Source organism: Chanodichthys erythropterus, chromosome 3, assembly GCF_024489055.1.
Source record: "Chanodichthys erythropterus isolate Z2021 chromosome 3, ASM2448905v1, whole genome shotgun sequence".
Taxonomy (NCBI): Eukaryota; Metazoa; Chordata; class Actinopteri; order Cypriniformes; family Xenocyprididae; genus Chanodichthys; species Chanodichthys erythropterus.
The window spans coordinates 19,719,450-19,791,538 of NC_090223.1; the positions used below are offsets into that span (position 1 = coordinate 19,719,450).

Consider the following 72,089-nt stretch of genomic DNA (forward strand, 5'->3'; position numbering starts at 1 on the left):
AAGCGGCTTTACAGTTATAATATGAAAAGGACGCATTTAAACAATTGACCCTTTTTATATTTCTGAGTTGAAGTAAACTATAGCAGGGTAAATGTCTAGACATATGGGAGACCATACCAAATATCTACTTTTTTGCATTAATATTTGCTCTGACAGTGAAAGAAAAAAAAAAAAAGAAAACATTCCAAGAGAGGAAAAAGAGAGAGATGAATTTTGGGAGTCAGAAGAGAAAAAAGTTGTAAAATGTATCATTGCTGCCTCAACAGTATTTACTACATAATGATTTGAGTTTGGGGTTGGCTACAAATAGTAATATAACAATAGTAATTCATTTTTGACTTAATACATAGATTTTGGGGCATTATTTAAACATTATTTAAGACTTTTAAAGGATCCGCTTACACTCAATGTCTAAAGCTTTGTTAGGTTAATGTAGCACAACAGTTATTAAATATGAATGAAGAATAGACACCAACCTCCTTGTTCCTCGTGTTTTATTCTCCAGGGTTCTGGTTCACTCATGTCCTCCTCACTCTCCTCTTTAACAAACACCATCTTCACAGCAGCAGATCTCAGTTCAGTTGATACTCCTCCAGATATTCCTGCTTGTTTCAAACTTTACTCACGTCTATGAGGATGGGAATGTTTTTATTGACCTGACTGTATCTTTCTATATACTAAAAGTACATTATAACAGTTTGTTAACCACCACCACAACACAATAACAGAGATCATGCTAATCTTCTTCCTCTGAGGTTTAATGGTAGTTAACAAAAAAAAACGTATGTACCTTACCGCCACCCACTGGACTGGAGAGTGAAGTGTCGCATTTGCCTATGTTTAGATGAGCAGAAAATTAGTTCTACAACACAATTATTCGCTAAGTAACATAGGTTATTTGTCCAATTCAAAGCATATGTATGCATTACATTTATTGTTAATTAAACAAAATCACTGGTTAAAAAAAAAATAAAAAAATACACCTTAGTATCAATATTTTTATTTGAGTATCGATACTATCGATAATCAACGTCAGTATCGATATATCGATACTTCATATCGATATGCCCATCCCTAGTTGAGAGGAGGAAAAATAATTTTGAGGATATTATTTTATTTTTCCCCCAATTTTGGAAAATTCCCCCAAATTCAGGGACATATCTTATCATTTAACAACAACAACAGCAGCACTCAAAAACAGAAGGATTCAAGAGGTTACTCCAAATAAACTCCAAACTCAAAAGGGTAACATGAATAAGACAATTAGCAGACTAAACATGTGGATAATGAAAAGAGATTAATGCAACAGAACCAGAAAATAACCAAAACAAAGCATTTTTCACCATGCTGACACAAACCTGCTGGAAGTGGAACATAAAAAGAACCTAAGAAGAGCATATAAAACACTGCATTTAACTTCATATCTTCAGCCAGAAGACTGAAGTAGTATGCTAAAGGTATAGCACATAGTATGCTTGTTAAAGATTAGTCACATAATTACATAAAATACAAAATAATATTTAAAGTAAATCCTCTGTGTTTTTTGAACCACGTTTTTTGAACATGTGCCAGGTCAGACAGCAGAGCAGCTTTTGTGGGTAAAATATCAGTGAGAAAGAAAGACAAAATTATCAATGTGAAAAAATGTCAAGTCAACGTTTTCTTCTTAAGTGTCTTAAAATGGGTCAGACTTACCATCAACTTATTTGAACAGTTTCACCCCACAGAGAGCAGAGGTGATGGTGGTCTGTTAGTGTTTATGCATTGGGGCTCATAGCTAAGATAATGCCATGACTGTTAATATAGTTATAAGTTAATATATCTGCATTGTATATTATTGTTAGATGACAAAAAGATCAATACAATGAAACAATCTTCTAAATGAGCAGCAACCAGCAAAATAAAAGAAATAGTCCTAAACTGTCTCTTATGAAATTGACCAGAATATCTATGGAGAACTGAACACTTGTCAAGCAGAACGTATTTTTGTCACCCATAACTGATGATCTTGAAGACTTTAATAAAAATAATTCTCTCAACATTTATTTTTATTGGACTACACACAAATAAACTAGAAATTCAGACACTGCTGTTTTGTTTACATTAATATATTTGCATATGGAACTGTATGTGCAAATGTAGATTTGAAAACAGAATTAAATATTTAACATTGATGTATATACACAGTTCAATATACTGTACACACACACACACACACACACACACAAACGCATACGCCTTTAAACGCTTAAAAAAGACGACAATAGAGTAAGCAGAAAATAAGCAGAATCAGAATAAGAAACCGGTAAGAGTAGGTAAATGTTTGTTTGTTTTTTTTCTCTCATTTTACCAGCATCAAACCACCATTGTTTGCATCTGTTACAATTCAGCATTATATTGGAAAAATAACAAAAAAATCCAAACAATGTTTGGGTAGGTACGTGTCAAAGTAACACCCACATCATGGGCAGTATTAAGTTTTTTAACAACATTTCGAGCTACAGGTCATCTATGTGATCTGATCAGACAGGATCTTTCTCTCCTGATGTACAACAATGAACCTTGGGCTCATGACTGATGCCGGATCATCAGTTGTCCTTCCTTGCACCACTTTTGGTAGGCACTAACCGCTGCATAATGTAAACAACCCATAAGACTTTGAGTTTTGGAGATGCTCTGACCCAGTTGTCTAGCCATCACAATTGGGCCCTTGTCAAAGTCACTCAGATCTTTTCACTTGGTAATTTTTCCTGCTTCCAACACATGAAATTCAATAACTGACTGAAGAACTTCCTACATAATATATCCCACCTCTTGACATGTGCCATTTTAATGATATATCAAATGATACTCACTTCACCTGTCAATGGTTTAAATGTTGTGCCAGATCAGTGTAATATGATCAGCCTAAAGATGCTGCAGTAAAGAAATGTTGCAGAAATGACATTTTTGCTAATATTGATAACTAGCAGCTCTCAAGATCTGATACATTAGTTTGGCATTTAGGCCTGGTGTTTTCATGATCAGCTATCCGATCAGAGAATACGCATGAAGTGACCAAGCGTAAACAGGCCCAAAGACGCGGTTCTTTAGGAAGTTTTATTCCTCCACATTCATCACAACGTCCCATTCTTTTCTCCTATTCTTATTGCCAGTAAAGCAGTAAAGACTTACATCGTCTTTACCAAAAGCTGCACAATGAAATCTGCTACAACTCAGTTTAATGTTGAATGGATTCTTCTGATAACGTCTATTACATCAGTAACATTGGCAACAACGTGACATGGATGACATCACTTTATATCGCTCAATAAACTTAAAAATAATAATTTAAGTATAAGGGTTTACTCAAAAATGTTGAGCTACACAAAAATAAAACTAAACTCCTCGTTCAGAAAATGTAATTGTTTTAAGTTGCATTAATTACTTTAATTGCAGCGTACTCAATCTTTATAAGTTAGTAGTACTATCTGGGTTTACAGTGTAGAGAAAACCCCCTAAGACCGTCTTGGCAGAAAGGATCTGTACCTTAAAGGCAGGGGCGTTTAGGTTATAAAACCTGGCAAAGGTGGACGGCAAGGATCCACCAGCCGCCACCCAGATGTCAGTGACGGATATTCCACTAGACCACATTTGTAAGCTAGTGCTATCACATCCACTATCCAGTGGGGCAGTCTCTTCTTTGTGACTGGCAGCCATTTAGAGCGACCCCCAAAGCATACAAACAGCTGCTCCTTTTGCCTGAATTGGCTAGAGTGCTCAATGTACACCCTAAGGGCTCGAACTGGGCAAAGTGGCTGTAGCATCTTTTCACCATCAGTAGAGGGATTTAAGGACAACCTTGCTGTCATTGGGCCCAAAATTGAGGCAGGAAGCATCCACTGAAAGAGCCTGAAGGTCACCAATTCGCTTGACCAATGCCAGGGCCAGCAGGAGGGCGGTCTTTAGTGAGAGAGGCCAAAGATCTGCTGTCGAGAGTGGCTCAAACGGAGGACCCCAGAACTCCGAGGCAGATTTAGCCTCCTAAAAAAGACGGTATTTTGAAAGAGAATGACACCAAACCCTGTGCTTTACAAATGAGTTTTCAGTCTTTTATTTTCTTTACTCCAGAGGAACTGTGCAGACAGATTCCCCTTTTCGTGAATTTCTGGTGTGTTTGTGTACAAAACAAGACATTGTTATATGGTAACATTGTTATATAAACTCTATGTGAAGGTGTAGATCAGCTGACACATCTTATGTAAAACTTGCTTTGTGTGTAGATCTATAATTTAAAACAGAATTACAGATTTAACATTGATATATACACAGTTGAATGAAGTGAACTTTGAATTGGAACAGTACTTGGGCAGTGACTGATGACATTTCACAAGTCCACATGAATACAGACAAGAACTCATATTGAGAAAAGGCTCTGATCTGAGATCTGTGTTTGTATTTCTCTACCGGTGAATCTTGACATTTATGTTGCTCAAGCCGATATGAGACAAATTCATTTTTAAAGATGGCCGATGAGCTCAAGCCACACCATTAAATGTAAACTTTTATTTTATTTTATTTTATTTTATTATTTTTTATTATTAAGATGGCCGAAGCCAACAGGGCATATCACTACCGCTGGTGGTAGAGAGAGGGAGATCTGGATCACTCTATTTGTTTTGGATTGATGGCATCAGGAGTTTAGACATGGAGTGTCTGTTACCTTGACCAAGGAATACAGATTGTTTTGTATGAAAGTAAAGCAAGCTATAAAAGTCACAAGTTTCAACTCAAAATACCCCATAGATTTTTTTATTTTTAAATTTTTTAACTGCCTATTTTGTGGCATAATTAAAAATGTGCAGATTCAGCATGTCCCCTTTAAACGCTCACGCTCCCCGCCCCGCCCCCGAGCTTGCAACTCTATAATACATTGCATAAACAAAGTTCACACAGCTAATATAACCCTCAAAATGGATCTTTAGAAAGTGTTTGTCATGCAGCAAATTAGATCATGTAAGAACCAGAAACATGGCTCAGGAGAGAAATTAGTTCTCTGGGAACTATCATAGAGTTCTTAAAACTATTCTGTGCGAAAGCCCCTATGAAAACATGGAACAAAATCGATCAGCCCCGTGTGCAACCAACATGGGTGTGCTGGCTGGGAGATTTGAATGGTAGGTAAAAGTTCACAGGGAAAAGCCGATAGTACACAGTACACAGTGAAAGAATATGCACATTTGTATTTATTCAGTTTATTAATTTGTGTAGCAATGTGTTACATGCGAGCATAAAATTCACATTTGCTTGTAAATTTCTACACATTTCTTTCATGAAAGGTCACAGTAAACAGAAAATTGCTATTTGCAAATTTGCTTAAATTAATAATACAAATCAGGTGTGAATAAGAAACTAATTGTTCAGAAAGCAACTGAACAACTGAATATATTTTATAGTTTTGAGAGAAAGTTTGCATTTGAGACCTGAGCCAAAGGGACTGAGAAAAACTTAATTTCAAAATGTTAATTCTGCTCTTTTGTTATTTACAAAATAACTGTTCAGATTAAAAGGAAAGAGCAGTAATACCAGTAAAACCTTAATGATACCCATCCCCACATGGCACACATGAGTTTTTCACACTTTCGTGTATTATTTTCTGGTGCCTTTTTAAAGAGTCAACCTTTAGATTTCTCCTTCCACAAATAAGACAGGTGTATGGCTTTTCATTTGTATGAATTTTCTTGTGGTTTTTAAGTAATGATGGCAAAACAAATATTTTACTTCAAAGTATTTTACTGTGAAATAGCACTGTTACGTTTTGGTGCTGTAGAGAAGAGGCGTGCAGGGACTTCCACAATCAATGGGTATTTATTAACACAAAGGAGAAACACAACATCCAAAACACATAGGCTAACATTAAGAACAGACAAGGAGTGAAGGGAGTGAGTCCATATAAAAGGATGTGCTGATGATGAAGTCCAGGTGCAGGTGATGAGTGATGATGGGGAGATGACGAGGGATTTGAGTGCAGGTGTGAAAACAGGAGGATCATGGGAAATGGAGTTCGGGAGACACGGGATCTGTGACAAGCACATGTTTATTAAAATGTTTTCTCTGAGTAAGACTCCACACTGTGAGCAAATTAAATGCTTTATTCCAGCATGAATTAAAATGTGAACCTTAAAGTATCCTTTGGTGTGAAAAAGTTTCCACACTGAGAGCTGGTAAAAGACTTTTCTGAAGTATGAATTAACAAATGAGCCTTAACGTGTCCTTTCTCTGTAAAACTCTTTCCACACTGACAGCAGATGAAAGGCTTTGTTCCAGCACGAATCAACATGTTTCTTAAGGCTTTCTTTACATTTGAAACTCTTTTTACACATAGAGCATATGAAAAGCTTTTCTGAAGTGTGAATTAGCGCGTTCATTAAGTGGTCTTTTCTGTGTAAAACTCTTTCCAGAGTGAGGGCTGGTAAAATGCTTTATTCCAGCATGAGTTAATGTGTGATTCTTAAGGCTTCTTTTATGTTTGAAATTTTTTCCACACTGAGAGCAGCTGTAAGGCTTTTCTCCAGTGGTGACATCATTAAACCTGGAAGGAAGAAGATTAGTTTTCAGTTTCCACGGTAGTTTTTAACCACTGTGGTTGGCAAACAAATGTATGTGTCTTACCACCACCCACTGGACTGGAGTGTGAAGTGTTGAGAGGAGGGGAAATAATATAGAGGGGAAAATATGTGGGTGAGGAAGGTGGATGTACTGTCTTTAGGTAAAGTTACCAAAAACTTTTATTTGAACTAGTTTTTCCCATGGAGAGCAGGGGTGACAGAGACCCATCAAGAGTTTTTGCATTGGAGTTCATAATATGAATATGTTATATAACAGATCAATGTGATGAAACTAAAATACAATCTTCTAAATGAACAACAACCATCAAAATAACAGAAATAGTCTAGAAACTTGTGGTCTCTTATGAAATCAGACAGTAATATAGAGAACTGAACACTTATCAAGCAAAAATATGTTTTTCATCTGATGAGCTTGAAGACTTTTATAGAAAGCATTCTCACTACATTTATTATTACTGTAATGCAGTCATGAGCAAATCACAAACACATAAACTACCAATTCAGACACTTTACAAACTGGTTTGTTTTAAACATTACATAAATATATTTGCATAGATGTAAATTTGGCACAACCAATTCTGCAACTTCACCTCTAGCGAAAAACAGAAAATAATACTTTGACTTCATACCCTGAGACATTATCAAAAAAAGACAAACATAGATACATTTTTAGCTGGCAAAAAAGGACTCTCTGAGTCATCAAAAGTAAAAAGTAAAAAAAATGTTTTATGTTCATAAAACATGATGCCTGATCACTAATGCAATAACCATATGATGTGCAAAACATGTTCAACTCCTTCATATCTAACTAAAAATACTTAAAGATGAATATTCTCATTTTTTCTAATACATTACGTTTACATAGGAGCTGTAATTAAAGCTGTTTATGGGGGGGGGAGTCAGTCTCATTTTGTTGCTTTTTACTTCAGAAGAAATGTAGAAGAGTCTGTGGGCCTCATTTATAAAATGCATAGAAACGTTTGATCTAGAACATTTCTCAAATGCTCGTTAGTGCGATTCCGAAAAATTAACTCTTGCACATGTGAAATCTATAAATAAAAAATTTTAATTTTGAAATTGTGCGCAGATGAATGTTTTCAGACCTCCACCTAATAAATATCTTTAGCATATAAAAGAGCCCCATTCAATGTCCAAATTCTTTACAATGGTGAGCGGCTGTAAAAAGAATAGTGATGCTGAAATCAGGTTCCTGTTGGCGGAAGAGGTTTGTGTTACATGCTACATAACTTTAACACTGCAAAAAAAAAATGCTTTTCTTACTTAGATTTTTTGCAATGTTTCCAGTACAAATGTCTACAAATTCTCAAAATTAAGTGAGTTTTTCCTTAAAACAAGCAAATATATTGGGGTAAGCAATCTTGTTTGGCAGATTACTTTGGTTATGCGATGTTCTCCGTGAGCATCGGTCTAGTCTCAGGGTTGCAGAGAGGAAGTATATAGCGCAAATCTAAAGATCCTACTGATCTAAAGGCTGGTTCACACTGTGCGATTTTTAATAGTCCTTTACGATGGTTACTTGTCAGACTGTACGAACATGATCCTCATGTCACACTGTGGGATCTCAGCTGTCATTTATGTCAGACTGCACGACAGTCAAGACGCATTAAAAACGGATGCATGCATGAAAACTTGTCCGGAGTTTTACATCATCAAAACATACACATTCGATGACAGTGAGCTGCGTTACACACAGGACTGAAATGGTGGCTAACAACGACATCTCTATCATTAATTTTGATCACGGCTTGTCTTGAAAAATTTGACGTTCGTCGTAGGAGAAGTCACACTGGAGGATTGTGCGCCAAATCTTCTGACACTGTCAGAATTTCATTGGAGGTAAAATTTGTCGGTCATTAATCGGCTGTCTGTGAACATGTCAAACTAGCGATCAAAGACAACAGATTTTAGGCTAGGATTATAGAAATCTTTTAGGATTTGCAAAATTTGTCTCAGACGACCAAATCGTGGCCAAAATCGCACAGTGTGAACCAGCCTTAAGCTTCTTTCAGTAACTCCTTTCTTCTTTCTCTACAAATCTCCAATGCTAAAACCACATACTATTACAATAAAATTAATATTCTGACTTCTCTAAACCTCCTCTTCGCTTCATTGCCCTCCTCCACTCCCTCCCACATCAGCTCTTACAGCTGATGACTTTGCCACATTCTTCACACATAAAATAACAACCATCAGTGGCCAAATCTCCACACCACACACTGACAATAACATCTCAACAGAAAACACAAAAACTCTCCCCTCCTTGTCTATGCTCTCTGAGGCAGACATTTCATCCTTTCCAATCACCCTACTACCTGTCCACTTGACCCTATCCCCACTCATCTTTTTCAGGCCATCTCCTCCTCAGTTGTTCCTGCACTCACTTACATTATCAGTTCTTCTCTTCACACTGGCACACTGCAAGTAAACGGCACCTTGTGGTGTCATCCCAAGGGGCACAAAATCACTCTCATGGACCTTCTCCGGATCTGTTCCTGGTGGAATGACCGAGTTTTCAAAAAACCGCTAAAGAAATATCGAGACATATATATTTTTTGTCAACACTTGACCCAGTAATATTAGCACTTACATTTTTATTTATATTTTACTTTTCTTTTTTTGATTTCTATTCTCTTTCTCCATCTATTTGTATAAAATAAAAAAATTAAAAATAAAAACTTGCTACGAGCACTTCACTAAGGAAACTGTGACTTGACATGGCACTTACATACTGTTGTACTCATGTTGATTTGATTGCTTCTACTATTATCATTTGTAAGTCGCTTCAGAGAAAGCATCTGCTAAATGACTAAATGTAAATGTAAGATCAAATGTGCATATGCACGCTTTATAAATGAGGCCCATTGTCTCATTACTGTGTCTGTGAAACAGCAGATTCAGATCGATGCAGATAGATTCTTCTTTTTATAAATCTCTGATACTGTATTCTGTGAAACAGCAGATTCAGGTGCAGACCGATTCTTCTTTTTATAAATCTCTGATACCGTCTTCCGAGAAACAGCATAAAAGGGTGCAGACCGATTCTTCTTTTTATAAGTCTCTGATACTGTCTTCTGTGAAACAGCAGATTCAGGTGCAGACCGATTCTTCCTTTTATAAATCTCTGATACTATGTTCTGTGATTAAAAAAATACATTGTTATTTGGCAACTACACATTTGAACTCTATATGAAGATGTCAAAGCTTAGACTGCAGATGAGTTTATATCACACATAATTATTGTGTTACCATGAGTTGAGGGCTGTCTCCTTGATCTGAGTTCCTTTGATTGGTTGTAGATCTGTGTTAGAAACACAATTACAGTTTTAACATTGATATATACACAGTTGAATGTACTGTATATACATAAGAGCTGCACTGAAATCTGAACTTACTCAGTTGTAACAATCTTCCCTGTGTGACAGCAGACATTAGTGAGAGAAAGTTGTTTAAAATGTTAACAATTGATAAAAAACAGAATCACAGCAAGTAAATCACACTCTATAAGGAGTAAATGTTTGTCTCGTTTTACCAGCTGTTAACCCAGGTAAAACAAAGTACACTTCAATAATGAACATAAATGTGCTTTTAACAAATATTTTAATCTCTCTCCCGTCACTATCCTGTCACTTCTGTTCTTTACAATGTAATAAAGGAATAAATAAATAAATAAATAAATAAATAAATAAATAAATAAATGATACTTACAGACAGCATGCATTTGTAGACCTAGCCAATACAAGGCAAAAACACATTCGGAGGGGAAGACAATGACTCTCAAATCCTTCAAGAATCGCTCACCGTTTCCTAAGGATTAAAATGATAGAAGAATATTGAAGAGAAAGGAAGATGCATCAGACATTTGAAAGCAAAATGGCAAAGCAGTTTTTAGTAGTTGTATAATGTTCGGTTTATTTTTAGCATGCTATTTGTATAATTTGTTAAAAAAATCTCTATAATGTATAAGATAATCTTGTAGATATTTACTTACGTGCTTTCAGGATCAGTTCTGCTGTCAGTGTAACAGAGTTCAACAAAACAAGACCAACTGCTCCAAACATGTACATGATTTCATTACAGAGATACACTTTAACAAACACACAAAACAAACACAATTAAATAGTTGCATGACTTAAGGAGATCTCTTTTCTATGTGCAATTATATATATATATATATATATATATATATATATATATATATATATATATATATATATATATATACACACAATGTTGCCAAAAGTATTGGGACAATTGAATTCAGGTGTTTCAACATTGAATTCAGGTGTTTCAATTACAAACCCGATTCCAAAAAAGTTGGGACACTGTACAAATTGTGAATAAAAAAGGAATGCAATAATTTACAAATCTCATAAACTTATATTTTATTCACAATAGAATATAGATAACATATCAAATGTTGAAAGTGAGACATTTTGAAATGTCATGCCAAATAATGGCTCATTTCGGATTTCATGAGAGCTACACATTCCAAAAAAGTTGGGACAGGTAGCAATAAAAGGCCCGAAAAGTTAAATGTACATATAAGGAACAGCTGGAGGACCAATTTCAACTTATTAGGTCAATTGGCAACATAATTGGGTATAAGAAGAGCCTCTCAGAGTGGCAGTGTCTCTCAGAAGTCAAGATAGGCAGAGGATCACCAATTCCCCCAATGCTGCGGCGAAAAATAGTGGAGCAATATCAGAAAGGAGTTTCTCAGAGAAAAATTGCAAAGAGTTTGAAGTTATCATTATCTACAGTGCATAATACCATCCAAAGATTCAGAGAATCTGGAACAATCTCTGTGCGTAAGGGTCAAGTCCGGAAAACCATACTGGATGGCCATAATCTTCGGACCCTTAGACAGCACTGCATCACATACAGGAATGCTACTATAATGGAAATCACAACATGGGTTTCGGAATACTTCCAGAAAACATTGTCGGTGAACACAATCCACCGTGCCATTCACCGTTGCTGGCTAAAACTCTATAGGTCAAAAAAGAAGCCATATCTAAACATGATCCAGAAGCGCAGGCATTTTCTCTGGGCCAAGGCTCATTTAAAATGGACTGTGGCAAAGTGGAAAACTGTTCTGTGGTCAGACGAATCAAAATTTGAAGTTCTGGGACACCATGTCATCCGGACTAAAGAGGACAAGGACAACCCAAGTTGTTATCAGCGCTCAGTTCAGAAGCCTGCATCTCTGATGGTATGGGGTTGCATGAGTTCATGTGGCATGGGCAGCTTACACATCTGGAAAGGCACCATCAATGCTGAAAGGTATATCCAAGACCACATACTGCGTCAATTACAACATCATGGCTGTGTAGCAGAAGGATCCGGGTACTGAAATGGCCAGCCTGCAGTCCAGATTTTTCACCCATAGAAAACATTTGGCGCATCATAAAGAGGACCTCCATAAGGAGGTACTTCCATGGCCACCGGTGTATAAAATCAAGCACCGTGGCATGCAGACTGAAGTGAAGCGTGATTCGTCACTCCAGAGAATAGTCTCCACTGCTCTAGAGTCCAGTGGCGGCGTGCTTTACACCACTGAATCCGATGCTGGATGGATGACTCTGGGTTTGGCAGTTGCCCACCCCCCAGCGTGAGTTTTTTAAGGCGACCGTTATTTAGAACGTATCACTTTATGGTTTCCATGGTGATGCGTCATTGCTTGTTATGTGACACACCACAGCACTGTATGAATGATGATATGCTTTCATTTAATTTTTCCTTTTTTATTTAAAATATTCACAAATTTGTTAACCATAGCATGAAATATCTAATATTCCGATTGCCAAATATGTAAAAGTGCATGTGTTTTGCTGTTTAAACACCTTTATAATGATCATGTTAGATGAGCTATATGCTCGATGGGCACCGCCATGTTAGTTTGTGCCGCACAGAGAATCGGATCTGTTGGATTTACAACACGTTAATTTATCCACTTCTCCCGAAATACATGAAAGTAAGTGAGTCGGTGAACTGGGGAAGAATAGAGTAAGCTTTAAAGTTACTTTCACAATGTGTATCTGATATGAATAAAACGTGTCGTCTAATTATAATGGAAAGGGTTGTTATTTCCACTTCTATAGACATCACTGTGTATTTTTCAAACTCTAAATATATTGTTTTGTTAGTACTCATGTGTATTTAAATGTCTGAAACCTAAAATAAACATTATTTGGTTGAAAACACTGCATATATGTAATATATGAAAAGCGCTGCGCGCATTCCGTCTCTGGTTTAGCACCAGCCAAAACGCTGTTTTTGGCAGTTGATCACGTGATACACCTGAACGTTCTAATCACACCGGTGTGATCGTACGCTCCTGGGACCAGCCAAGACTGATCACACCGGTGTGATTGTACGCGTCAAAGGGTTAAAGTTCATGTGCATGTTCTCCAACCAATACGACCATATAGATTGTTGGTCACTTCCCCGAAATACGACCCAGAGGAGCGTTTACTAAAGTGGTGCCCCTATCGACAACAGGACACTTTCATTTTAATTCATGGGATATGACCCACAGGAACGTTTGCTAAAGTTGTGCCCCTATCGACAACAGGACACTTTCATTTTAATGCATTGTTCCCTTTTATCTGCATCATATTATGGATTTTGCGTAGCTCAATTGGCAGAGCATTGCAATAACAATATGCAATCATGTGATCGTGGGTTCAATCGGGGGAACGCATGTGCTCATAAAGTGTATATGCACTATAAATCACTAAGGTTAGGTTTAGGGATGGGGGGTGTAGTCGTTAATAAAAAAAAAAAAAAATGAGTATTGCTAAATGGAAATAAGAGAAATGGTGTAAAAAGTCCACACAGTGCATTTAAATGAACATGTATTTTGATTGGTAATGACAGTCATACGTCATTTCATGATGACAGATGTAACACGACACATTATTTTTATGCCAGTTAGAGGGCGCATGACTTTAAAACCTAAATATAGGTTGTAATAAGGTGCTTGAAAAACGAAGTCTAAAACGAAGTTTTTTGGAGGACAGTCTCGAAGGCAGGCATCCCAAAACTTTTGGCAATATAGTGTACAAACACACACACACACACACACACACATATATATATATATATATATACACACACTATAAAAATTATTCAGACATTTTTTATATATTTTTACTAGTGGGTGCAGGACACTATAGTTCATTTATGTAAGTGAGGATAGCAAAATAAAGTAAACTGTGTCATATTATACCCAAAAATTCTTCATACAGTGAACTACCACTAAAATTTATAAACCAAAAAATATTTAGACTTTTTTTTTTCTGACCAATTTTAACTCTGAGATCTTGTCATATTTTATTACCATTTTTAACTACAGTCAATAAGCTGCAATAATGAATGAAATGTTCAAGGTGTCTGAATAAATTTTGGTTTGACTGTATTGACTCATATTAGGATTAAGCGGTAAGTAATTACATGTGTTTGATGCTTTTTGACTCGTCTCATTCTGTTGTCGTCGTTTCTGGACTCTTAAACGTTCTGCCTCTGTTAAAACAAAACTGAAATCTGATTCAAAAGTCTAATGGTTGAGCATGTATGTTGTTGTGGGATCAGTGACAACAGCATATTTCTTTATTGACTAAATTACTGAATGACCTACAAAAAAAAAAAAAAAAAGAAACAACAACAAAATATACAAAGTTCTGGCATGAAACTCTAATGCGCAGGCTAATAGGTCCTTTAACTCAACCTGCTCGTAATCACATCATTATCTATAGGACACAGATGATTGGCTCCTGCTGTATTAATTGCCAGTGAGCTTTCGTGCTCAATCTTCAAATACATGAGTAGCATTTGCCTTAGCAGTGCAGCATGCTTCAGAAACCCTCCACCTGCCCCAGCTCCACCTGTATAGATCTGCAACTGGTAATTCATGTACGCTATATTATAGAGCAGCAGCATGTCATACTTGCTCACAGCAGTGTGTCGTGTATGTATTGGCAGTAGCAAATCCCGTACTTACTCTGCAGCAGCAATAATCAACAGCAGCAGCAATAAAAGCAGCAGCAGCGTAGCAGATCTGTTCCGCCAAGACCAAACATACCAACATTGTCATACCAATTACCATGTGATCCTGGAGGCCATCTATCAATCACGTTATCTAATGTGATATTAAAATGTCACTGGGATTTTCAAAAAGGCACATCCTCAGTGATGCTGTTAGTCTCTTGAAAAAAACAAAAATCTGTTTTATGTAGTATGACAAATAAAAAAATTGCTTTCCATTTTAGATTTTTCCTAAGTCCCCTGGTATTGAGAGAAATTAAAGACAAGGACATCAAAAAAACAATATTCGAATAAAACAACAAAAATAGAAGTCACTTGAACAAATTTCTCAAAACAGAATCTCAGAGCTAACTAAACGTGATGAGAACAGAAAGCGCCACATCAACTGTAGCTTCGTCAGTATAAACGGACGGACTAAGGACATTAGCTATCAAATGAAAATATGGTCACATGAAAATGGTCTTGAACAAAAAGGACAATGTGCACAAAAGCACCATTTTTAAATTGAATTTAACACAAAAAGTTGGCGAAGAACGTCTCGGTTACATAGGTAACCCTCGTTCCCTGAAGGAGGGAACGGAGACGTACGTCGGACAGACCGACGAATAGGAATCTCGCTAGAGAGGCCAATCTACTTCGAGTGTAACTAAACGAGCCAATGCACATTGGCATGCAATCATATGCATCAGCTGCTTGCCTCGCAGCGCGGGTATATAATGAGCAGCAGGTGCGTTGCATCTTCAGGTTTTCGCTGAGGAGCCGAACCGAGCAGGCGGCAGCATCAGCAGGACAACGCCTGTGGCGACGGGACGTACGTCTCCGTTCCCTCCTTCAGGGAACGAGGGTTACCTATGTAACCGAGACGTTCCCATTCAGTCGGTCACGTTCGACGTACGTCGGACAGACCGACGAATAGGAATCCCTACCAAAGCGCCACAGGAGCTGCCCTCTTCCAGCGCTCTGACGTGAGCCACCTGAACCCCCTTGCCTAAGGACGGTGGGACCAGGCTCACGCAGAGAGGGTCGATCACTGTTGTTCCCAAAACCCACTCAGTGCGACAATTGGATAACGCTGGGAAGCGTAGCCTTACATGCGATAAGGAACGCTGCGGAAGCCATATCCTTCCCCGAAGGAGTTATATGGATAAGTACATATGGACTAACCTTGTAGGTTGTACAACATATGGAAGAACTGGGGTGACTCCACTCGATGAGAGATGGGTTCTCCCAGAGGGAAAGACACGGGCTTCGTTTAGGAGCAGCCGTGGAAAAAGCCATATGGGATCCCCGTAGGGTCACACATATGTAACCCAGCCTAAATCCGGTTCTCAAGGATACAACGGAGTATAGGCCTGGCGCCAGACGCTCCGCCACGTCGGCTGCCGAAGGGTAACCGGAGGACTCAACAGGGTCTGCCCGTAGGGACTCTCTGGAGAATAGAATGCGCATGTAGCGCAGCAAGCCGACACTAAGCCGGGGCCTCTCCGTGCCTCTGACCTGAGGCGAGAACACGGGAGGAGACCGGCTCGACACGAAGGCTATAGTATCTAGCGAACGTGTTAGGTGTCGCCCAGCCCGCAGCTCTACAAATGTCTGTTAGCGAGGCGCCACGAGCCAGCGCCCAGGAGGATGCCACACCTCTCGTGGAGTGGGCATGCAACCTGAGCGGGCAGGGCACGCCCTGAGCTTGGTAAGCCAGGGCGATGGCATCCACTATCCAGTGGGCCATCCTCTGCTTGGAGACAGCCTTTCCCTTCTGCTGGCCTCCGTAACAGACAAAGAGCTGGTCTGAGGTCCTGAAGCTTCGAGTTCTGTCTAAGTACAGTCGCAAGGCGCGAACTGGACAGAGCAAAGCCAGGGCTGGGTCTGCCTCCTCCGAGGGCAGCGCTTGCAGGCTCACTACCTGGTCCCTGAAGGGAGTGGTAGGAACCTTGGGCACGTAGCCAGGCCGGGGTCTCAGTACAACGTGGCTGTCACCCGGCCCGAACTCTAGGCACGATTCGTCGACCGAAAATGACTGCAGGTCCCCTACCCTCTTGATGGAGGCCAATGCCACCAGCAGCAAAGTCTTCATAGAGAGAATCTTTAAGTCTGCTGACAGCAAAGGCTCAAAGGCAGCAATCTGGAGTGCTCTGAGCACCAGAGTAAGGTCCCAAGAGGGTATGGAGGGGGGACGAGGAGGATTTAACCGTCTCGCCCCCTAAGGAACCTGATGACCAGGTCGTGCTGACCAACAGATTTGCCATCTATGTGGTCGTGGTAAGCGGATATGGCAGCAGTATGGACTTTGAGGGTGGAGGGGGACAGCCTACGCTCCAACCCTTGCTGCAAGAAGGAAAGCACGACTCCGATCGAGCATCTTCGGGGGTCTTCTCGACGAGAAGAACACCACTCGACGAACAGGTTCCACTTCGAGGCGTAAGCACGTCTCGTAGACAGTGCACGTGCCGAAGTGATGGTGTTAAGTACCTCAGGGGGTAAGTCACCTAGAACCTCCGCGTCCCGTCCAGGGACCAGACATGGAGTTTCCAGAGGTCTGGACGCGGGTGCCAAAGAGTGCCCCGTCTCTGAGAGAGGAGGTCCTTCCTCAGAGGGATGGGCCAGGGAGGGGCTGTCGCGAGGAGTGAGAGTTCTGGGAACCAGGTCCGGTTGGGCCAGTAAGGCGCAACTAACAAGACCTGCTCCTCGTCCTCCCTGACTTTGCACAGGGTCTGTGCAAGTAGGCTCACTGGGGGAAACGCATATTTGCGCAGGCCCCGGGGCCAGCTGTGAGCCAGTGCATCTGTCCCGAGTGTTCCCTCGGTCAGAGAGTAAAACAACTGGCAGTGGGAGGTTTCTGGTGAGGCAAACAGGTCTACCTGAGCCTCTCCGAACTCTCTCCAGATCAGCTGAACCACCTGGGGGTGGAGTCGCCACTCTCCGGGCAGCGCAGCTCGTGATAGCTCGTCGGCCACACGGTTGAGCACACCGGGGACATGAATGGCGCGAAGCGACCTCAGATGCTTCCGACTCCACAGGAGGAGATGGCGGGCGAGTTGCGACATGCGACGGGAGCGTAGACCACCTTGACGGTTGATGTACGCAACGGTCGCAGTGTTGTCCGTACGGACCAGTACATGCTTGCCCTGAAGCAGGCCTTTGAGGCGGCTCAGGGCAAGGCGTACTGCCAGCAACTCGAGGCAATTGATGTGCCAATGCAGATGGGGTCCCGTCCAAACCCCTGAGACTGCATGCCCGTTGTACGTGGCACCCCAGCCGGTGGCAGAAGCATCTGTGAAAACCACAGCATGCCGGGACACTTGTTCTAGGGGCACTCCTGCCCGAAGAAACAAAGGGTCCGACCACGGACTGAAGGTTCGGCGGCACTCCTGAGTGATTGGCACCCGGAACGTGCCGCGTTGCCACGCCCATCTCGGGACTCGGCCGTGAAGCCAGTGCTGAAGCGGTCTCATATGAAGCAGACCGAGCGGTGTTACAGCCGCTGCAGCCGCCATATGCCCCAGGAGCCTCTGAAAGAACTTCAGTGGGACCGCTGTCCTGCCATTGAACGTATTCAGGCAGTTCAACACCGACCGAGCACGTTCCTCTGTGAGGCGTGCTATCTGTTCGACCGAATCCAACTCCATACCGAGAAAAGAGACCCTCTGCACTGGGGCGAGTTTGCTCTTTTCCCAGTTGACCCGAAGCCCCAACTGGCTGAGGTGACTGAGCACCAAATCCCTGTGTTCGCACAACTGATCCCGAGACTGTGCTAGGATAAGCCAGTCGTCTAGATAGTTGAGAATGCGAACACCCTGTTCTCTCATGGGAACAAGGGCTCCCTCCACGACTTTCGTGAAGACGCGGGGAGACAGGGCCAGCCCGAAGGGTAGGACTCTGTACTGATATGCTCGACCTTCGAACGCGAATCTCAGGAATGGCCTGTGTCGCGGAAGAATCGAAACATGGAAGTACGCGTCCTTCAGGTCGATCGCTGCAAACCAATCTCGGGGACGGATGCACTCGAAAATGCGTTTCTGCGTGAGCATTTTGAACGGTAGCTTGTGAAGGCTCCGATTCAAAACTCGCAGGTCCAAGATCGGTCGTAACCCGCCGCTTTTCTTGGGTACAATGAAGTAGGGGCTGTAGAACCCCGACCTCAAATCGGCTGGAGGGACCGGCTCTATCGCGTCCTTCGCCAGTAGGACTGCGATCTCCGCACGCAGAACAGGGGCATCGGCATCTTTCACTGTAGTGAAGAGGATGCCCTTGAACTTGGGGGGGCGCCGGGCGAACTGAATCGCATAGCCGAGCCTGATGGTCCGAAGGAGCCAGCGAGACGGACTGGGGAGCGCTAGCCAGGCTCTCAGAGACCGCGCAAGCGGCACCAAGGGGACCACCGGCGTACCCGCCGCGGGGCAGCGAGGTGGAACGCAGGGACGCGGCCCGGGAGGCTCTCTGTGTGAGGCGGCCCGAAGCGGGGTCACAGTGTGCTGTGCAACACTTACCTGCTTCCACGGGTGGACAGAGGGAGCAGTCGAGGTTTTGCCTACCTGCTGCTCGCTGCTGTCCGCTGGCGACAGAAGAGGTGGATGAGAGTGGTGAGGTTCTAGCCCTCCCACTGCTCTCCGAGCCCTCTTCGGACCCGGAGATAGAGGAAACTGCTCTTTTATTGAAAATTTGGGTACCGCTGGCCGTTGAGCCAGCGGCGGAACAAAAAGGGGAAACAAAAGATTCTCCACCCGGCCCTCCTCCGGGGGAAGGAGCGGTGCGGTCACCACCTCCTGAAGAGCAGTCCCGTCCATCTCCGGGTCGCCCGTCCTAGGGCCGCTTGGACTTGGCCTTGCCACCCTTCTTCTTAGGGGGTGGCTGGACGGGCTGGGCACCCCGCCCGCGACCGGCTCCACGACGCCGCTTGGATGGAGGCTGCTGCTGCTGGGGCGTCGGAGCGGGGGCGGCTGCAGGGGGGCGCCCTCGGCGACGGGCAGTCTGAGGTGCCGCCGGCGGTGGAGGTGCAGCAGCTGACCGCCTCGGCAGGATGTGACTGATCGCCTCTGACTGCTTTTGTACAGCCGAGAACTGTTGGGCAAAGTTCTCGACCGCGTCGCCGAAGAGGCCGGTCTGGGACACGGGGGAATTAAGAAACCTGACTTTGTCGGTATCCCTCATGTCCGCAAGACACAGCCAGAGATGGCATTCCTGGACCACCATGGTGGACATCGCTCGACCCACTGACCGCGGCGTAACCTTCGTCGCTCGGAGCGCGAGGTCCGTCGCGGCACGAAGTTCTTGTAGAACTTGCGGATCGTGACCACCCTCGTGCAGGTCCTTCAGTGCCTTGGCCTGATGGACCTGCAACAACGCCATAGCGTGTAAGGCGGAAGCGGCTTCCCCACAGGCCTGATAAGCCTTGCCGGTAAGATCCGACGAGTACTTACAGGCCCGGGAAGGGAGAGACGGCTCCCCCCGCCAGGTGGAGTTAGGGCACAGTTGCATAGCAACGGCCCGTTCCACAGGGGGTATGCGCATATAACCCTTAGCCGCTCCACCATCAAGGGTGGTGAGGGAGGAGGACCCACCGACACGGCTTCGGGCAGTAAAAGGTGCCGTCCACGTGCCAGTGAGCTCTTCATGCACCTCCGGGAAGAAAGGCACTGGGGTGGGGGGCTGAGAACCAGCCCTTGCCACCCCGAGATACCAATCATCCAACCTCGAGGGCTCGGGACACGGTGGAGGGTTCCACACGAGCCCGACCCTGTTGGCGGCCCGGGAAAGCATAGCCATCATTTCCGGGTCTGAATCGGGCACAGTCGTCACTCCCGAGGGAGGCAGCTGCGCCGAATCGTCATCCCCAGAAGCGTCAGGCTCACCCTCCGATGCAGCGATCGACATCCGGTCGTCTTGGGGAGCTCCGAAGGATACGGATGGTACACACCTCTGGGGTGGTCCACCGCGTTCCCCCGGCAGCTCTACTGGCTGCGGAGCACAAGAGGGGTGAGGGTTCCTAGGGGGTTGGTTCCCCGAAGGAAACGCGCTCACCGTGATCCTCAAGTCACCAGCCCCGCCGCCCGAAGCAACCCTCTGAGGAGGATTGGAACGAGGCGTCGGGACCGGGACTCCACCCCTTTGCAGAAAGTGGAGTCTCGACCGCAGCTCCGCGACGGTCATCTTCCCACAATGGGTACATGACTCGTCCACAAACGCCGCCTCAGCGTGCCTTAAGCCCAAGCACGCGATACAGCGCTGGTGACCATCCCGAGGCGCCAGGTAACGACCGCATCCAGAAACACACAAGCAGAACGACATCTTTAAAAAGACGCGAACTACTCGTGTAAGCTCTTTCAAGGACTGACTCTTTTAGGTGCTGAAGCACGCAGGGGAAAAGCCGCTGCAGCACAGACAGGGAATGTGCAGCCTGTCGTGTGCACTCTCCTTGAAGGCGCTCTCTTACCAGCTGTAATAACAGCTTTTTAGCGCTCTAGGCGCACCGTTTCACCAGCCGTGAGAACGGCCTTCACGCTGATTACAGCTTTTGCTCAAATAAAAAAGGCAAAGAAAAACAAAGGAGAAATCGGCCCCGCTGCTGCGCTGTCCGCCTGCACCGCAACCAAGAGACGTCTCGAAGAGCAGACTCGTTCACACTCGTGGTTTCAGTAGCTATCTTCTTCAGTGTTGAGAAGGTTTGGCTCCGAAGCGAAAAGCTGAAGATGCAACGCACCTGCTGCTCATTATATACCCGCGCTGCGAGGCAAGCAGCTGATGCATATGATTTCATGCCAATGTGCATTGGCTCGTTTAGTTACACTCGAAGTAGATTGGCCTCTCTAGCGAGATTCCTATTCGTCGGTCTGTCCGACGTACGTCGAACGTGACTGACTGAATGGGAACAGAAATGTTTGTTTTTATAAACAAGCATGCACCTTATCTCAAAGTTGAGATAATTCACCCTGATGGAAAAATTTCTTTTTTTTTTTTTTTTTTTTCTCCACAAAGGTACAACCAGCAACAAATTAAGCAATCTTTCCTGCTTTCTGTGCTTCATTTACTAATGGCCACTTTCTCTGTTGGCCTTGCAAAAATCCTCTCTGAAACGCAAGCCGTTTTCCCGTAGATAAGCAGAGTTTTTGGCCGCTGCCCACACTGCTGCCCTGTGTAGATGTGAAGAGAACTGGATGATTACACCCCGGGCAGAGTTCATTTTCTTCACACCAACACAATGCACAGTGTCAGTCACATCCAGGACACAATCAGTGTGTTCTGGCAGTAGTTTCCGACAAATGCAAACCACATCTTTTCTTACATTTTTCTCATCTACATTTTCTGGCACGCTGTGTAATTTCAGATTCCAGCATCTAGAGTACAGCTCCAATTCAGTGATGTGTGACTCCAATGCAGTGATTCGATTACTCTCTTTCAACAGTGATGACTCGACTTGGGAAACGTCTAAGTTACGTATGTTACCCTCGTTCCCTGAAGGAGGGAACGGAGATGTTACGTCAGAGACTGATGAAATGGGGTCTCGCCCGAGAGCCCAATCACCTTCGAGTGTAACAAAACCAGCCAATGAGACGAAGAGTATCTTGGTCTGCGGAATTTGCATGCACAAGTTCCGCCCCACACTGGCTGTATATAAGGAGCAGCGTGAGCAACTCGCATTCAAGTCTTCGCTGAGGAGCCGAGCCGCTCAGCAGAACAGTAATTGTGGCAAGGGGATGTAACGCCTCCGTTCCCTCCTTCAGGGAACGAGGGTTATTTAAATAACCTAGATGTTCCCTTTCAGTCGGACACTTTGACGTTACATCAGAGACTGACGAAATGGGGTCCCTACTAAAACGCCACAATAGCCGTCTTCCAGTGTGATAATAGTACCTTGCCATGGGAGCATGATAGGAGCATGATAGAAGGACCATACACACAGAGCACACTGGGTAGCATATCCGAGGAGTATGCTAACAGGCTGTCTACTCGTGGAGGTCTTACAGAAGTACCAGCATTGCGGTGATAACTGAGGTAACCAGCCCGCAGGGTGGAATTACACGTCAGAATAGCAAGTGGCTTGTTAGGGGAAGACACATGCTCCAAAGGAGACTCCAAAGGACCCAGAGGGGAACCACAACACATTGGGGCACCTAGTCTAATGCAGGGGCTGACCAGAGGGGCAAGCCCACAAGCTTAGACTTTGACAGTGCTTAGGAGGAACCCAGGGTTCAACAGGAACTCAACTGAGAATGGCGCACGTATCCAGTCTGAGAGTGGAATGGCGCAGCAAGCGAATGACACAGAGCAGATCCAGCTACTGGCCCGAAAGGGCGAGTATACAAGAGGATAACGGCTCTACACGGAGATTATAAAATCTCGCAAATGTGTTAGGTGTCACCCAGCCCGCAGCTCTACAAATATCTGTCACCAATGTCCAAGAGGAGGCTACACTCCTAGTTGAGTGAGCCCTCACTCTCAGGGGGCATGGCGGGTCCTGAGCCTGGTAGGCTACGACAATAGCATCCCCTAACCAGTGGGCTAGCCTCTGCTTGGAGACAGCCTTCCCCTTCTGCTGACCTCCATAACAGACAAAGAGCTGGTCTGAAGTCCTGAAGCACTGAGTTCTGTCTACGTAAGTCCGGAGTGCATGTACTGGACAGAGCAGTGCCAGAGCTGGGTCTGCCTCCCCCAGGGGCAGCGCTTGCAAGTTCACCACCTGATCCCTGAACGGGTTGGTGGGAACTTTGGGCACGTATCCGAGCCGGGGTCTCAGGATAACATGAGAGTCATCCGGCCCGAATTCTAGGCACGCTTCGTCAATAGAGAAAGCCTGCAGGTCCCCAACCCTCTTAATTGAAGCCAATGCTGTCATGAGTGCAGTCTTCAAAGATAGAAACTTTAGCTCAACCGAAAGCAAAGGTTCAAAGGGAGCTCTCTGAAGAGCAGATAAAACCAGAGAAAGGTCCCAAGAGGGAATTTGTGAGGGACGGGGAGAAAAAAAGCCTCCTTGCCCCCCTCAGGAACCTGACGACCAGGTCGTGCTTCCCCAAAGACCTACCTTCAACAAGGTCGTAGTGGGCAGCCATAGCAGTCACATAGACCCTAAGGGTGGAAGGAGACAGCCTTCGATCCAACCCTTCTTGAAGAAAGGAAAGCACGGACCCGACCGGACATGTCCAGGGGTTCTCATTCCTGGAAAAACACCAGGTGATGAAGAGGTTCCACTTCAGTGCATAAACCTGTCTAGTAGACGAGGCTCGTGCCGAAGTGATGGTAGCTACCACCTGAGGTGGTAAGGTACCTATCCCGACCGCGTCCCGTCCAGGGACCACACATGTAGTCTCCAAAGATCTTGACGCGGGTGCCAGAGAGTGCCCCGTCTCTGAGAAAGAAGGTCCTTCCTCAGAGGAATTGGCCAGGGAGAGACTGTCGCAAGGAGCATCAGTTCAGAGAACCAGGTCCGGCCTGGCCAATAAGGGGCGACCATTAGGACCTGCTCCTTGTCCTCCCTGATCTTGCACAGAGTTTATGCAAGGAGGCTCACTGGGGGAAACACATACTTGTGTAGACCCTGCGGCCAGCTGTGCGCCAGCGCATCTGACCTGAGAGTGCCCTTGGTCAGGGAATAAAACAACTGGCAATGGGCATTGTCTGGAGAGATCTAACTGAGCGTCTCCGAACCGTTCCCACATCAGCTGGACCGCTTGGGTATGGAGTCTCCATTCCCCAGGGCAGGACTGCTGTTGTGAAAGCTCGTCAGCTGCATGATTGAGTCGGCCCGGAATGTGAATGGCACGAAGCGACTTCAGATGCTTCTGACTCCATAAGAGGAGATGGCGAGCGAGTTGTGACATACGGCGAGAGCGTAGACCACCCTGACGGTTGATGTACGCTACGGTCGCCGTATTGTCCGTATGGACCAGCACATGCTTGTCTCTCAGCAGGGCCTTGAAGCGGTGCAGAGCAAGCCGTACTGCTAGCAACTCAAGGCAATTGACATGCCACTGAAGTTGGGGTCCTGTCCAGGAACCCGACGCAGCATGACTGTTGCACATGGCACCCCAACCTGTAGCAGAGGCATACAAAAACATGCCTGGACACTGGTTCCAGGGGAACTCCAGCCTGAAAAAACACCAAGTCCCGTCATGGGGAGAGAGTCAAATGGCAGGCTGTAGTGATGGTCACCCGAAGCGTGCCTTGTTGCCATGCCCATCTCGGGACTCAGCCGTGAAGCCAATGCTGAAGCGGTCTCATATGGAGCAACCCCAGCGGAATAACTGCCGCTGCGGAGGCCATATGCCCCAGGAGCCTCTGAAAAAGTTTCAGTGGGACCACTGTTTTGCCGTTGAACTGATTCAGGCAACTCAGCAGAGACTGCGCGCGCTCGCTCGTAAGCTGTGCGTACATGGTGACCGAGTCTATTACTGAGAAAAGAGATCTTCTGCATGGGGGAGAGTTTACTCTTTTCCCAGTTGACCCGAAGGCCCAGACGGGCGAGGTGTCTGAGCACTAGATCCCTGTGCTTGCACAACCGCTCTTGAGAGTGTGCTAGAATCAGCCAGTCGTTGAGGTAATTGGCCATAACCCACCTGTGTTCTTGTGTACTATGAAGTACGGGCTGTAAAACCCTGACTTCATCTCAGCTGGACGGACCGGCTCTATCGCACCCTTTGCCAAAAGAGTAGCAATCTCCGAACGCATGACAGGGGCATCCTTGCCCACCATCGTAGCCCGGACCCCACGGAATCTGGGGGGACGCCGAGCGAACTGAATCGCATAGCCGAGCCTGATCGTTCGAATGAGCCAGTGGGACAGGTTGGGTAGCTTTAACCAAGCACCCAGGAACCGTGCCAGCGGGGTCAGAGGAACCACAGGTGTACCCTCGGTGGGGCAGCGATACGGAACAGACGTCCCTGGTATGGGAGGCACATCGTCCCGTAATGAGGGTTGCGTCTGGAACCATGGAGTGACAGAGGGGGCTCCGTGAGAAGGCAAAGCGTTCTCGGGCCGGCTCTAAAGAGGAAAGGAGGGGAGAGGAAGAGAGTGTAGCGGAACAATAGAGCACACTGTCAACTGTGCCCTCTTGGGACCTGGAGGTAGAGGAAACAGCTCTTTCTGTGAAGATATGGAAGGGTTCTCCCCCGGCCCTCCTGCGGGGGAAGGAGCGTCCCTGCTACCGTCTCCTGAAGAGCTGTCATCTCTGACTCCGGGTCGCCTGTCTCAGGAACGCCGCTTCTTGGCCTGACGCTTGGCAGGTGGAGGGGCGGAAACGGGCTGTGCCGCCTTCCCGCGGCTATCTCCTCGCTTCGGCCAGGGTGGAGGCTGCTGCTGTGGCCGAGCGGGAGCGGAGGGGACCGTGGGAGGGTGGCCTCGGCGACGAGCAGCCTGAGGCACCTGAACCGGTGGAGGTGTAGGAGCAGCAGCTGGCCGCTGGGGCAGGATATGGCTGATTGCCTCAGACTGTCTCTGAGCGGCTGAGAATTGCTGGGCAACAACCTCGACCGCATCACCGAAAAGGCCAGCCTGAGAGACAGGGGAGTTTAGGAGCTGAGAACGGTCTGACTCCCTCACATCTGCCAGGTTCAGCCATAGGTGACACTCCTGGACCACCAAAGTGGACATCATCTGACCAATCGAGCACGCCGTGACCTTCATAGCCCGAAGGGCAAGGTCGGCGGCCGTGCGTGCCTCTTACAGGGCCGCTTGGTCAGCAGCCGCCTTGTGCAGGCCCTTGAGCACCTTAGCCTGGTAGACCTGCAAGGTGGCCATGGCGTGCAAGCCGGAAGCGGCCTGACCTGCAGCTCTGTAAGCCTTGGCCACAAGCGTGGACGAGAACTTACAGGCCTTGGACGGGAGCTTGGGATCACTGTGCCACGTAGAGGCGCTCGGAGGACACAACTGCATCGCAACCGAGCGATCCACAGTGGGTACCCCAGCATACCCTTTGGCCGCCCCGCCATCGAGTGAGGTGAAGGCGGAGGAAGCACCAGAACAGTTTCGGGCAGTTAAAGGTGCCCCCCATGAACTGGTAACCTCCTCATGCACTTCCGGGAAGAATGGAACCGGTGGGGGGCCCTGGCGTTCACCAGAGTGTGCAGCCCCCAGGAACCAATCATCCAGCCTTGAACGCTCAGCGTGGCCATCAGCTCGGGATCTGACTTGGATGACGCTGCTCGTCGGGGTGTTCCACACCATAACCCTCAGATCACCCTGGCCACCAACCGAGATAGCTGGAAGCCCAAGCACATGAGACAGCGATCATGGCCATCAAGAGGAGCCATATAACGACCGCACCCAGAAACACATGGGCGGTACAACATCTTAAAAAAGACGCAACCTCTAAACCCGTGAAGCTCTTTCAGAGAAACACTCTTTTAGTACTGAAGCGCTCAGGGGAAACAGACAAGGCAGGAACACTGGAATCCGCTGAAATGCGCCGTCACACCAGTACTGCAGACTGAAGGCAACGATGTGCTCGGCTCCGAAGCGAAAGCTTGAATGCGAGTTGCTCGTGCTGCTCCTTATATACCCACAGTGTGGGGCGGAGCTTGTGCATGCAAATTCTGCAGACCAAGATACTCTTCGTATCATTGGCTCGTTTTGTTACACTCGAAGGTGATTGGGCTCTCGGGCGAGACCCCATTTCGTCAGTCTCTGATGTAACGTCAAAGTGACAGACTGAAAGGGAACTTTGGTTTTCACCTCATTCACATCATTACACACGGAGTTCAGCTTTTCTCTCAATCCGGCAATGTGAGAAGTGTTGACAGCAACCATTGACTCCAGTTTATCAGACCTCAGGTTAATGACCTCACAGAGTTTCGAAATAATGTCGTCAGCAGACTCACCTCAGCCTTTCTTTGAAGGAGACTTCAAAGGAGTACAAGGGAGTGAGGGGAAAACTTCTACAGACATCACCAAAAATTCCACTTTCTCTTCAGGTCCATAGTAATCATGACAACTGTCGACAAGGACATTATGGGCAGTAGCAGAGCTGGCTGGCACCTCCATGTCAGCAGCCAATTCTTTCTTCTTCATCACAAAATTCTTTCTTAAACAACATTTTTTCTTAAACATGAGCAGACAACAGCAGACGATTATCACTTAACATCCAAATAGGGCGCAGACTGAAAGTGAAAAGTCAGCATTTTTAATGGGCCCTAGGTCTCAACACTTGTGCTCATGGTGACATCTTGCGCGCTCCTGTCGGTGGAGACCACATGTCCCAAGATTCTGCTCTGAATCTTGGCGTCATCAAGCTACGCCATTAATTTATATAGGCTTCTAGCGACCTCTAGTGCACCTTTAAATAATTAAAAAAGTCTAAAGGGTATATCGGCTTTATGTAACAAATTTTCCTTATAATAATATAAATAATATTTTATATGTTTTACATAAACAGCATTGTTTTAAAGCTTTAGTTAGTTAATTTGCATATATAAGACATCACACTGATCTAATTTCTTCTTCTCATCATCATATTTTTATGCTATTTTTTATTTACAGATTGAGATAGTAAAGGACACTATGAGCATTGTAAAATGTGATGGATAATACCTGGTACATGGCTGTCAAAGTACACTATCATCTTCAGAACTTCAATAAATACAATGACGCAGGTCCATCCCACACACTCTGTTGATTAAAACAAGCACTTTTGATCAGCACAAAACAATTTTAGTGTATTCTAAATGTAAACCTTAATATATATATATATATATATATATATATATATATATATATATATATATATATATATATATATATATATATATATATATTTGTCCTTGCATCAAAGCAAACAAATATGATTTCCCACATAAATCTAATTTAAAAAAAAAAAAAAAAAAAAAAAACTTTAAGAAAGTGTTTTGTTTGTTTGTTTGTTTTTTAGATGAAAAGGGGAAATTATTAAAAATTAAAAATAAAGGAAAGTAATATACCTTTCTCCATTTCCAGTATGGTTAGATTCATATAAATCACAAGGATGATATCCAGGAGTGTTATTGTTATTATCCACAATAATGTTATCCATCCTAGGCAGAGACCTGTGAATGAAAAGATTACCTTCTGAATTCATAAACTCTCACAGGTCACATACTAGAACTGATCTCAAATCTGATACAGATCAATGGAGTAGAGTCAACATGAAATCAAATTTTACACAATTGATGTACTTAAAGGGTTAATTCAACCAAAAATGAAAATTCTGTCATTTATTACTCACCCTCATGTTGTTCTAGACCCATAAGCCAACCATGGCTCAGTGAGGCCTCTATTGCCAGCAAGATAATTAACAGTTTCAGATGCCCAGAAAGCTACAAAAGACATATTTAAAACAGTTCATGTGACTTCTGTGGTTCAACCACAGTGGCAGTTTGATACATGCTCCGAACCACTGATTTGAAACAAAAGATTTGTTAAGCTTCAAAGCTCCTTGAAGCAGTTTGCTGAAATCGTCCATCAATAGATATTGTTGAATAGTCACAGAAAGTATTCTAATTGCTTAATAACATTAAGATAGAACCACTGTAGTCACATGAACTGTTTTAAATACGTCTTTTGTACCTCTCTGAGCTTTGAAAGTGTTAATTATCTTGCTGACAATGCAGACCTCACTGAGCCACCAGATTTTATGAAAAATATCTTAATTTATGTTCCAAAGAAGAACAAAGGTCTTACGGGTGTGGAATGACTATGTTCCTGTCAGTTCCCGGACTACATTACCCATAATCCTCTCTGCCAATCACCTGCACTCACTCCACCAATCACTATCACTAATCACCACACCCAGCTGCGACCCATTACCAGGACTATAAAGGACTTTCACACACACCACCTCACCGCGAAGTATTGCTAACTCCTGTTACAATTCCAAGCGTTTATATCTGGTCTGTTTATTGTTCCTGCCTGTTACCCGCTGTTGACCCATTGCTGCCTGTCCTGACCTGTGTTTTGTATACCGTCCTGTGAGTGATATCTGCCAGCCCTGATCATTGCCTGTTACTTTACCACGATTCTGCCTGTCCCTTGTTGTACCTGTTTGCTCCTGATTGACCCTGCCTGTACGACCACTCTCACTGTAAATAAAGACACTGCAAATGGATCCCTGCCTCAGTCCCGCTTCGTTACACATATTTATGAAATAGACATTCTCAACTATATTTCTTGAATGTAAAAGAAAACAAACAAACAAACAAACAGAGCACATATGTGTGCATCTCAATCAGCTCCCTAGTTCAGTAGTCAGGGCACTGATCAGGGATTTGGCCATGTTCATTTACACGGTATTCTGATACAAGAGCTAGGAAGCTAGGGAGCTGATTGAGACGCAGGGATAGTTTGGAGGGGTCTTCCTCATCTACTTATTTTCTCTTCGTCATCTTGGTATCAATGTGTGCTCGGCAAGACCGTTTTGTGCTTGAGTGCCACCAAGTCGTGTTTTACTGAAAGTTCAGCATCTTCAGGCATGTGAACAAAAGCTCCACTCTCATTGGTCTGGCAGTTTTTACCGAGGCGTTTTAAAAAAAATTACGCTTCGCGTTGGTGTGTGTAACGACCTCTGCTAGTGGTCTTGGGTATAGCTGCTCGGTACCCATTTCCACAAATTAGCAGTCTATTGGATACACCTGTCATCAGTGCTTCAGGCGCTCCTTTAAAAAGCAATCTCCAGTTGAGCCAGGAGGAACTTTGGGGGCTTTTGGAACTTTGGCTTTTTGGACTTCGTTTGGCTTTGGTCTTTGTTTGGTTTTGGACTTTGTTTTGTTTGATTTGTTTTTTTGCATTTATGCCTCAACATTACATTACACTTTCAACCATGCACTTTGCTTTACACACTGACGTTACTGATGGACACAGAAACATTGTGATTTCCTTTGATTGTTTTCATTCTGTTATTTAATGTTGCCTTAATTTAGTAGTAAATAAACATCTTCTTGAGCTTAATCTTTGGTTTGCGTGTGTCCCTTGTTTTTGTTGCTTCCCTTGAGCCAGGGGTCGTAACAGTGTGCACACTCACATTGTTTAGTCACAAGGCATTAAACATCAGTGATAATCAAGTGCGATATTCGTGTACAGGCCTTTACTCACAGACTTTGAACACAGACTGTAATGCAACTGGCTCTGACTGGACGCATTTGATCGCGATCAGTCATAAGTATCAATTTACATTCATAATCGGCCTTACAATCGTATAGTGTGTCCCTGGCTTTATGTATACAGTATCTCACAGAAGTGAGTACATCCCTAACATTTTTGTAATTTTTTTATTATATCTTTTCATGTGACAACACTGAAGAAATGACACTTTGCTACAATGTAAAGCAGTGAGTGTACAGCTTGTATAACAGTGTAAATTTGCTGTCCCCTCAAAATAACTCAACACACATCCATTAATGTCTAAACTGCTGGCCACAAAAGTGTGTACACCCCTAAATGAAAATGTCCAAATTGGGCCCAATTAGCCATTTTCTCTCCCTGGTGTCATGTGACTCCTTTGTGTTACAAGGTCTCAGGTGTGAATGGGGAGCAGGAAAACCTGTCTCAATTCATGTCACACTGCTTAATGTGTACGGACCTAATTTTGATGACCCTGCTTTTTTCCGCAGAGTCTTTAATCTTTTACCAAATACTCTGAACATGCACCTGATAATAGGCAGCGATTTTAACTTGGTGTTGGACCCTACTCTAGATAGATTCCCCTCTCGCTCTGGCATACCCTTGGCCAATTCTACCACTGTTCTTAATGATTTGATTACTTCTTTTGATCTAGTCGATATCTGGAGACTAAAATATCCAACAGACATGCAGTATACTTTTTTTTCACAAGTTCACAAATCATACTCCAGGATAGATTTCTTTTTAGTTGACTCTAAAATTATTCCCTGTGTAAAATCATTGAAGCATCACAATAAAATCATCTCTGATCATGCACCAGTGACAATATCTCTAGATCTCTTAGAAATTAAGCCCAGCTATAACTGGCGTTTTAATCCTACTTTGCTCTTAGATGTCAAATTTTGTGAACAATTAACAGAGTTACTTGCTGAGTTTCTTAAATTTAACGATACGGGCGAGGTTTCTGATTCTACATTATGGGAAAGCCTAAAGGCTGTCTTAAGAGGGCACATTATTTCATACGAGTCCAGGTTTAAAAAGCAAAGGGTAAAACGCCTTATGGAAATTGATAATTGTCTCACTCGACTGGAGGATGCTTATAGAGATTCTGCTGAATCGGATATGCTCAATGAAATTACAGCACTTAAATTGGAATACAACTTGATTCTCTCGAACCAAGTTAATAATATGTTGTTAAAAGTCAAGCAAAAGCAGTTTGAACTTGGGGATAAACCAGATAAATTGCTTTCTCGCCAGCTGAGGGGGCTACAAGCCTCAAGAGCAATTCACAAAATCAAGAACAAGAATGGTGTTGTTTTAACAAATCCCTGTGAAATCAATAATACATTTAAAGAATTTTATGAAAAACTATACAAATCAAAGGGTTGTTCGGACCCCTCAGCATTAGCTAATTTTCTCCATTTATTACATCTTCCAAAGTTGGGGTGCATAGAGCAGACAGCTCTGAATGCGGACATAAAGGTAGAGGAAATACTAGATGCTATTAAATCTTTCCCCAGCGGCAAGGCGCCTGGCCCAGATGGGTTTGGGATTGAATTCTATAAAAGATTTGCGCATGTGCTCTCTCCTTTGTTGTTGAGGATGTTTGATCATTCATTTGGCGAACACAAACTCCCCCAGTCCCTGTATGATGCAAATATTTCCCTAATTCTTAAAAAAGGTAAAGAAGAAACTGACCCTTCATCATATCGACCCATAGCTCTTTTGAACTCTGATCTTAAAATTTTTACTAAAATTTTGGCTAATAGATTAAATAACTGCATTGGGAAAATTATTCACCCTGACCAATCTGGTTTTATTCCTGGCCGCTTTTCTTTTTCAAATGTCAGGCGTTTAATGAATATTTTATATACCAGATTTGATTCTAAAGCTAGCGTTGCAATTCTTGCCCTAGACGCAGAAAAGGCGTTTGACCAAATTGAATGGGATTATATTTTAGCTGTGATCAGAGAATTTGATATGGGTGATACTGTCACGATCACGTCTGTTCCTGTCACATCCCGGACTACATTACCCATAATCCTCTCTGCCTATCACATGCACTCACTCCACCAATCACCTGTTGCCACATACAGCCATGCACACTCCACACTAATCACCACACCCAGCTGATACTCATTACCAGGACTATAAAAGACTCACACACACACCACCTCACCGCAAAGTCTTGATTACACAGTGTGTCATTTCTGAGCATTATTATTCCTGTCTGCCTGTTTGTTGCCGTTACTGCCTGTTTCCTGTTTATTGACTCGTTGCTGCCTGCCCTGATCTTTGCCTGTCCATTGACTACGACTCTGCCTGTTCCTTACTGTTCCTGTTTGTTCCTGTTTTGACCCTGCCTGTACGACCACTCTCACTTGTAAATAAATGCTGCACTTGGATCTCCTGCCTGAGCCTCCCATTCATGACAGAAGACTTCGCCAACTACGATCCAGCAGCTTCTACGAGTGTGTCCAGCCTCAGCATGGACCCAGCAATATGTCTGGTCAGCCTTCGTCAAGGTAACTGTACCCTGGAGGCACATATTCAGAAGTTTCTGGATATTGCCCACCTATCTGATCTACCTGACTGTGCCCTCATTTACTTTTTCACTTATGGATTAAACGAACCACTTAAGGACTATTTACTCACCAATGGTCCCAGAGGGTCGTTCGTGGAATTCCTGGACTTTGCCCTGCGCACAGTTGGCTCAACTTTTACTGTGGGGGTCGCGGAGGAACGCGACACCACGCTGAACCACATAATGGCGGCTGCTACAGACCGCGCAAACAAAATGGTGGATGCTACAACACCCCATCACGCCTTCGCTGATCGCCCAGAGCAACGTCACGCCTTCGCTGATCACCCAGAGCAACGTCATGCCTTCACTGATCGCCCAGAGCAACGCCACGTCGCCGCTGATCGCCCAGAGCATCGTTCTGTCTCCGCTAATCACCCAGAGTCACATCACGTCTCCGCTGATCGCCCAGAGCAACTTCACAACTCTGGATCAGTCAGAAAGCGGAGAGGATTACGTTCCAGTGTGGCTGATCCTCCGCTGACTTCAGCACGAGCGGCTGGCATTCCCAAGCCTCTGCCGACTGCTTTGCTCTCAAGCCAGCCGGCCGCTTCGCACTCAAGTCAGCCGGCCGCTTCACTCTCAAGCCCGGTGGCCACATCGCACTCAAGTCAGACGGCCGCTTCGCTCTCAAGCCCGGTGGCCGCTTCACTCTCAACTTCATCTGCTTCAACGCTCTCAACTTCATCTGCTTCAACGCTCTCAACTGAGTCCGCTTCAACGCTCTCAACTGAGTCCGCTTCAACGCTCTCAACTGAGTCCGCTTCAACGCTCTCAACTGAGTCCGCTTCAACGCTCTCAACTGAGTCCGCTTCAACGCTCTCAACTGAGTCCGCTTCAACGCTCTCAACTGAGTCCGCTTCAACGCCCTCAACTGAGTCCGCTTCAACGCCCTCAACTGAGTCCGCTTCAACGCCCTCAACTGAGTCCGCTTCAACGCCCTCAACTGAGTCCGCTTCAACGCCCTCAACTGAGTCCGCTTCAACGCCCTCAACTGAGTCCGCTTCAACGCCCTCAACTGAGTCCGTTTCAACGCCCTCAACTGAGTCCGTTTCAACGCCCTCAACTGAGTCCGTTTCAACGCCCTCAACTGAGTCCGTTTCAACGCCCTCAACTGAGTCCGTTTCAACGCCCTCAACTGAGTCCGTTTCAGCGCCCTCAACTGAGTCCGTTTCAACGCCCTCAACTGAGTCCGTTTCAACGCCCTCAACTGAGTCCGTTTCAACGCCCTCAACTGAGTCCGTTTCAACGCCCTCAACTGAGTCCGTTTCAACGCCCTCAACTGAGTCCGTTTCAACGCCCTCAACTGAGTCCGTTTCAACGCCCTCAACTGAGTCCGTTTCAACGCCCTCAACTGAGTCCGTTTCAACGCCCTCAACTGAGTCCGTTTCAACGCCCTCAACTGAGTCCGTTTCAACGCCCTCAACTGAGTCCGTTTCAACGCCCTCAACTGAGTCCGTTTCAACGCCCTCAACTGAGTCCGTTTCAACGCCCTCAACTGAGTCCGTTTCAACGCCCTCAACTGAGTCCGTTTCAACGCCCTCAACTGAGTCCGTTTCAACGCCCTCAACTGAGTCCGTTTCAACGCCCTCAACTGAGTCCGTTTCAACGCCCTCAACTGAGTCCGTTTCAACGCCCTCAACTGAGTCCGTTTCAACGCCCTCAACTGAGTCCGTTTCAACGCCCTCAACTGAGTCCGTTTCAACGCCCTCAAGTTCGCCGGTAGTCATGGACTCGAACGCTCTGGACGCGATGGACGAAATGGCTGCTTTGCCAGTGCCCACGGGCAAGATGGCCGCCCCTGCCGTGCGTAAGGATGCAGGGGGCGTTCCAGCCACTGAGTCCGCTCCAAAACCCACTCCAACCAGTGAACCATCGCCTCACCCTCAGAAGAGGAGGAGGAGGAGAAGGGCGTCCTCCTCTCCTCAAGATGCAGACGCCCTTCAGGAGGCCGCTGTGGGCCTGGGGATCATTCCAGAGGTCTCTCCAGCTCCGCCCAAGCGACATGCTCTACCAGCACCACCTGTGCTCCTCGCCCTGCCGGCGCTTCCTGTGCTCCTCGCTCTGCCAGCGCCGCCCAAGCTCCTCGCTCTGCCAGCGCCACTCAAGCGTCTTGCCCTGCCAGAGCCACCCGAACTCCTTGCCCATAAGCCCACAACATGCCCCGTTGAAATCCCCAAGAACTTTTTTTGGGGGGGGGGGGGGGGGGGGCAGTATACCTGAGGGTGGGGACCTTGCTTGGTCACTGCCGTCATCGGCCTTTGTACTGTTATGGCCACCCATGGACTGTAGCCCACTATGGCCATTAATGGATTCTGACCCACCGTGGTCATTCACGGACTCTGTTTCGCCGTGGCTGCCCAAGCCACCTGACCTGCCGCGGGTGCTCAAGCCGCCTAACCTGCCGTGGTTGCCTGAACCACCTGACCTGCTGTGGCTGCTCAAGCCACCTGATCCGCCGTGGCTTCCTGACACACCAAACCTGCCGTGGCCGCCCGAGCCACTTGACCTGCCGTGGCCGCCCGAGCCACCTGACCCGCTGCGGCCGCCCATGACTCCTGACCCGCCGTGGCCGCCCGTGGCACCTGACCCGCCATGGTTGCCCTGGAACTTGCATTGGAGACCCTATTCCCGTCTGAACTCCAATGCACCCACCCCCCCTCCCTATTCGTGCCATTTACGTCGCGAGGACGCGCCTTCTGGAAGGGGGGCATTATGTCAAGATCACGTCTGTTCCTGTCACATCCCGGACTACATTACCCATAATCCTCTCTGCCTATCACATGCACTCACTCCACCAATCACCTGTTGCCACATACAGCCATGCACACTCCACACTAATCACCACACCCAGCTGATACTCATTACCAGGACTATAAAAGACTCACACACACACCACCTCACCGCGAAGTCTTGATTACCCAGTGTGTCATTTCCGAGCATTATTATTCCTATCTGCCTGTTTGTTGCCGTTACTGCCTGTTTCCTGTTTATTGACCCGTTGCTGCCTGCCCTGATCTTTGCCTGTCCATTGACTACGACTCTGCCTGTTCCTCACTGTTCCTGTTTGTTCCTGTTTTGACCCTGCCTGTACGACCACTCTCACTTGTAAATAAATGCTGCACTTGGATCTCCTGCCTGAGCCTCCCATTCATGACAGATACCTTTGCCTCTTGGGTGAAGATGTTATACGCCTTTCCCACATCCTCAGTTCTTACTAATTTTAACAAGTCATCTCAATTCCAATTACACCGAGGCACCCGTCAGGGCTGTCCTCTCTCGCCCTTGCTTTTTGCTATCGCAATTGAACCTCTCGCCCTTGCAATTAAAAAGAGCCCTCTAATTTCACCTCTGAATTTAGGTAGAATTAATCACCAAATTTCCCTTTATGCAGATGATATTATTCTTTATCTCAGTAACCCAGAACAGTCTATTCCACCCTTACTAAATCTATTGGAAAACTTTCGGTAAACTCTCCGGTTACTCAGTAAATTGGCAAAAAAGTGAATTTTTGGCTGTGACAAACAATATTGATCCAAACTTTATGCGTACTCTACCTTTTAAAATCGCCATAAATAGTTTGAAATATCTTGGAGTTAATATTCCTAAAAACCCTAAGGATATATATAAGCTTAATTACTTAACAATGCTCGAAAACCTAAAGAACAATATAAAATGCTGGAGGACCCTACCTCTGTCAATGATGGGGTGTGTGAATGCTATTAAGATGGTGACATTACCTAGATTTTTGTATCTTTTCCAGAATCTACCAAACTATCTGCCCAAAAAGTTTTTCAAAACTTTAGATTCTATTGTGCTGCCATTTGTCTGGGGCTTCAAAGCACATAGAATATCTAAAATACACGTGTGCAAGCCTAGGTCGCTGGGGGGTTTGGGTTTGCCAAATTTTCAATATTACTATTGGGCTGCCAATTGTAGAGCCTTAACTTACTGGCAGGACACATGCACGGACAGTCCTTCAGCTGATATACCTTCATGGCTAATGATTGAGCGGGGCGCTTCAAATTGGTCTCTCTCCTCTTTGCTTTTTGCTGCCCCAGAGACATTCAAAGCTTCAGCAGGATCCCAATTTATGATCAACAACTCTCTTAGGATATGGCTTCAAATTAATAAGACATATAATTTGCCAAATACCTCCTTTCTTGCTCCTGTTTGCCGTAACCATGCCTTTAAACCTTCACTATTAGATCCAGTGTTCACAGGTTGGGCTAGAAAAGGAATCATTACCTTGAGAGATTTATATATTGACAATACTTTTGCCTCATTTACTCAACTTACAGAGAAATTTGACCTTCCTGCATCACACTTTTTCAGATACTTACAAATTAGAAATTATGTTCGTTCCACTGTGCCAAATTTCGAAATATTGTCAGCCGATAATGAATTACATAACCTGCTTACTTGCACTCCCAACACCCCAAAGTTAATTACAAAATTTGTTAACTTTTTCACGAGCCAGCTAGATATTTCCACTACCCATCTGAAAAACAATTGGGAAGAGGAACTAAATATTCAAATCTCTGAGGAGGACTGGGGAAAATGTCTTAAAAATATATACACCTGTTCCATTAATACTAGGCACCAGCTTATTCAGTATAAGGTGTTGCACAGATTGCATTACTCTAGGGTTAAACTCAACACTTTCTATCCTACTATCTCTCCTCTCTGCAATAAATGTGAATCTGCAGAGGGCTCTCTTGGTCATCTTTTCTGGGCATGCCCAAAACTTGGTGAATTCTGGTCAGAAGTTTTTCAATTTCTTTCGGATGCTTATATATGTGAGCTCCCAGTAGACCCAGCGACTTGGCTGGTCAGCTTCCCTGCAGCGCCTTAATTATGCTACCCGTTTGCCTATACAGTATGGCATGATGATCGCCAAAAAACTATACTCTGTGTGTGGAAGAAAAATTCGAAGCCACTATTCAAGATCTGGTTATCAGAACTTTCCTCCACTATGCATGTGGAAAGACTCAGATATAGTATCTCTGGTAATATAGATAAATTTTCAATCACCTGTTAAAAACCAATGATGAAACAACTTAATATTTCATTTTTTTTATTGTAATTTTATTGTAATTTTTGTTAACCTCTGTCTTTAATTTGACCTCTATCCATTCCATGCTGGGCAAAAATCTGTTTTGATTTCCTGTGCCTGTTTGGCGTTGTCGTCAACTGCAAACATGTTTCTAACTGAAGGAGTTTTTTTGTTGTTGTTGTTGTTTTGTGTTTATTTATTTATTTATTATTTTTTGTGTAGTTGTGTTTGTTTCTGTTATGTAATTGTACTGTCCACCTGTCTGTAAATCTGAAAATACTACAATAAATATAATATAAAAAAAAAAAAAAAAAAAAAAAAAGATTCTTTAGCTGCGTTGCTAAAGAAGCTGAGGGTAAAGGTGATGGACTGGCCAAGCATGTCTCCAGACCTAAACCCTACTGAGCATCTGTGGGGCATCCTCAAACAGAAGGTGGAGGAGCGAAAGGTCTCTAACATCCACCAGCTCCATAATGTCATCATGGAGGAGTGGAACGGTGGCCACACAAAATATTGACACTATGGGCCCAATTTGGACATTTTCACTTAGGGGTGTACACACTTTTGTGGCCAGCGGTTTAGACATTAATGGCTGCGTGTTGAGTTATTTTGAGGGGACAGCAAATTTACACTGTTATACAAGCTGTACACTCACTACTTTACATTGTAGCAAAGTGTCATTTCTTCAGTGTTGTCACATGAATATATATATATATATATATATATATATATCTATCTATATATATATATATATATATATATATATATTTACCTTGGAATCGTAATGAAAAATGTCATAACTTTGTCAGGCCATGCTACAGTTAAGCCAGTCACAATCAGATATGCCTCCATTCAGTTACACACCACTCGTTTTTCACAATGTAACCAACAACCACTGGATAAAATCAAGTCCCTGAATTTATGTATTTTTTTATATAGCCATGTCACCCCCCCAAAAAATGTCAAAATACAGCAGTGTCAACAGGAACTCCTGTTCATGATGACTTTAAATCATGGTTTAGCAAATACAATGAATTAAACATATATTTTTATATAAGCATTGTATTTCTATTCATACAGTATTCAAAATCACAAATTCACACATGCAGGGGTATTATTATGGGTTTTACTCTTCCCAAATACACAAATACAATAATGATAAGATAATGTATTTCAGCATGTACTTACATTTGAATTTTGATTGAAGAAGAGGTACAACTTGTAAACCGATCACTAGTAGTGCTTGAACAAATGGCATGAATACAATTGCTAAAATTAATGCTGCACGCAGCGATGAAAGGGCCCTCGCACCCGCCACCCATTGGCCTTAGAAAAAAAGTGAACAGTGGGAAACATGCATGTAAGTGAGTAAATATAGGAGAATTATGGCAAAGACATTTCAATGTGCAACACTTCCTGCTGCCAACAGTTGGCGCTTTGACCATAATTAAATATTGCCATATAGATGTCATCAGGCCAGGACTATCATCAAACATGTGAAGTTTGGAGCAAATCGGAAATTGTATGCCTGAGTTACAACAACTTCCTGTTTCATGCCGAAACATCAAACTTTGTCAGGCCGCCACGGACACGCCCTTCAGCAAAAAGTCAAGATCTTTGCAATGTAAAGTCGCAAAGGCTTTTAGATTAGACTGACCAAATATGACGTTGATCTGATTAAAGCTCTAGGAGGAGTTCGTTAAAGTACAAAGTCTGGAAATGGCAAAAACTTCAAAAATTTTGCAGAGAAAACTCTAAATATCTCACTTCCTGTTGGGTTTACAGATTTTGCACCCAGGGGCTTGTTTGTAGGTATTGGGTTGTTACATCTGTCTACCGAATTTCATACCTGTATGTAAAACATAGCGCAAAGGGCGCTTAATTGAAATTTAGTAGGTGGTGCTATCGAGACATTTTGCCACACCTAATTCAAGGTATAATATAACATGTAAATTCTGAGTTTTCGAACACATCTAGAAAAATGTGATTCAATTCGGAGAAGAACAAGAATTGGCCAAGCAATTACAATAGGGTCCTCACACCATCGGTGCTCGGGCCCTAATAATATGTCAGTAAAATTCATATGATTGCTCAGAAAATCTTGAACATGAATATTAAAATAATTGAAATGAGACTGTGGAAGTGGTTTTCCTGTGGAGCTCTTAATGACTTAACTCAGTTTTCACATTCATGTCAACATGTCATTCTGCAAGCAGATATTCAAGCTAAAATTTATAGTTATAGTCAACTGGATTTTTACACAGAAAAACAGAGTAAGCAGGTGGAATTTAAAACTACTTGTTGCATATCAGAGTAATTAATTAAGGGATCATTATTCAGGTCTTACCTAGAGAGAGAAGTCCAAATGAGAAGATCAACTGGAACAATTGATTCCAAGACAAGATAAAAATCCCGATGAAAAAAACTAAAAAAAAAAAAAAAAAAAGAGAAAAGTAAACATGAACTGAAGAATGAATTACAGGATTCCTACACTGACAACATGAACCTGCTCTCTCTCTCTCTCTCTCCTTGAAAAATTTTGTTCATTTTGAAAAATTTAAGCACTATTTTTTGTGAAAGCTCTCCCATCCACTGAGTGATGGAGAGTGAGGGAATTCTGAAGTCTGCTGATTGGTCAAGCTAAATATCTGTAAGGCAAAATGTTTGGCTTATTCACATGATGTCAAATACTTTTTCTATTGTCATGACACCTGAAAGTCTTATCACAGTAGACATGACACACATCCAGTCAAGGCTGAAGTTCATCTGTCTCGTCTTAATTTAACTACAGCAGCTTTGAATGTTTACTCACACACAGACCATAAAACTGACAGAAAAATTCCAGTGGAAGACAGACTGGATCAAAAAACATCATATGTGCCATTGGGAGGATGGATTGATGGCTAGTCCATCAAAGAACTAACACACACACACACACACACACACACACACACACACACAAATCACCTATGTCACCTATGTCTTTCTATGTCTTTGGATAGTTGGTGAAACTGAAGGACGCAGTGGAAATCCACACCAACATGTGGAAAATAGGCAAACTCAACACAGAAAGGCATCTTGGCTTTTAATGCAGTATACTGCTCAAACACCTTTCTGATTAAAACAATGTGGAGATAAATGAGATATTGATTTAATGTTACACCGTTAAATGTTACTGCTTGGAAATGATCACAATAGTAATGCTTGCCCACATTTATGTTAATCATTTGTTACTGTGCTCATTTATGTTGTTGGTTTAAGTAGTAGAGGGAATCATGAAGCATACCAATTTTAAATTCTGGATTCATCTTTTCTTCTGGTCCATTTTCATTCTTTATCAACACTCAGTAACACAGTCTATATTAAACAATATTTGTGACTATGTAAAATGCTGTATTGAGAGTGCATGATCACAGTTTATTCACCATTAGTTTTGAACCATGAGAAAGCCCGTCGTATCCATGTTTTGCAGAATGAGAAACAAGCCCCTCTTATCCACTTTATGCAGCATGAGAAAGCCCCTCTAATCCACTCTAGACAGGGTAGCTTAAATTCAACTATAAATCAAACACAGTTAGGAATAAAAAGGAAACTTGGCCTAAATCATGGTTTAGCAAATACTATGAATTAAGCATATATTTTTTATATAAGCATTGTATTTCTATTCATACAGTATTCAAAATAACAAATTTATACATACATGGGTATTATTATGAGTTTTACTCTTTTCACAAATACAATAATGATAAGAATGTATTTCAGCATGTACTTACATTTGAATTTTGATAGCAGACAAAATAGCCGTAGAAGAATAATGATCACTTTGAAAAATGCTAAAATTAGAGATTGTGTATTATTATTATTTTTTAAATAAAAAAACATTAGTCAACAATATGTCACTAAAATATAAATGATTGCTCATAAGATCTTAATCAAGAATGTAAAAATCACTGAAATGAGTTTGTTCACCTGGAGACATGGATGCGTAGACTAAAAACCAGCTTATCCACTTTATGAAGTCAACTAAAAATTAAACATTAACACTCAGTTAGGCCTTAAATGAAATATTGGCTGTTATGTAATAAATAAAAAAATAAAAAATAAAAAATAAATGTAAGTGAACAAAAACAAAACTTAACCAAATACATCTATGCTTATACACTCAGCTTTAACAATGTAAGGACTCAAATCACACAGAAACTCTTACCTAAACTGAGGGTGAGACACGACAGCACAACATTTACAAAGGACAGTCCAAAAATCATCCGGTACAGCACAACAAAGGACAGTTGAAAAACAGGATCGATGTTTGTATAATGTGCAATCTTTCTCCAGCCATATGCAAAAAGAACTGAAGAAAAAGATAAAAAAATAAATGTCACACAAGATAAATGATGTCCTGAGTGAAAACAGAACATATCTAAAGATGTGATGAACTGCAGAGTGTTTGTCAAACAGTTTCCTGAAATAAATAAGGCCAAACTAACTTAATCTGTACCAAGAAAAGTGAAGGTCACCTCATATACATCATATTTTAAAAAAAGTTAAGGCAACAGTAAATGTAATAAAGTATAAACTAAAAAAATATTATTATTTTATAATTTAGATTATCTCAAACATTTCATATTTAAAATTATGACACCCATAGTTCAGCAGGAAGCAGAAAATGTTTCTACTACCTGACAGATATATCATTGAAAAGTTGTTCAGGGAAATCACAATTGTTGTTGTAAATGAAAAAAAAAAGAAAAGAAAAGAAAAGAAAAAAGTAATCCTGGGATACTAGACAGTTGTGAGACTTTGAAGTGCTGCTTGTCTTTTAATCATTTTGAGTATTCAGGTTCGGACAAAGGGACTTTAGTGTGAGGTTGGTGTAAGATTTAACATCTGAACTCTACTATGTCTATTGAAGTTGGCAAAACAGGTAATATTTCATGAAACACTTTTAATGTCAGAATAATGACCTCTGATGTGTAACATTAGGATTTACCCACCTGAATAAACAATGATTGTTAAAACAACAAATTCACTTGTTATTCTGATAAACATGATCCATTTTTTAAAGTTGTCTGTAGACAGAAAGAGTTGAAAAAAATAAAATTAAGTCATTATATAATAGTATTATTACATATCCGTTCCATACATTACTTGTACTCTTAAGCAGTGGTAGGTAATAGGACCAAGTGTAACACTACAAATTTCTTGACACATTTAATACATGCCAAGAATATATTTAGAAAATAAAACAAAAAAATTAGGCAGTTTGGGGTTTTAAATATTTTCATGCTTCAGTATTTGACAATGTAATATATTTAACTGCAATAGAATTTATCAGTAACAATATTGCAATATCATGCTAAATCTTAATATGTTGCCATCAATCTGCATTTACTGATTTCCTTAATAATAATAATGATAATAATAATAAAAAAGTTCTCAAAAAAATCCTAACATACCTTGAAGATACTTTAAATAAGCCAAAGCCCAAATCAACATAACAGGCCTCAGAATATACAGAGCACAGCAAGAGATGGTCTCATGCAGAAATCCTGGAACAGAATATTTATTGATGGGTATTAAATGATTTTGATTTAAAAAAAAAAAGAAAAAAGAAAAAGTCCCATCATAAGAGAATAAACACAACAACATAGTTATGAGTCTGAGACAAGACAGTTCCGTACAACATTACTACAAGACTAATAAAATATATATATATATATATATATATATATATATATATATATATATATATATATATATATATATATATATAAATACAGTAGTTAACATTTTAAGTGATAAAAAAAAAGTTCATCAAAATTTCTTAAAGGTGCCCTAGAACCCTTTTTCACAAGATGTAATATAAGTCTAAGGTGTCCCCTGAATGTGTCTGTGAAGTTTCAGCTCAAAATACCCCATAGTTTTTTTTATTATTCAATGTTCTGCCTATTTTGGGGCATCATTAGAAAGGCGCCGATTCAGCGCGCGTCCCCTTTAAATGCTCATGCTCCCCGCCCCCAAGCTCTCAACTCTATAATACATTGCACTAGGGATGGGCGATACCACATTTTTTTCATGCGATACGATACCGATACTTTTTGTTACAATTTTAACGATACCGATACCGATACTGCTTATAATTTTAATTGTGTATGTGTTGTTTCAAAATAATGTTAATTTTAAGGCATTCATTTTAATTTTAATTTAAAGGCTAATTTAAAGGCAAATTACATACACATTCTGGCCATTAATAACTCATTTATTAGAAAAGCAAATTTAATAACAAATAAATAAAAACAGCCTTCTTATAAAAATAATGATTAAATAACATAAATCTTAATAAAACAAAAATACCAACAACATAAATTGCATATTTTTACTTATTTCTTATTTTTAAACTGGCAGGTTTTTTTTTTCTTATTCTTCAAAATTCTATTGTACTATCTCCATATTTTACAAAAAAATACTGATTAAATAACATAACAAATAAACTGTGCATACTTTTACTTCTTTCTTAATTTTAAACAGATGTTTTCTTCATCTTTAACTTTCTACATTTTTGTAGCCGATGTATATATATTTGCTTTTTGTTTTTCATTTAACTGCTAGCAGTTTATTTTTTTTAATATATATAAAATTTAATATATATAAAATACACACACACACACACACACACACACACACACACACACACACACACACACACACACAGTATATGTATAAACACATACTGCAGTATTCCTACCATTAAGGGAACATTCCATACATGTAATGATTTTTTATACTGTACAAACATATTCCTCTAAACCTACGTCACTGAAAACACTGTAACATTTTCAAAAAACATATTATTGTTTATGATTGTGGTAACGTTTTGTCCCCCATAAGGTAAGGTGACCAGATTTCTGAAATGGAAACCGGGGACATTTCCTATGTGAGTGGTCAAAATACCACCAAAATCTCATTTGTTATTATCTATTAATTAAAAAACGGGGACAGTACATTTTTTTATTTTTTTATTGTTGTGGGTTTCACATTTTACATTAATACTTATTATTATTTAATTTTATTAATAGGATTTTGGTCTGGTTTTCATACATTTCACCAAAATAACTAGCCAGTAGGCCTAACTACAAAAAAACTTTTAAACTATTACACTATTTTGAAAAATCACATTACAAAATATGAGATAAACAACAAATAATAATTGCAACATTTATTATTGAATTGAATATTTTTCACCAAGCTGTTTATACTGTACGAAATTACAACTTTTGTCCAATGACATTTTCATTTTTTGTTAACAGCTTTACTGATACGAAAGGAGCTCTGATGTAGTATTGTTGAATAAAGTTGACAAAATGTAGGCTAAAATGGCTACATTATTATTTCCCACTGGAATTTGTAAAATGTTCTGTATACCTCCTCTAGGGGGGTCCGGGGGCATGCCCCCCCCCCGGAAGAAAATTTTGTACATTTTAAGGTTAAATGCATCAATCTGGTGCACTTTGGAAGCTCAAAATTAAGAGTTTCAACCCATGTACAGTATGCACATTGAACAAAGAAACAGCATTAACTTGTAACTGGACATTAAAGAGGGTTTTTAGTTCTTCTTTTTAGTTGTGATATAAAGTCTATATCGTTTTAGGTGTTGTAGGATGCCAAACAATTATTACAACAAAATAATAATATAATAATGTTTTAGGCTTAGCTATATAATTATTCATGAGGCTATATATATATATATATATATATATATTTTATTTTTTATTTTTTTTGGTTAGGCTACATTACACAACCTATAAATTAAAATAGTTTGTAGCCGATTTCTAAGATAAATTCTTGAGCTTTAATTTTGATCACCAAATCGCCAGCTGATCGCGTGAGCAAAGTGCACACTTCTCTTTAATACACGCAACACAGACTGTATATATATACTTAATCACTGTATGTTGCTGTTTTATAAAGGCACAAAGTTCGTTGGAAAAATACAACGTAGAGACGATTTATGTTTTAAATTTTCGGTTCATTATGAAACGGTGGCAGCGCACAGGATCATTAATGGGAAACACTGAATGAATGTATAGCTGATAAATGTGCTAAAGTTGTCATATCAGGTGTTATATCATAACAAAAACCCTTGAACCGGACCGAACGAGAGTCTCAAGGCCTGCCGCTGCTCTGAGTGAGTGACAGGAGGCGTGTCTGTGTTCAGCTGCGGTGTGCGCGAACGCGCTGCCGGTGTATATGGATACTGTAGAAAAGCCATGAGAAAAGCGGGATTGAACTGTTTAACATATTTTAATAGAGAGAGATATGTTTAGAAAAAAATATATATATTAACAACACTATTAAGAAACCTCTATGCTGTATGCTGGCCAGACTTTTTTGCAATGTATTCGCGGATTATTTTGAACGAGATATAAAACGGGGACATTTCCGGGGACAGCTCCAGTCGGGGACGGAGCACCAAAAACCGGGACTGTCCCCGTAAAACGGGGACGTCTGGTCACCCTACCATAAGGAATACCAGGACACCCCACACAAATAGCCTGCGCACTTTATATTTGTTCTTCTTATTCGTCTAATGGTTACGACAGACAGTGAGTTATAATGAGTTAACTAATGACTGTGCTCTTTGTACCTGGATATGGTTTGCCTCCCTGAAAACTCTCCTGTAACGTCTTTTGTCGGACAGAGGGAGGCTGGGCAGAGGAAGACTGGGCAGCTGAAAACTGTTTCAGGATGTGGTGTTTGCAAATGTTTAAAAAGGTTGCTTGTATTGTTGCAGTGTGTGACTCTCTTATCACAAATATTGCATCGGGAAATACTTTTTTCGGCTGTTGAGAAGTAGCACCACACCACGCTACGTTTTCTGCTCTCTGCCATCATGCCATTTTTCGTGAGACCGTGCGTGCCGTGTTGTGATTGTGGCACACTGCACTGTGCGCAGCTGCAGACCGATCGGTGTGTAACGTCATACCACCGCGTCCGCGAGAGCTTTTCTTTTTATATATATATCAGTGGCGTGCAGTGGTGTTCTGAAATGAGGAGGCACATTTTTTTTTTTTTTTTTTTATGAATCATTGTAAATTCATGTGCATTACTCTTAAAGTTGACACATCTTCCTTGTTAAATGAACATTACTTTACAGTAACGTTACATCAAAAAAGAAAAAAAGAAACCAAAGACAATTCTATTTTGTAATTTTACATTAACAATGTAATGTTCTATTTATCAAAACCAAGTCAATCTCATCAAGCATCAAGTGTTTTAAGCATTTCTACATTCATTCCAAAATAATAACTAAATGCAATAATAATTTAAACAATATATTTTATTTGTTTATTGCGGTTTTTCTTTTTAATTGTCAACCTAGGATATTTTGGATCATCAGTCATGCTCCATTAACACCGTCTGTCACAGACACGAATTGCATTTTTAATTTCACCAAGCTGATTGCACTAAAAAACCCCGCAGTCATCATGCTTTCAGTCCATTTCAAGTTTGATTTTGACGTGACATAAAGCGGTGACATCTAACTGGGTGATCTGTTTACTTACTTTTCGATTAGTCTTCCGATTGACGCCATTATTTGATCAGTCAAACCTACGCGCGCGGAAAGCGCACGTCAACGAGAGGCGGAATTTATCGCACAAACCAATCATATCCAATTAACCAATTACATCCAATCATAGCGCGATGGAGACATTGCCTCCTCTCACGTGACTTTCCCCCATTCATTCTCAATTACCCCCCACAAAACCCACCGCACGCCGGGGTTCTGATGATTTTCTATGGATTCCTATGAGAGGAAAGGTAGGCATGACTCCTCTGTGTAACTTTACCTACGGGTGTCGCTGTTGGGCAGTGTTCCTTAAGAAATACGCGTGACTTGCGCTCTTTTTAATGTCATAATTTGTAATATTTGTGTTGTTTTATATGTAATATGGATTATTTTCTCATCCTATTTTTTTTTGAGGAGGCACTGCCTCCCTTGCCTACTCGGAGGAAACGCCCCTGATATATATATATATATATATATATATATATATATATATATATATATATCAATCATACACACACCGTCGCGATCGACTCACACACGGCTAAAACAGTTATGCAGAAATTATTATTATAATTAAGTATCGATACTTTGCAGAAAATATCGATACCAAAATAGTAGGTTCTGAGTATCGATATATCGATACTGCAGCATCGATGTGCACATCCCTACATTGCACAAAGTTCGCACAGCTAATATAACCCTCAAAATGGATCTTTACAAAGTGTTCGTCATGCAGCATGTCTAATCACTTAATGCATCAGATCATGTAGTATTTATTTGGATGTTTACATTTGATTCTGAATGAGTTTGATGGTGCTCCGTGGCTAAAGCTAACATTACACACTGTTGGAGAGATTTATAAAGAATGAAGTTGTGTTTATGCATTATACAGACTGCAAGTGTTTAATAATGAAAATAACAACATGACTCTGATCTCTGTGAATACAGTAAGAAACGATGGTAACTTTAACCACATTTAACAGTACATTAGCAACATGCTAACGAAACATTTAGAAAGGCAGTGTTATGTTGAGATTGGCGTGTTCTTCAGAGGTCTTTTGCACAAATCAAATTTACATAAGAAAGAAGGAAGCAATGGTGTTTGAGACTCACTGTATGTCATTTCCATGTACAGAACTCTGATTATTTAACTATGCCAAGGTAAATTCAATTTTCAATTATAGGGCACCTTTAAGAACTAAGTTCTAAGAAGAAGGTTTTAGGACAACTTTGATAAAAGGTTTTGATCCACTTCAAATGTTGACTACTGTACTAAACTCACCTTCAGTGAGACCCCAGAAGATGAAGGCGATGGACATACAGATGTTTGGGAAAAAGACCAGAGAAAGCTGAAGATTCCAGATTGTGCTTCTGGAGACTGAAGAGAAGATGCAGAATAATCACAGTAAAATCAGCAAAAACACTTACAGCAACACATACAGAGTTAATCACAAGAAATAAAATCTTTCAAACACACCTGTGTTTTTTGATCTGCAGTAGATCAGACAGCAGAGAAGTACAGCTCCAGATCCAGAAATAAAACAGAAAACCAACACAGTTATGTGCAAAAGAGAGAAACCTGTGAAACACAAACATCAATTATAACATTTACAACTGCAATTATTCAATTATTTGCACTGAATCTATATATTATGTCAGGATTTACTACTTATGCAGCAAAAGATTAAGAGGCATGCCACCTTTTTTTTTTTTTAACAATCTACAATTGTGCATTTTAAGATGATTGAAGACTGATTGATTGATTTATTTATTCCAGGCATTCCTTAAATATCTTGTTTTTGATTTTCACAAATCATTATGTTTATTTTTTTTTCTTTCTTACTTTATAAACAAACACGGTTTTTGTATTTCTACATCAATTTTTCACACACAAGTCAAAAATGACCCATATAGAAACCTTTGCATACGTTTGCATGTAGGAACATATTTACTGCAAAAACTATTAATCCGCCACACATTTCACATCTCAACATGGCTGCTTTTGTATATTTGATGGATGAAAGTCATATAATATATTTTTTTTTTTTTTTGCCACAAACCAATGCATTTGGTCACCCTTTACATCTATCAGTGTTCCTGAAAAGTATCAGTTTTGAAAAAGGTTTCTGTCCAGCAGTGAAAATATATAATAAGTGTATCGATCAATGAATTCAGTCTCCCCACTCCCCAGAAGTATCCTGAGGAGCTGCCCAGGACCTTCACCTGGTTCAACAGCTATTTCAATGAAAGATGCCTGGGATATGTTGCGCATAAAGTCAAGGCAAGGCAAGGCAAGTCAAGTCACCTTTATTTATATAGCACTTTTTACAATGCAGATTGTGTCAAAGCAGCTTTACAGTGATAACTGGTATATAACTTTGGCTGCACAGCAGCTCTTAAAGAAAATGGTGTCATTGTCCAGCTTAAGTAAATTCAGTATTGATTCATTTTGTAAAATCAATAATTAGTTAATTTATCTATATATCAGCACTGGATAAAACAGTGATGTCATAGTCTAGCTCAGTTCTGTTCGCACACAATGGTGTAAATGCAGGCAGATCAAAGAGACACTAATGTATGAAAGTATACTTTACGCACAGTCAAACACAATTTAAATGCGTATGGTCAACCGGCACATACAAAGCAACAGAAATCAGGTGGAAATTATAAAAAGTTATAAAAAATCTGTATGTTGACCCTCACGTATGTGTAAAAAGTGAAGTATACTTTGGCCTTTAGAAAGGCAATGACACAAAAAAAAAAAATCAAAAAGAAAGGAAGAATTTAAATAAGGATTTGGGTTACACGTTATTTTAAGGTGTCTTTGTTACACTGTAATTATACATTTAAGTACTGAGTAATATTAAGTAACTACATGTACTTACTGTAGGGTTAGGATTAGTGTTTGGTTTGGTTTAGGGTTAGTTGCATGTAATTATGCATAATTTATAGTTATTACTATAGTAACTACATGTAACATATGTAGCAATGACACTGTAAAATAAAGTGTTACCAAGATTTGTTTATTGAGGAATACCTGGAATAATGAATTGTAATGATTGAGACAAATCAGACACGATTATTTGCTAGTTAACCAATGGTTTTAACCTCATTCTGGGGCCTGGCTTCCATCCCCCGAGAAGTTCTGTTACAAACTTTATTGCACCAATAAATGCCACATGGAGAGCAGAAAAGAGACACACAAAACTCTGCACTTTCCCTGCATGTTCCACACAGAACACAGATGTTACTGCACTAACTTATAGACAGACTGTTCTATAAAAGAAATGGTAATCTCAGGAAATGGTATCCATTATTACTGTTGTTGTATTGTACTCATTGTATTTACATGTTTTATGATTTTTAAGTAGTATGACATGCAAGGTAACTTCAATCATGCCATGTTTAGTGTCTACGGGTTCCCAGCGGGAAGATTTGAATGTTTGTGTATGCGGTATGTCCATACCTGCGCAACACATAAGTATTACAAGGATCTTTTAATAGTCCTTCTTCAAATCTCAGCCAGTTTAATCTTAATCGGTCATAAAAGCCCCAACAAGGGGAGGTGTATGTCACCCGGAAATACAACATCATCATTGGCCCCCATCATTCCTAAGAGGTTGGCTTTGACCAGAGGTTAAAAGTCAGTGGATAGTGCCACTCACTCTCTTTCTCCTTGCTCCTGAACGACCGAACGGACTGTCCTTGCGGCCGGCCTAGGCGAGGCCTGCAAGGCCTGTAGGCCTCGGCCTACAAACGGCCGATGCTCCTCAGCCTAAGAGCACCTTGCAAGTATCGTACATTTTAACACTAAATAGCAATTTAGTATTAATTTGTAAGATGTACCGTTGCTATTGCTGAAGAAACTGATGATTCCTTTCCAGATTGTCTTTGACATTTCATGTAGCTCTAGTAACAGCATATCTTCCGGTTCAACACTATCATTACTCATTCTGACTTGCGTGTGTGTGTGTGTGTGTGTGTGTGACCCTTTATGTATGTTATGTTATGTGTTTGTTAGTTTAGTTATGTGTTTGTGAGTTAGTTAATAAAGATTGTGCACAATACACGTTTGGTTCTGACTCCGTCTGCTAATGAATTGCCTCTTAAGTGATAGATCCGGACTACATGCTCTGAGTAGTACAGTACAATAAGAAATATTATTTTTCCATAACTTGGAAATTGACATTTTTTAGAATTAATAAACAATCAACACTGAGCATTCACTGGATGAACAGGTTAACTGATTGTAATGTTAATTTTAATGTAGCTACGTCCAGTTAATCTGATTAACGGATTTGCATATTCATAATTAATCATAATTAATAATCATAATGAGTTATGAATAATTATTAATATTTCCCCTTTGAGTTAATTTTCGCTACAGAATGATGAAATTAATTTCTTGTAATGTATGCGATATTCAGGTCACTCTAGACCCATGTTGTATATGTCCAAAACTGTTACTTTTCAGGAACACTGACAGACGTAAAGGGTGACCAATAGCATTGATTTATGACAAAAAATAAAAAAATATGAAATATAATATAGCCTAATATATGAAATATAATAAGACTTACATCTATCAAATGAAGATTTCAGATGCAAAAGCAGTCTGAAATTTTTAAACATTTTTATCAAGCTCGTATGTTTAGGTTCAGTAATTTCACTTTAATGTCAATTAATAGGTCATTTTCATTGTCATTAAAGTGAATTAACTGAACATAAACATACGAGCTTGATAAAAATGCTCATTTTAGAAGAAAATTTCAGACAGCACTTAGAGGCTTTTGCATCTGAACTCTTCAAATATACAAAAGCAGCGTTGTTGAGATGCGAAATGTGTGGCGGATGAACAGTTGTCTGCAGTAAATATGTTCCTACTTGCAAAAATTTGCAGATATTAAAGATTTCTATATGGGTATTCTATATGTTTGACCCATGTGTGTAAAATTGATGTAGAAATACAAAAAATGTGTAAAAATAAACATAATGAAATACAAAAAAATGTGTAAAAATAAACATAATGATTTGTAGAAAATCAAAATCAAGATATTTAATAAAAACCTGAAATAAATAAGTGATAAAATACATTTCTTTCAAATATTCAGCAAGAAATCACTCAGCCCTGACTGAAATAACATAGGAAATGAATACAGGTCTTTTTTTTTTCTTTTTTTTTTGTGCATTAGAAGGGTAGTGATACAAAAATGATTTTTATTCAAAAAGTAAGAAAGAAAAAAATAAAATGAGGATTTGTGATGATCAAAAACAAGTTTATTGAAGAATACCTGGAATACTGAATGATGAAATTAATTTCAAATAAATAAATTTTGACCCATGTTGTACATCAAAGGGTTATAACCATGTCAGTGAGCCTCAGCATAAATTATTTGTCATGTACATTCTTAAACATGCCATGAGAATCAGGTTAAATGTTGCAATGAATGATCCAAACTACAAACTGGGAATACAGAAGAAGCTAGTTTATGTTTACTGTTATTATGTTATAATGAGATATGATATGAAATATCCATTCGCTTGCTCAAGATTGATGTATCAGGGGCCTAAATGCTGCGTATGCCGTTTTCCACATGTATATCGGGATTTAAAAAATAAACTTGCCATGTGGAGTGAGAGAAGTTATGAAATGTTCTGTTTATGAGGCAATGATGTCAGGTAACTGTTTTACACTGCAAAAACAGTTCCCCCCCCCCATAATAAAAATAATTATTAAATTTCTATTCATATTTATTTAGCTATTTTTGTCGACTCACCCAGTTGCTCCAGTACCACCGTTGCATTGGCTGAAAATCCTCCAGCAAACACTTGACACATGTAAACTCCTTTATCCTCAGTTCTGACACTCTTCAGTCTGAGAGAGAAGTTTCCTTTGGGGATTTCATCAGTAAAGAACTCAACTCTGTCTCTGTATCGCTCATCTGATGAATCTGGAAAAGCCTCATTGTTTTGGTAGAGCAGAACCGGAATATATTCATCTGTTCTTATCCATTTAACCTCGTCAAAGTGTTCAGGTTTGATGTGAGAGTCGACAGAGCAGCTCAGAATGACGTCTTCGCCATCATATGCAGATACGGAACGATTCGATCCTGATACTAGCAAACGCTCTGAAAGAATGGTTTAAAAATAAGTTTAAAATACATAAAATGTAATTTTATTGAAAATTTCACTAGAACTCAAGTGTCTCTCACTCACCAACATCTTTTATTTGAACCACAGTCTCTCCAGATTCCTCCAGACTGTAAACTTTACATGTGTATTTTCCCTCATCTTCAGCTCTCAGATTGTCCAGACGGAGGGAGAAGTTTCCATGTTGAATCTGATCAGTAAAGAAATGAGCTCTATCATGATACTCCTGCTGCTGGGCCTCTGGTCGACTCTCTCCATCTTGATACAGATGAACCAGAGTCTCTGAGTCTGTTCTTCTCCATTCCACCTCCAGATCCTCTGTTAGTAAAGGTTCATCAACATAACAGGGCAAAACCACTGACGATCCCAGAGGAACAACCAGAGGACCAGAGGGACTGCGCACATTGAAGCCTGTAAAGAAATAGAGAAACTGATTATGTAAAAAATGAAAAAGAAAAACTTGAAGGTTATTTTCAAGTATCAACGTAAAGTGATAGTACATACCATCAGCGTTCATCAGAAGTATTGATAAAACAATAAACTTAATGTCCATACTTTATACAAAGAAAGAGCTATAATAAAATAATAACTTTATCATAAAAATTAGAGGTTCTGTCTTTCATACGAGGCCACGTGTTAATAAAACACTTTTACTTTCGCTTTCTTAAATTATAACTGTGAAGGACAAGTGCAGAGAATACCGTTGAAATATCACTTTCTGTTGGATATTTAGCGGTTTCTGTTAACACATACTTGAACAACAACAACTTGCCTTCTAGGCTACATTACACAAAAAGGAAGAAACGTGTTACGTCCTGATGGTAACTGTGCGCCTCTGTGTTTCTCTCTCTCTTTCTCTTTCCCTCCTTTAGTCAATTTATGAGGCACACCTACACGGAGTGGCTATAGGTTCAGGACGTTGTCTGTCTTTATTAACTTGAGTGACATCATGGATTCCGCTGACAATCCTGTGTGGTGGCAGTGTTTAAAAGAGTGACGAACTCGAAGACACAGCTTTGCTTTCCTGTTCCTTTGTGATTGTGTTTAATCTTCTTATTTGTCATGCTTAGACATTCTTACTTTGTACAGTTTTGAGTTGCAATCTTTTTTTTCTTTATTTTTTTTTTGCCATTTGATTAGACAACTCTTTTCTTTGCTACAGATGTGGGGGGTGGTGCATTTTTACGTACGAACGCCAGCTCAGTATTGGCCGAAGCTGTTCACATGAGCAGCACGACGCATGTGATGCTGCCACAGGAACTGACCAATAATGACCCAGCATTCTGATCTGATTATGACTGTATTATCAGACTGGATGTCTTATACAGTCATAAACTTGCATATGGTTGAAGGCACTATTCACATGGAGGCATAAACTGCCATCAAGATTACATCTTTCCTAGGAAGCAAGACAATTACAGAACTCATTCAGGTTTCTAGACACTCTACACCTAGTGGATGTGCTTGACTGCCTGCCTGAGGTCCAGATCTGTCTCTTATTGAAAATGTAAGGTCCATCATGAAAAGGAGTATCAGACAATTGTGACCACAGACTGTTGAGCAGCTGACTTGTATCAGGTAAGATAGATAGATAGATAGATAGATAGATAGATAGATAGATAGATAGATAGATAGATAGATAGATAGATAGATAGATAGATAGATAGATAGATAATAAAATATACAATAACAAAAATGTGTGTATTGCTAAAGCCATTGATGCAAACAGGAAATGCATTGACACAAGTAAAAAAAGGTGATAGACGCAAGTAACAGCAATTGATGCATGCAGGTGGGCCTTTATAGCTCTCTGTGTAGTTGTGTGGTTTTGCTGAAGAAAGAAAGCATACAAGCAGCAAGCGGAAGCCAGTGCCAGACCACAACCCTCAGAAGATCAAAGAAAACACTTGATTTCCTTAGAGAAGTGTTACTGAGTTGAAAACAGGCTAAACTTTAAAAGATTACACTTTATTTTAAGGTGCCTTTGTTACATTGTAGTTATACATTTAAGAACTGAGTAATATTAAGTAACTACATGTACTTACTGTAGGGTTAGGATTAGGGTTTGGTTTGGTTTTGAGTTAGTTGCATGTAATTATGCATAATTTATAGTTGTTACTATAGTAACTGCATGTAACATATGTAACAATGACACTGTAAAATAAAGTGTTACCCTTTAAAATGTATGTATCTGGCCCATGGAGCTTTCAGCTCAGCTGGCATAGAGTGGTGTATTTAGCTTTTGCTTTTGCAAGAAATAATAAAATGATAGTGTTGTCTCAGTCTGTTTATTGTTGTAGAGTGAGAATCCATTTGGGGTATCAGAAGTTGTTTGTCTAAAAAGATAGATTTTTATAAATATACCCCGATGGACTTTACAAGGGCGAAGAGCCAGCTGTGGTGCACTGAACAGAAGGCTAACCCACCCCACCCTTTTGATACATTCACTCATACTGCGTATGGGGAAGAGCTAATTTTTCCTGCTCACTGAAGCCTTTTTCAATAGCGCAGTGTAACTGCATGTCTATTGGTTCAAAGAAAGAAACTTTTTGAACCAATGACGGCGTGGCGTAGTCGTGCGAGCCTATGGCAAAACAGCACACCAACAAGCCCACCAAACAGGCATGGCTTATAGCTATATAAGCAGACGTTTCAAGCAAACTCTGGAGGAAACCCCTCTCTGTCCTTAACAGTGGACAAAAGTTTGCTACATTTTGATTGGATCTTGGTGGACTGACACAAACAAACTGTCCAACGCCATCAGATAAAGATGTAAGGACAACATCCAGACCTCTCTTAGAGGGCAAGAAGAAGACCTCTTGTACCAAGCCTGAGAAGGACAGGACTTCTCATTGGTCCACATGGAGTTTCTACCTTTCACCCATCTAGAGACTACTTTTCTAAGGTTGGCCAGAGACTGCCATAAAAATTCCTCGGGACCTTAGCAGCAATGGGTGAAACAAAGAGAGATCACAAAGATCCATCCAAATCCATTCAAAACTATGTTTGAAAACCTTAGAACTGATGCAAACTACACATCCATTTCATACTTATTCACAGAAATAAGTATTCTCAGTGACAGCTATTTGTAGTGCAACATCTGAAAAAAATTCAGCTGTTAATGTACAATTGAATGACAGTTCAATCTTTTTCCATCATGTTTAGTCTCTATTTGTTTAGAATATTGACAAAGGTATTCTGGTGGTGGTTTGGAAAGTGAGAAATGCATTGACTCAACCAAGTTGAACGTAAATATCACTTAACCAAACCTCTTTCCAGAGACCTTGGCATTGTTGTATTTTATCAGTATATAATTTCCTAATTCCCATTAGATGTAATATAGCTGATGTTAGTTAATAACAAATAATCTTTCGTTTATTTGTTTGTTGCATAATAAGGTTCTCCACCTTATTATTTTCAGAGAAACAGTTTATCTTTCCATGAGATAACGTAAGTCTTCCATAGCCACACTCAACTTAATCACTTGTATTCTATGTATCTTATGCACTTTATTCCTTTATCATTCATGGTATTCATTTAGTAGTTGTGTTAGTTATTCTTGTTTATCTTTTTGTTAATACATTTTATTTTATTACACTTGTGTCTTCCTTGTGCTGATAATACAGAAGAGGTGTGTGTGTGTGTGTGTGTGTGTGTGTGGGGGGGGGGGGGTCATCTGATGTACTCATAACCACACCTTAAGAGACGTGTGATCCAAAAATCACAATGTCAGCGGTGACGTGAGTACCAATCCCTATTTTACTTCATGTCACGGATGGACAAAGTAAAAATCACTACACGTGTATTCTCCATATCTCTGTGCGCGTCCCTTGCTGGTCCCTCTCCCACAAGCTGCGTTCATTCAGAAATATGACATGACTTTCTTCCCTGACTCAGGTGAGAAACATGTTACTCAAGAAACATGTTATATGCTTAATAATGCATATTTCTGCTGTGTTGCTGAGTTTCTCAACGTGTTGCCTGCTGGTTCCACCCCGCAAGCTGCGTTCATCGAGAAAATATAACATGCTGTTCTCCCTCCTCTCGAGTGAGACATGTTATATATATAATCAGCTGATATAGCAGATTGCTGCCAAAGTTTGTTTTTGTTTGTTGCTTGCCGGTTCGCCCCGTATGCCGCTGGAGAATATCCATTGGAGAATATGACATGATATTCTTCCCCGACTTGGGCAAGAAACATGTTATATGCTTAATGGTGCATATTTCTGCTGTGTTGCTGAGTTTCTCTATGCGTTGCCTGCTGTTCTCCTTCCTCTCGAGTGAGACATGTTTTATATATATATATATATATATATATATATCTATATATATATATATATCTTTATATATATATATATATATATATACATACATACAGTTGAGGCCAAAATTATTAGCCCCCCTTATGAAATTAGACAAAACTCTTGATTTCTCCATGGAAATGATCATTAACCCTCTGGAGTCTGAGGCTGATTTGGGGCCTGGAGAAGTTTTGACATGCCCTGACATTTGTGCTTTTTTCAGTTGTTCATAAACATATTAATGGAAAAAGTGTCATTACATTGTATTCAGCACAAACTAGGCTACCATAATATGTGAGAAACATGTATGTACATATTTGTATTTTTGAAGGAATAATGTTTATGCGTGGTTATTGAAAAAACAAAAAACTTAAGTCACTGAAATAAAGCCAAAAAAATAATATTATATATGTGTTCACAAGACTTCTGGGTATTGGAGATTGTAGACTAGAGTTTTTGCTTCAAAATTATGTAAAAATTATCCTTCCTACTCCTTCATATAAAACAACAGAGAGATTTAAATTTTCTAAAACATCTTTGGTCAAGAAACACAGTATGCGTGGAGGCGTGAATCATCATGAATAATGGGTCATTTACATCCGAGAAGACAAAAGAATCGCATAAAGAGCTCTAATGACCTGCATAAATAATGAGCTCTTTCAGCCAGGTAGGCTGTGAAAAAACCCTCTGTTGATCATGTCTCAAAGCTCATCATGGTGTAAATCAAACACAGAAAAAACAGCAATACTGTGAAATATTACAATTTAAAATAATGGTATTATATTATATACTTTAAAATATAATGTATTTCTGTGATGCAAAGTGTCTGAACAATTATGCTACATCTATGGCATTTCATATAGCCTTTCAGCTTAAAAGCATGCACATTTGGAGAAATATTGATGGATTCTCATATGTTTATGTCAATTTTCTATACAGAGGAGTAATATTTATTCAGGATTTATTGTCATTACTATGAGCGCTGGATACTGTGTTTTCAATTCATACTTGCAGCCGGAGGGCGCTCTGTACACCTTAGTCCACAAATGCCTGCTAAAGAAAAAAAGGCAATCCAGGAACTAACCGAACTAACAGAGGCCAGAGATCGCTAACTATGGCTATTCAAAACACTTTTCAAGACAAAAAAATACACGATTGAGACGATGTACAAGTATTGCCTCAGAATTTGCCTCTGAATAGCGCTGGCTCTGTGGGCGTGGCCACATTAGCGGATAATGAGCTGAATCACGGACTTCTGACATGGCTCTCTTTTCATACGGATTACATAAACAGAGAATATTTGTTTTCGATTTGACTTGCACGATTTAAAACCTGACATTTCAACTTTTTTTAGACATAAGTCTAATTTTTTTGTGATTAGTATTCACTAAATTATATATTTGATTAAAAACTATTGTTACGGATGCTGGTGTAGAGATGAGGCTGATATGGGTTTCCACAATACATACAATACTTTAATGAACACAAAGGCAGAGTACATCCAACATACGCTAGCATAAACAGAGAACGGACCAGGAGTGAAGGGAGTGAGTGCAATATATGGGGAGTGCTGACAATAGAGTCCAGGTGCAGGTGATGAGTGACGATGAGGAGCTGACGAGGGAAGTGAGTGCAGGTGTGGAGAACAGAAGGATCTTGGGAAATGGAGTCCAGGGGAACACGGGATCTGTAACAGTACCTCCCCCTCCCGGTAGGCGCGTCCTCGCGCCGTAGATGTAACAACCGGGAGGGGGGCGGGCGCCCTGGAGACCTCAAACCGGAGCAGGGGGAGGAGTAGACTGGAGTGGAGGTCTCCAGGGCAGGCTCAAAAGCCATGGCGGGTCAGGAGCCGTGGGCAGCCATGGCGGGTCAGGGGCCGTGGGCAGCCATGGCGGGTCAGGGGCCGAGGGCAGCCATGCAGGGTCAGGGGCCGAGGGCAGCCATGCAGGGTCAGGGGCCGAGGGCAGCCATGCAGGGTCAGGGGCCGAAGGCAGCCATGCAGGGTCAGGGGCCGAAGCCTTCGAGGCGTTGAGCCCAGGCGGCGGTGAGGGACCGGCGGGTGATGGCCGAACTGTAGGCTCCGCCGACCGAAGCGCAGCCGGGGCTCCAGAAGGCCGCAGTGGAAGCAGGAGGACAGCCAACAAAACGAACACAGGGGGGAGTGAGGAGGCCAACTGGAACTGAGGGACGGAGTGACGGAGCGGAGACGGAGGAGTGTAGTCCAGAGGGGAGGGCAGGCCGACGAGTGAACAAGGTGTGAGTGGAGGCAGGATGGATACTGGTGAAGCTGGTGGACTGATGGACAATGGTGGAGCAGAGGGAGGTTGGAGCCGGGGTGAAGGTAATCGCCCAGAGGTCCGAGGTGGAGATCTGGGCGAGGGGGCTTGAGGTGAAGGTTCAGTGAAGAAACACATGGGAGGCGGGAGAGGGAGGCAGGGAGGGAACACAGTCCTTACAAAGTTCATAACAAAGGGCTCGGCGGCGGCGGCTGGAGCGGCAGGCTCGGCGGCGGCGGCTGGAGCGGCAGGCTCGGCGGCGGCGGCTGGAGCGGCAGGCTCGGCGGCGGCGGCTGGAGCGGCAGGCTCGGCGGCGGCGGCTGGAGCGGCAGGCTCGGCGGCGGCGGCTGGGGAACTTTGCTCGGCGACGGAGACTGGGGAACTTTGCTCGGCGACGGAGACTGGGGAACTTTGCTCGGCGACGGAGACTGGGGAACTTTGCTCGGCGGCGGAGACTGGGGAACTTTGCTCGGCGGCGGAGACTGGGGAACTTTGCTCGGCGGCGGAGACTGGGGAACTTTGCTCGGCGACGGAGACTGGGGAACTTTGCTCGGCGACGGAGACTGGGGAACATTGCTCGGCGACGGAGACTGGGGAACATTGCTCGGCGACGGAGACTGGGGAACCTTGCTCGGCGACGGAGACTGGGGAACCTTGCTCGGCGACGGAGACTGGGGAACCTTGCTCGGCGACGGAGACTGGGGAACCTTGCTCGGCGACGGAGACTGGGGAACCTTGCTCGGCGACGGAGACTGGGGAACTTTGCTCGGCGACGGAGACTGGGGAACTTTGCTCGGCGGCGGAGACTGGGGAACTTTGCTCGGCGGCGGAGACTGGGGAACTTTGCTCGGCGGCGGAGACTGGGGAACTTTGCTCGGCGGCGGAGACTGGGGAACTTTGCTCGGCGGCGGAGACTGGGGAACGGTGCTCGGCGCCGGAGACTGGGGAACTTTGCTCGGCGGCGGAGACTGGGGAACTTTGCTCGGCGGCGGAGACTGGGGAACTTTGCTCGCGGCGGAGACTGGGGAACTTTGCTCGGCGGCGGAGACTGGGGAACTTTGCTCGGCGGCGGAGACTGGGGAACTTTGCTCGGCGGCGGAGACTGGGGAACTTTGCTCGGCGGCGGAGACTGGGGAACTTTGCTCGGCGGCGGAGACTGGGGAACTTTGCTCGGCGGCGGAGACTGGGGAACTTTGCTCGGCGACGGAGACTGGGGAACTTTGCTCGGCGACGGAGACTTGGGAACTTGGCTCGGAGGAGACTGGGGTTGAGGGCCATTTCATCCCCTCAAATACAATTAAAATCCCCACAGGCACTGGAGCTGGCTCTGTGGGGACTGGAGCTGGCTCTGGAGATACTGGAGCGGGCTCTGGAGATACTGGAGCGGGCTCTGGAGATACTGGAGCGGGCTCTGGAGATACTGGAGCGGGCTCAGTGAAGGCTGGAAAGGGCTCAGCGGCAGGTCTTTTCCTCCTCCTCCGCTTTCCGGACCCAGCAGGAGAGTGTGGGCCCAGCGTGGGGCAGGAAGGAAGTTCACTGGAGGGGTAAGCGGAGGAATACGGAGGCTGACTAACTGGCCCAGCCGACCGTGTTTCTGGACGGACTGGAGACCAACACTCATCCACATAGAATTTGGAATTATTCAAAAACAAAATAAAATTGATAGTTTCACTTAAGGAGAGACGATAATCAGGTTCATGGAGACGGAGAGTGTTGTCCTCCAGACCGTCCAAAAACAGGGCGATTAAATTAGCATCGGGCCAGTCAGTTAGATAAGCCAGCTCAACGAATTCCTCCACATACCTCTCCAGTGAACGACCAACCTGAAGAAGCCCGATGAGGCGATCGCCAGCAGAAAGGTGAGTGAGAGGCGTTGGAGGAGCGGTAGCCAGGGAGCCGGGGAGTGTCTCCATATTCCTTGACTGTGGAAATCCGGTCGGTTTAGGTCCGTTCTTCTGTTACGGATGCTGGTGTAGAGATGAGGCTGATACGGGTTTCCACAATACATACAATACTTTAATGAACACAAAGGCAGAGTACATCCAACATACGCTAACATAAACAGAGAACGGACCAGGAGTGAAGGGAGTGAGTGCAATATATGGGGAGTGCTGACAATAGAGTCCAGGTGCAGGTGATGAGTGACGATGAGGAGCTGACGAGGGAAGTGAGTGCAGGTGTGGAGAACAGAAGGATCTTGGGAAATGGAGTCCAGGGGAACACGGGATCTGTAACAACTATCAGATTGGACTTCGTTCAGAGGGAGACGAGAGATCACGCATCATGTTAGTTTTCTTTATTTTGCAAAAAGCACAACATTTTGTTTTTACTCTGAGTATACAGAAACAAAAGAGGATATTCCACAGATTAAAATGGTGTATAGCTCTTAATTGTATGTGTAACATTGACAGAGTATTTTGAGTCTCTTTCACAATGGTAAGAAAAAAAAAGCGGTGGTATCGCCGGCGATACCTCAGACCTCAGAGTGTTAACAACAAGTGTTTTATAGTGTAAGGCTAGACTACAAGCAGATTTCTGCATATTATCCCTCAAAATGTCAACATAATTTTCTTTTTTCATGATGCCATGCACCCGAACAAGGCTCCCTGTGCCTGAGGCTGCAAAACAGCCCCACAGCATGATGCTCCCACCACCATGTTTAACTGTGGGAACTGTGTTCTTAGGGTTGAAGGCCTCACCCTTTCTTCGCCAAACATAAGCAACATCCATGTGCCCAAACAGTTCCAGTTTAGTCTCATCAGACCAAAGCACACCCAGCTAGAAATTTTTTGTTCTAAAAATGTTCTGAGAACATTATCATTTATTGTTCTTATAATGTTTTTAGCGGGTAGTTTTATTTTAGTTCCCAGAATGTTCTTCTATAAGTTAGGATAACATTCTCTAAAAAACATTCTACAAATGTTTAGCGATAACATTCTTAGAACATTATTCCCTAACGTTCTTATAATGTTTTCAGCGGGTAGTTTTATTTTAGTTCCCAGAATGTTCTTCTAAATGTTAGGATAACATTCTCTAGTGATGCACCGAAATGAAAATTCTGGGCCGAAACCGAAACCGAAAATTTAGGATGCACTTGGCCGAAAACCGAAACTGAAGCCGAAAATGGCTTCTTTTAAAAACGTATTGCTTAATTTTTAATGGATCTGAAATGAAAAATCACAAACCAATAGAATAATCATCAAACTTTTATTAACACTTTTTGTTACATAACAAAACCTAAAATATTTTTTAACAATAAATAAATATTATTCTTCAAGTTTTCTTCCATTGAATAAAATAGATTAACATTTGTGGGGGAAAAAACAATCCACAATTATCTGAATAACTGCACACAAAATCACAGAATGGCAGTGGGCCTCTATTCTGTTGCTGCATGTAAACAATTATTTACTTGCATTTTAAATTTCTGTGCAAAACAACAGTGCAAAAACAGCAATAGAACTTAATCCAAACTCAAACTGTAAACAACATTTAAGCCTATGTAGCCTTAGGAAACACAGTTGTGCAGTGCTACGCAAATTTTAATGTAACTATTCACGTGCCATTACTTTCTCAGTAATGCCACGTGCTTTGACACTATCTTCCTCAAATTTCTTAGTCTTTTCAAATAATGTGGCCACAGAGGGTGTTTGTGATGTAGTTGGGGTACTTTTAACCAATGTTGTTTTGCGGTACTCCTCATGTTCAATTGGATGTCGTGTTTTCAGGTGGTGTATCAAACCTGTTGTCGAAAAGTTCTTTGGCACCGTACCCCCTCGTGAGACTTTTGCAGAACAAATGTTACATATTGCAAGTTTGTTATCCTCATCTGAAACTTTAAAATACTTCCATACCGCTGACATGCTTAATCTTTGCAGACGCGTGCAAACAGCTCGACCGTGAGTGAAACCTGCTTGAGCACGGAGGGGAGGGGTGGGTGACGAGTGATAACAGCTTGACCGTGAGTGAAACCCAAGCGCTAGCGCACAGATGGGAGGGGCGCGGTTGACATTCATTTTCGGTTGACATTTTCGGCTGGATTTTTTATTTCGGCCCGAAACCGATAATGCCATTTTCGGCCGAAATTTTCGGCAACCGAAATTTCGGTGCACCCCTAACATTCTCTAAAAAAACATTCTACAAATGTTTAGCGATAACATTCTTAGAACATTATTCCCTAACGTTCTTATAATGTTTTTAGCGGGTAGTTTTATTTTAGTTCCCAGAATGTTCTTCTAAATGTTAGGATAACATTCTCTAAAAAACATTCTACAAATGTTTAGCGATAACATTCTTAGAACAGTATTCCCTAACGTTCTTATAATGTTTTTAGCGGGTAGTTTTATTTTAGTTCCCTGAATGTTCTCCTTAAAGGTAGGATAACATTCTTTAAAACATTCTAAAACTGTTTAGTCATAACATTGTTAGAACATTATTTCCCAATGTTTTTATAAAGTTTGTAGTGGGAAATTTTATTTTTGTTCTTAGAATGTTCTTCTAAAAAGGTAAGATAACATTCTCTACAAAACCCTCTAAAAACGTTTTACGATGACCTTCTATAAATGTTTAGTCATAACATTAGAACATCCTCCCCTAACATTTTTATAGTTATTTAACAGGAAGTTTTATTTTTGTTCCCAGAATGTTCTCCTAAATATTCAAAAAAGAAAAAAGAAAAAGAAAAAGCTTAGCTATAACATTGTTAAAACATACAGTTTTATTAATCTCAAAAAAAAAAAAAAAATCTAACAGGTCTATAAATGGCATCCACATAAATTATTGGCTTTAGAAACAGTAAATGTCCAACATCACATGTTGAAGAACTCTAAAGTCCAGTGTGTAATCCTGCGTCTGACTGCTGTGTTTGCTCTGAGTGCTCATCACTGTCTTTGCTTGACCTGGTCCTTGAAGAAAAATAATACAGTCGTCCGTATTAATGTTCTACTTTTCTTGTCTTTTAGTTTTCCAGCTGCTCTGACAGTTAGCAGCATTGAGCCATCTATGTGTGTAGAGCGTCTGTGTGTAGAGTTTTTCCTCAGAGCCTATAACAGAGGAGCATACAACAGTGTAAACACAAAATACATATTACATTTTAAGATCACAAACAATATTGATATTCAATAGATATAATACTTTAAGTATCTACTCTGTTTGCTATTTAAAACACATCTACTTAATCCATTATGTTAATAACACAACTACAAACTTTGATGTTGGCTTGAAAAGCATGAACCTCGAACCGAGACTCGAACTCGAGTCAACTTGTGCAGAGCTGCAGCAGAACGCTGCCAACAATTCTATTGCTACGACATAGCTAGTTTTCATCAGTTATTTTGTCTATGGATCGTTACATCTCTTACAGATTTCTGCTTTTCTTTTCATTTAGATACAGATAAAGAAGCACTGTATTTGAATGCATCAGCGAGAGCAACTGTGTGTGTGAATTAATCCTACCAGTGTAGCATCTCTTTGCTAATAGTGAAGTTGTAGGTTTTAGTTACTTTAAAAGCAGAAAGAAAAATATATGCCATAACTTTCAGTTTCTACACTGTTTTGTTATTTTTAAGTTATAGGACAGTTGACAAGTTTCTGTGCTCCTGGAGGTTTCCGTTTGCAATCTGCACATTATATATGAGCTACAGTTTGTGCGCATGGACGCTTGTTTCCACTATGGAATAAGAAAAAACATAAACTGCTGACATTTTCTCGCAATTGGGAGTTACAATGTCAATGTCATTGTGCAATGTTTTTTTTTCTCACAATTGCTTTTTTTTGGCTGACTTTTCTCAGAATTGTGAGATAAAAAGTTGCAACTGCAAGTTCTCAATACTGTGTCACTACCTGATGATCCACGACTGTTTGTGTGTTTTGTGATGGTTGTTCATGAGTCTCTTGTTTGTTCTGAGCAGTTAAACTGAGCTCTGTTCTTCAGAAAAATCCTCCAGCTCCTGCAGATTCATCAGTTTTTCAGCATCTTCTGCATATTTGAACCCTTTCCAGCAGTCGCTGTATGATTTTGAGATTCATCTTTTCACACTGAGAACAACTAAGGTACTTAAACTCAACTATTAAAAAAGTTTCAAACATTCACTGATGCTCCAGAAGGAAAACCCGATGCATTAAGAGTCAGGGGTCTGGGAATATTGGGCAGTTTTAACTGTTAAAACTAGGGGTGCACCGAAATTTCGGTTGCCGAAAATTTCGGCCGAAAATGGCATTATCGGTTTCGGGCCGAAATAAAAAATCCAGCCGAAAATGTCAACCGAAAATGAATGTCAACCGCGCCCCTCCCATCTGTGCGCTAGCGCTTGGGTTTCACTCACGGTCAAGCTGTTATCACTCGTCACCCACCCCTCCCCTCCGTGCTCAAGCAGGTTTCACTCACGGTCGAGCTGTTTGCACGCGTCTGCAAAGATTAAGCATGTCAGCGGTATGGAAGTATTTTAAAGTTTCAGATGAGGATAACAAACTTGCAATATGTAACATTTGTTCTGCAAAAGTCTCACGAGGGGGTACGGTGCCAAAGAACTTTTCGACAACAGGTTTGATACACCACCTGAAAACACGACATCCAATTGAACATGAGGAGTACCGCAAAACAACATTGGTTAAAAGTACCCCAACTACATCACAAACACCCTCTGTGGCCACATTATTTGAAAAGACTAAGAAATTTGAGGAAGATAGTGTCAAAGCACGTGGCATTACTGAGAAAGTAATGGCACGTGAATAGTTACATTAAAATTTGCGTAGCACTGCACAACTGTGTTTCCTAAGGCTACATAGGCTTAAATGTTGTTTACAGTTTGAGTTTGGATTAAGTTCTATTGCTGTTTTTGCACTGTTGTTTTGCACAGAAATTTAAAATGCAAGTAAATAATTGTTTACATGCAGCAACAGAATAGAGGCCCACTGCCATTCTGTGATTTTGTGTGCAGTTATTCAGATAATTGTGGATTGTTTTTTCCCCCACAAATGTTAATCTATTTTATTCAATGGAAGAAAACTTGAAGAATAATATTTATTTATTATTAAAAAATATTTTAGGTTTTGTTATGTAACAAAAAGTGTTAATAAAAGTTTGATGATTATTCTATTGGTTTGTGATTTTTCATTTCAGATCCATTAAAAATTAAGCAATACGTTTTTAAAAGAAGCCATTTTCGGCTTCAGTTTCGGTTTTCGGCCAAGTGCATCCTAAATTTTCGGTTTCGGTTTCGGCCCAGAATTTTCATTTCGGTGCATCACTACACGCAATGCTTCTTGGCCATTTTTACTTGAATCAATTTCAACACTGATGAATACAAATTATGTACACATACATACAGTCTCACACTCACACAAAACAGTTTTGAATTATGTGCTGGTAATGTAAATACTCCAATTTCATTCATGCCATGTATATACTGTAAACGTATATACATTCAAGTTCACACAACTACATAATCATGGCGTCATATACATCCTCACACTATCAGTGAATGGGCACGGAATAAACTCATAACACAGAATTAATGAATAAAGGATAACATTACATGAAACACATACAGTAACACTACTATGTTCGGCCGCCGGCGGGAGACATGATCACGGATCCGTCAGAGATGCAGCTTGATGAACACGTGAATTGTGCACCGTAAATCTTTATTATTATTATTATTATTATTTTATTATTTAATTTGCTAACTACCAAATCAGTCGTGATGAGAAACCGCTATATCACGTAACTTTAGTGTGGACGGATATTAACGCGTGTGACATACGCCTGATCAAGGTTTATTAGATTCTGTTATTAGTAATCAATAACGTTAGTCCTAGATGACCAATAGCTTTGCTATTGCCTGAATCATGATAATAATCTGTACAATATTGTGGTCTGAGCACATATCGTTAGCTAAGCTAACATCGGTCGCTGCCCTGTTCTCCTCTGCTTCTCCTCACACAACAGCTCAATTTGTCTCTTTTGACCGTTATTCTGTCTAATTCTGGCCTGTCCCTGCTCTCTTAAACACATAGCAGGCTAATTGTATGGCTGTGGTTTGTGATACGAGTATGAATAAAAATTTACAATTTACTCAGCATCCGAACTGTCATTGCGATCCATTGTTTTCCTATTGTTTATAATGATCGCACTCCCTTGAGTTACGTCACTTCCGATTTGGCATTTTTCAGATGTGGAAGTAAGATTCTCTCACAAAAAACGACTCCAGAAGCCTATGTAGCGTATTTATGTTTTTTCAAGAAAATCTTTTCTATACATTGAATCACTGATGCTCTAACCTGCAATATGCCCTTTAAGTGCTGCTGTTTTGTGCTGTAGAAGACGTGGATCAACTTGTCAGATGGCATTCTGGATTTTTGCGTTCACGTACGGTGGCTCTGAATTGTCAAAACGTCTCTCAAAACGCATGCCACGGATGCGAAAAATGCAGAAAATCTAACCTGATCCGAATATTTTTTTGACGGACGAAAGTTTCGGAGGCAGTGTGCAAACGCAATTGACATAACGTGAGGTCGAATTTATTTTTTTATTTTAAGTTTCACATGCAAATTTTGGACTCAGTGTGCAAAGGCCTTTAAGCTTGGGCTAATTTTCATTTGAAAGTGAACTAATCCTTTAAGGGTTAAAAAATTTAGTCTCGGAGGAAAACATAATAATAATATTATTAATAATAATAATAATAATAATAATGTTCAAATAGGTTAACAATATGTTGCATTTCTTAAGCCAACATAATTTTGTTCTTGAAAATATTAGTAAATAATTACTACAAACTGTTTCTAAAGGACATTTTATTAAGATTTACAACAAAACTTACAAAACCACTTACCCATATCCTCCCATTCACTTCTGCAGGTACATTTTTGCCAGATTGTGTCCTTCACAATGGCTATCTGTCAGCCCCAAAGTACCTAAAAAAATTAAAACATATCTTTCCCATTTCAACATATCTTTATGAATTACTTAAATATTATTATTTAAGTTCAAAAGAAATAATCAGATTAACACTTTTAAGTAGCAAATGCACAGTGTCCGTATTCATATAGAACACAATATTGCATAACGACGGATTAAAGTACCTTTGTTGTAAATGAAGACTTTTTGTTGCATCATCAGTGTCCATATTTAAGTAGGCCGTTTGGATTCTGGATGAAAACAAATCTAAAAGTTAGCTGTTATTCTAAAGCAGTATACACCCACAATTAATACAATTTTAATGTAATGGACTATATGCACGGAGCGTTCTTTAGAACTTCCGCATTAATATTAAGCCAGCTCGAAAACTTCCGGTGAGATTTCATTTGCTGGTGTGTTGAGCATCGGTAGTGTAATACTTAGTTTATAATCAGTATATAGTCACTTAAATAGTGTGGCATAGCATTAATTTAGTTATTCAAACGCAAGACAGCATAAAAAATAAATAAATAAAGACGTACCTCAATGTTCCTCCTCGGCTAAATTCAATTCAATTCGACCATTAGTTTTCACACTATTATGTGGAAAAAAAGCTTCAAAAATTAAATATTTATTGTGCACTTTAGTTAGATTAATTGAATAAATGTGTGTTTTCACAAGTGTGCTGAAATCATTGATCTTGCGCGACACTGACTGACAGCTGCTGTGATTACAAAGGGAGAGCGCGGTGCTCTCTTTCTGTGTAATTAATTCACAATAAAAGTTATTGTTTTTCATAAGATTTTGTGAGTATTTCATACTTAACATTGACAAAATGTTTTTTCAAACCTAGTTATTTTATAATGTTTAATATTTAGTCAAAAACGAAGTGAAAAACGTTTAGAGGAAATGGCTGATATGTGCGCAAATAAATGCTACTTTGTCGCCATCTGGTGGTTAAAATGCTAATTACTGTCTTTTTATTTTTAGATAAGTGTTTTCTATCAAATGTTAAATTTCCTATTTTTTTAAACGTTCGGTTTTACAATGGGGACAATCTCAGAAGGATGAACAAATAATGTTTGTGGTCATCACATTAAAAATAACATTTGAAGTGCTGGAGAATAATGTGTGTGCGTGTCTAATTACAGACATAGCATTTTTAAACAGTCCCAATAGCTTCGTCTTTATTGCAATCAATAAAACTGGTTTATTGGCAAATTAGGTAAATGTGATAACTACATTAAAATATAAATACAACATTAAAAAGTCAACCATAGATGGTTTTGTGTCTATGTACAACGACTACAGAATGAACAGCTAACAGTTCACCGGAAGTGCTCGAGCTGGCTTAACGACAACCAGGAAGTAACCCGTGCATATAGTCCATTGTCATGTCATTCTAAGAACGATCTAACGGATTTTAGTGTATACGTAAAGGATAAACGAAAGATGTAAACTGAAAAAGACATTTAAAAACTTACATTCCAGTATTTATTGTTGAAGGCAGAGTTCCGTTGACCACGAGACAGTTCTGTTGTTCGGGCCACAAACTGTCCCAGCGGGTAAAACATCCTCCATCACAACTCTGTATCTGCCGCGACTCTGTTTGTGAACGAGTCCGTACTCGCTTTTTCCGTCAAAAAGACAATCAGACCAGGGACATTTTGCGCCAATTTCTTCAACTACCATTCGCGCTGTTCGTCAATTTCAAATGTTCCTACGTCACGAGAAAAGCACGCTGTGATTGGTGGTTTTACGCGTCGATCTACCATGGCCCAATCAGCGCCTCTCGTCTCCTGTAAACACCCAGTAGATTGTCATATTTTAAAATAAGCACTTTTTAACGAGGCTGAGTTGAAAATGTTCTCTAACCTTGTAATCAAATATAAACTGTAGCTACATTTGTTTGTTGCAAATTTACAGAAAATGCCATTGAGATGTTAATATTGTTAATAAAGATATTAAAGGGATAATTCACCCAAAAATAAAAATGTCATTATTTACACACCCTCAAGTTGTTCCAAACCTGTATAAATGTATTTGTCCTGTTCAACACAAAAGAAGATATTCTGAAGAATGTGGGAAACTGAACAGTTCTGGGGCACCATTGACTTCCATAGTATTAGTCCCAAAGCAACCTTGGTTACAAACATTCCTCAAAATATCTTCTTTGTTCGACAGAAACTTGAGGGTAGGTAAGTGATGACAGAATTTATTTTTTTTGGGGTGAACTATCCCTTTAATATTGCTTGCCAACTGAAAACAAAGTTTCCCCATTTAGGCTACAGTTAATACAATCTTTTTAAAACAAATTACATTAATTATACATAAATTTCCCTTAGTAAAAAGTAAATTGAGTAAGACAGTGTAAAAGGTGCGAGTGTGGATTAGTAATCTGGTCCCCAGGTATCAAGGAGAAAAAATGTTGGCCCTCGTCAATATTAAAGTTGCCCATCCCTGCCCTATGGTAAACACGTTCACGCAACAGTTCATCTCACTTCTGCAGTCA

At 41.4% G+C, this 72,089-nt stretch overlaps 2 protein-coding genes across 2 annotated transcripts in view; both read right to left on the minus strand.

Moving 5' to 3' along the window:
* LOC137009305 (zinc finger protein 850-like) overlaps window positions 1-736 on the minus strand; it is an 8,601-nt gene extending 7,865 nt beyond the window's left edge. The window contains exon 1 of the mRNA XM_067371397.1: window positions 477-736. Within this exon, the coding sequence (XP_067227498.1) occupies window positions 477-555 (79 nt within the window). The 5' untranslated portion in view covers window positions 556-736. The remainder of the gene's footprint in view (window positions 1-476) is intronic.
* Window positions 737-6,598: 5,862 nt separating this feature from the next.
* LOC137017228 (uncharacterized) lies at window positions 6,599-54,958 on the minus strand. The gene is made up of 21 exons (XM_067381249.1): window positions 54,609-54,958; window positions 54,171-54,515; window positions 53,732-54,082; window positions 49,432-49,533; window positions 49,237-49,332; window positions 43,843-43,935; window positions 43,381-43,455; window positions 42,594-42,737; window positions 42,356-42,409; window positions 42,160-42,219; window positions 41,812-41,943; window positions 40,734-40,811; window positions 39,575-39,712; window positions 28,577-28,681; window positions 28,191-28,268; window positions 14,085-14,153; window positions 10,618-10,713; window positions 10,335-10,433; window positions 10,022-10,040; window positions 9,876-9,927; window positions 6,599-9,763 (listed from the first exon to the last, which is right to left on the minus strand). The coding sequence occupies exons 1-21, from the start codon at window positions 54,655-54,657 to the stop codon at window positions 9,524-9,526; spliced, it is 2,475 nt and encodes an 824-aa protein (XP_067237350.1). The 5' UTR covers window positions 54,658-54,958; the 3' UTR covers window positions 6,599-9,523.
* Window positions 54,959-72,089: the final 17,131 nt, after the last annotated feature.

What these genes read in the sequence shown, in the direction of transcription:
- LOC137017228 (XM_067381249.1), bottom strand. Translation starts at nt 54,657, where the DNA reads ATGGACATTAAGTTTATTGTTTTATCAATACTTCTGATGAACGCTGAT. An exon ending in GGTTCAAATAAAAGATGTTG is followed by an intron (nt 54,083 to 54,170) that starts GTGAGTGAGAGA and finishes CCATTCTTTCAG; the next exon opens with AGCGTTTGCTAGTATCAGGA. An exon ending in TTATTTAAAGTATCTTCAAG is followed by an intron (nt 43,456 to 43,842) that starts GTATGTTAGGAT and finishes TTCTGTCTACAG; the next exon opens with ACAACTTTAAAAAATGGATC.